Raw genomic sequence first — 56,386 nt, 5'->3', positions numbered from 1 at the left:
GGTGGCACATTTGTCCAGTCCAAACTCCATTGCAATATCTTGGCTGTATATTTGGACAGTGTTGAGCAGTGATTCCATTTCAGATGGTGTTTTTCCATACAGCTTCAGATTGTCCATATAAAGAAGGTGAGATAGCCTGGCAGACGTTTTTGATGTTCGATAGCCATGGCCTGACTTGTTCAGTATTGTTGATAGAGGAATCAATGCAATGACAAATAGTAGTGGCGATAGTGAGTGTCCTTGAAAGATTCCTCTCTTGATATTACCCTCTCTCAGTCTATCACCATTGACCAACAATGGTGTCTTCCATTGTGCTATTGATCTTTGCACAAAGCTTCTGATGTTTCTACTGACTCCTGCTATTTCTAGGCGCTTGATTATCCAATCATGTGGCAGGGAGTTGAATGCCTTTTTGTAATCAATCCAAGTTACATTCAAGTTGGTCTTCCTTCTCTTGCAGTTTTCCAAAATCACCTTGTCAATTAGGAGCTGATCCTTTGTTCCTCTGGCATTTTGGGCAGCTTCTTTTCTGCTCAGGTGGAAGAAGCTTGTTTTCAACTAGATGTTGTTGGAATGCATCAGCTACAACACCAGTTAGTAATTTGAACATTGGTGATAAGCAGGTAATGGACCTGTAGTTGCCTGGTGCCGCCCCTTTTGGATGCTGCCGTCTTTCATTATCAGGTAGGTTTTGCCAGATGTTAACCAATCTTCAATTTCAGCTCCTTGCAGTATCTTGTTAAACTGCTTGGCAATGAGTGGGTGCAGAGCAGTGAGATGTTTCAACCAAAAACCATGCAGTTCATCTTCACCTGGTGCTGACCCATTCTTGATCTTCTTTCCCCTTTTCTCCACCATTTCTGTTGTTATTAAAAGTTCTTTCATTTCAGCTTCTTTTTTATTCTTATCCACCTCCTTTATCCAAGCTGCATTCTTGTATTTCTTTGGGTTGTCCCATAGCTGCACCCAGAACTGCAGAGTTTCTTCTTTGTCAGGTGTTGACTGGTTCATTGCAGACTCTCCATTGATGGATTGGTAGAAATGTTTCTGATTTGACTGAAATTGGAGATTCTTCCTATCATGTGCAATTCGATCTTTGTATCTGCTGATCTTCTTGGCTATGGCTGTCATTTGCTGCCTTATTTCCAGTGCTTTCTTGATCTTCCTTGGTTCCCAAGGTGATATTTCTTGATCAGGTGTTCTTTGGTCTTTTTGTTCTTCAGCTTCTTTTCTTTCATCTATTCTAGTTTGCTTGCTTCTGATCCTAGCATGCTGATCTTATTTTCCAACTTGATCTTCCATTTTGGTAGTACACTATTTGGCTTTTTTTCTTGTTTGTTGATTTTGCATCCAAAATATTCAGTCATAACTGCAGCTGTGCTATATATTAGTTGGTTTGTTTCTTGCAGTGAGCTGGTGCTTATATTTGATATTACAGTATTGGCATCTTTTAATACTTGTGCTAGCTGTTTCTTTGTAACAATGCAGGCAACCTTATTCTGTTGTTTTTGTGCTGTTTTAGATGGTCAGTTATTCTTTGTTTCAATTCCTCTTGTTTTTTAGTTAGAGGGCTTTATTATTTCTGAGGAGAAGTCAGAAGAGAGGGTTCCTGGTTTGGGAATGAAAACAATTCAATAGCTATGCTGGCTTCCTCTACTGTCGATTCCCCTGGTTTGCCTCTACAGTCTGAGCTACTTCTGGCAAGGGTTCAATTTCTTTGCCCTGGGTAAACCTTTGCAGTTCTTCCATTCTACTTCTGTGAATACTTTATTTCATAGTATAAATTGATGTTGATCTACTAGCCTCTGTTCAGTTATTTCTGATTCTGGATGTTGTTCTTTCCAGAACTGGTGCATTCTTTTCAGATATCCTCTGCTTGTTGGACTTGATTTATAATAGCAGATCATTATTTCTTTGTCTTCAATCTCCGTATATTTGCAAGGGGTAAACAACTTTTCTTGCAGTAGTCCTGCAGCTACTAGTCCTGGTTGCTCAGCCAACAGTCCTGAGTCCTGTAGCCCATTTGTCACCAGATGTCCAGAACACCTAGTGTGGTCCTTGTTGACCTGGGTGATGACCGATCCGGTATGGATTTCTGTAAATTATATCTTTCCATATTGTTTATGGGAGAGACACTCTTCATCTGGCTCCTCTGATGAGACCTATTCAGTATGGTTGAACCTCTGGCGTAGCTCTCATCCTCCTCAGACCACGCAAGCTCCACAACCATGACAAGGTAGTGGCTACTGTTTTTTTAATTTTTTCTATTGTTATTATAAAACACTGGAGTTTTTAATTTTTATTATTATAATTATTATTAACCCCCTCACTGGGGTGGTGGTGATATTATTATTATTATTATTATTATTATTATTATTATTATTATTATTATTTCTGTTTGAAAATGGGACTGTGTTACATTTCCTCCCTCCCTATCCAATGGCCTATTATTCATGGACATAGCTGGAATTTTAAAAATCATAATGTGGAAGGGGCTTTCATACTTACAAAATGATTGTCACCATGAGCCTGGTATGTCACAAAATAGCCACTTACCAAATGGCAGACTGTTAATCTTTCTTTCCCGGGTTGCTCTAGCATCTCAAAACACTCTCTCCTCTCCCTGCTTACCTTTGCTTTTTTTCCCAAGGCAAGGGGCTACAATTCCAAATGTCTGGCTACATCCATTTATTAATTCCATTTATAAAGAATGTTGGGGGTGAGTCAATATATTCTTGCAGATAAAGATGGTGCTACAAGCAGGCAAATTAAAATAGACGTCTATTCGCAGGTACGAATACTGGCAAACCCCAAACATTGTCCATCAGCATCAAGTTGCCTACTGGTTATGTTCTAATCTTGTCAGTCTAGCACTGATAAGTACTGGGCAACAGTGAGGAGGATGCACTCTTACTTATTTACACACAAGTGTCTTCTTTTTGAAGGGTTTTCCAGGACAGGTTTATTTTAAAGAGAAAGAGCCCCAGGAAGAGAAAGCACGGGGTTAGCAACTGGGAAGCAGACTAAGCAGCATGTACACAGTGCACCACTATAGTTAATGTGTTGAGATGTATTACATTTCTTTTTAATCAGGGTGGGGGCCAAACATTTGGGCCTTTTTTTGCATATGGGGGGATCTAGAGAGACAGAATGGGTGCTTCAAACCTTGCAGATACTGAAGGCAACTCTTAAAATTCCTTCTCAAAATGGGCTTTGGCCCCACCCACTTTTAGACCATAGCCCTTGACATGCCAGGTAAAGCTTAACATGGCCCTTGAGCTGACAGAACTAGCATACTCCTAATTAAAACAGTAGTTTTCCCATACTTCCATGGAGACTTACCTATTAGCGAATAGAAATCAATCTCCCCTTTTCTCTGCTTTTGGCATTATGTGAAGATCACTTGAAGAACAGGGAGAGTATATGAGCATCTGCTGGTTTTTCTTACAAAGGTGGATTGAGATCTACCAGTAAAGGGCCAGTCCAACCATTAAGCTGAATGTACCAGCTATCTTAGGAAAATAATTTTGAGAAACATAAACAAGTTAAAAAGTTATTTAATAGTGAGGAGGAAAAAGAGATATTTGTGGGTTTTTAAAATTTTTTAGTTCAGATGCCAAAATAATTTGACTGTCTTTCATAGTGAATCTTGTGGTTTGAGATGGAGGTAGGGAATGTCTTGGACATTGAAGTGTCTTGTCTTGATGCAGCCCTGCAACCATAATAATAATTAAAAAGCTTTTCAGCCTACCCCCAAATTAGAGTGGAATGGATTTTTGTGTGAAAAGAATTGTGAGGTTTGTTCCATTACCGACTGCTAATTTTGAGGCAGGATATGTGCTCAGAGATACCATCTTCCTTTTTAGCTTGGTGAACATTTGTTTTTTGAGCCACTAGTTTGCATCTACCTCATGCTGGTGGACCCAAGGGCTCTAGTAAAAAAAAGAAAGAAGTAGATTCCACAAACCTAAAGTTTGCTATCCTAGAGAAAAAAATACTTGCTTTTATTTTCTTTCCAAAACTTATATGCCATTCGTATTAAGGAAATAAAAGTAGCTTTTAAAATAGCTACAAAAATATCAAAATATCCTAAAAAGCAACAATATTCAAATCAGCAATTTTTCATTCAGCCTTCCTTCCAATATCCTGCAAATGGGGTTCATCCAGAAGCTTAAATAAAGTTTATTTGCGTAGAGTCCAGCATGTTCTTCAAGAAGCTTTGATGGATGTATATGATGGCACTGAGAGCAATGCTCTAAGGAATGTTTGGGATCAAGTTGCTATTTACATTTTCTGTAATGTTCCATTATGTACTACTGATTCAGGGTGATGTGAGAAATTTAAATGATAGCTAAGTGGAGCCATCCAATACTAGGTGCAGTACTGGGATATTGTAGTTACTCCAGCTGGAGTGCTGAAGCACTGATCAAAGATGGTAGGTCCTTGTACTGGTCCTGGAACATGTGTCATGCTTTAAGAATATAAGAGACATATCAGATGAGCCCAAAATTGAATTCAGTTCAGCATTCTGTTTCTGTAGTAGCCAAACAGATACTGTGCAGAATCCATTAGCAGCCACAGATATACTCTATAAATTTGTCCAATCCTTCAACACCATCCAAGTTGGCAGACATTGTATGTGCTGTGAAACAAATACTCTTTTATCTATCTTGAATCTACAACAATTCAGACCCCGGTGTCAGGTTTTAATATTATGAGATAGACTGTCCACGTCCTCCATATCATGCCAAATTTTATACTCTTTTCTCATGTATTCTTTCTTTGCCTTTTTCTAAGTTTAAAAGCCCCAACTGCTGAAGCCTTTTCTAATCCAAAGGGTTACTTGAAAGCCCTAATTTTGCTCCCCCTTTTGTGCCCCTTTTGCAGCACTAGAAGACTGTTTTCAGAACGCAGTGACCAAAACTATGGGCTTCTGCACATACAGCTCCAGCCTGCTCACCGTTTGTTGAGGACATGTTGAGGACAGAGCAGGGCTTCCACCCTGGGGCAGGTTGAAGTTGGTCTACTTGATCTGGCAGGAAGGCAGTATTTTCCACTGGAGAATGCAACAACACTTCCCATGTGAACATTGTATGTCACATGGAGAAGTTGTCTGAGGGAAGTTGGCAACGTGCTGGGCTTTAATTAACCTGCTGCAGGACCACCCTCCCATCTGTCCATGGGCCTCTGGGCCTCTATAACCATCTCTACTTTGGCTGCTAAAGAGAACAGAGCCTAGACTGGCAGCGTTGTTTTTTTTTTCAGTCGGGGGAATAGTGACCTCATGGAAAATCTTTCACAAGGTTAATATTCCCATTAGAGAATAAGAAGCAAGGAGGAGATTCCAATGTTTACAAGGAGAACACTAATCAGTGGTATTAATTAGCAGAAAATTATTTCACAATTATAGCTTTACAATTGCATTAAAGCTACTTATTATAAGCTCAATGGTACAGTAAGAACTGGTGTTGATCTTGTTTATTTTTTCCTCCCCATCCATATATTTTTCCTTGCATGTTGTCTGTTAGGTTATAATCCTGGGAGTAGGAACATCTCTATAAGCCATTCTGGAAGAAAGGGGACAATGCTTCAAATAATATTAATAGCTACAGTGTATTTATTTACCTTTTGAAAACATCTTACTAATGGTATTATTTGAAAGGGCAAGATATCTAAAAATATATTCTCCAAATGTTTGGATTCCAAAGCAGTTAGTGACAAAACCAATGGTGGTTTGCTCAACTGCAGCAGAAACTGTGCCCAATTAGAATGGACATCTGGGCTGATGAGGACCAGAGAAGAGATACTGGGCCCTGCAAGCTAGCAGCTTGTTTTGAAGGACACTGATTCTCTGGTGCTTGGGGCTTCTGGTTCCAGTCCCTGTGACCTCTGTCTGACTACTCCTATAATATAAAAAACAAAGCACAGAGACCTCTCTTGGCAGCAGCAGGAGTTAATCTCTGCCCCAAGTGAGACAGCAACTTTGCTGGCCTCATTTGGAGTCATGGCAAGAAGAACCCTGTAGGGTCAGCTGTTTTCCAATGAAGTTGGAGGAAGAGTCTTATGTGTAGTGTAGAAAAAGAGTGAACTATTGGCAGCTGGACACTGATGCAATGCTTTCACTGAACTACCTACTCATCTCCAAGATCCCCTCAATAGTTAGTCACCATAAACTCAGACCTAAGCTTATAAAAGGTTAGGATGGGTGTGTTTTTGTTTTGTTTTTTGCCCAGTATGCATCATTTTGTCCATGGTTCCAGTGAAATGTGTTTGACATTTAAATAACCAGAATTACTTGTTTTCTCTATTTTAACTGTTGTAAATAATAGGTTGTTAACTGCAGCATACTGATTTTTTAAAATCTGGATTGGAGACAAAATGAAGGCAATGACATAGGGATACAGCAGAAAAAAAGATGTTGTCAGGGCATGGCTAGGTGCAGATACTTATAACCTGCTCAATCCTAAAGTAAATAATCAACAACAACAAACAAGGAAAATAATAATAATAATAATAATAATAATAATAATAATAATTCTTCAATGAGAACAATGTCAAAACTTAAAAAAACATTCACAAAAAGCAAAGATCAACCTCCAGTAAGCCTCAAGAAAAGTGCATAGTCAGTCATGTGGACCCAAAAGCAAGTTGAAATAAACATTTTAACCTGTTTCTGGCATTGCAGCAAGGTGGGGGCTGCACATAATGGGGGATATTCCATAAGGTGGGGGCTATTACAAAGGAAGCCTGCTGTCTCTCCCATGCCTTGTGGTCCTCACAATTGTTAGAATTTTTGAACATTTCCCCCTTATTAAGGCTCCTCCCACTCCTTTGAACAGCTGTAAACCTTGGAATCCCCAAGCTCCTGAGATCTCCCTTTGGGTGGTGCAAATTTTGCTGCACTAGGATTGTCAGTACATCAAGCTCACTACAGTAGTACTGTAAATAAATGGGACTTGTCATAAAATGGATCTCCAGAATCCTTTGTGTATATGCTTTGGCTGAGGAATTGGAAAAAGAAACATCAGCATCTTCTGGGTCTTCTCTCTTGGGTCATTCTTCATTTCTGGTGTGTGTGTATCTGTGTGTTTGAACAGTTAAAAGTGCAACCCATTTGCATGCAAGTCAGTGGAGCATCAGATTACATACCCCTGAGTGAAAACAGGGCTTGATAGAAGTGAGATTTAACTAGTGGGATTTTGCTGCAATTTGGGATACATGGAAAGTTTGTGATTGGGAATACAGATCAGCTGCAGCTAATATTTGGCCCACATGGTGGATGGCATTGCAGAACTACTGTGATCTACTCATTCTCAGCACAGCTTTCCAACCTACAAAATAGAGAGACAAATAAACTACACTATGGTGTTGTTGTACATTAATAACTTGTTGACTAGAAAAGTCAATGCAGTAACCAGAGGAGAACTGATGCTATAATGCTCTCATGTGCTAATATCCTGGCTACTGTATTTTGTAACAACTGTAGTTTCCAGGTTGTCTTCAGAAACAGCCCTGATATGAAATAGTTACAGTGGTCTACGTATGTGGTAAAGACATGAGTTGCCATTGCTAGGCTCTCATGGTCCAAGCAAGGTCACAACTGGTGCACCAGTCTAAGATGGGTAAGCCCCCGGACTGCTGTTCCAGGGGAAAATGAGGGTCCAAGAGGATCCCAAGTTGTAGATCTGCTCCTTCAGAGGCAGGACAGAGCAATCATTAGGGCAATGAGCCTAAGATATTTTTGAACAGAATAACTCTGGCTTACTGGGATTCAGCCTACACTTGTTTTGGCTCAATTGACCACCAAGGTTGACAGTACAGGGTCTGGATTTCCATGGCAACTCTGGAACTCCGCCCCTGGCTCCCAACTCCCACAGGTGTCCAGTAAGATGTCATATCAAAAGTTGCTGAGAAATTTAATAGGACCAGGAAGATTATACTCTGACCCCCAAGGTCCTGACACTGATCATTTGTCAGAGTGACTAATGCCATTTCTGTCCCATATCTGGACCTGAAGCGAGCCTGGTAGGGATCCAGGTAATCCACCACAATTTTAAGGATGACACTTCCAAATATTACTATTACCAAACTACATCAACAATCACAGATGCGGAACATAGACTAATCTGATTCATGTTTACTTAAAAATAAGTACCCATGTGGCTAATGTGCTTACTGCCATATCATGTGTAGTATTTTAGTCTTTGGTGGGTGAGAGGACCCCACAGTATACCACAAGAAAAGAGAAGGATCTGGCAGTGTGTCCTGGGAAAGAAAGAACTGCTTCAAAATCTACACTTTTCAGGTTTAGTCCCTCCCTCCCTCCCTTCCTTACTTCCTTTTATAAGCTTGCCAAAAGATAAACTGGAATTGATACTCAACTGATACCTTTTCAGTGGCTCCCATGTCTGTTCTAACGTAGACTGCCAATTCCTCGGGGCAGGAATCTGGATGTTGTTTCGTTTGTACATTCAGCAAGGTTAAATATGGGCAGTAATGCTGGGGCACATATGTGTCATAAAGCTTTTGGATACAAATCATTTCTGAACTCTTGTCCTGATCTGTTCTAAATGTGCAGAGCCGGATTGTTTTTAATTGTTAAGAAATGTTTAAGCATTTTTAAAAGGTACTTTGCATTTAGTCTATCTACTGTATATATTTTTGCTGGTTTTAGTCACATTTTGCTCTAAGTTGTTGTTCGCTGTCATTGTTTTTGTTTTTAAAGGCAGCATATTGTTATTTTAAACAACAACAACAACAAACTAAATGCATATGTGGCAGAAGCCATTAATAATAATAATATTCCACCCTAACTTTATTGGCAAGTTGCATCTCAGTGAAATCTTTAATGTATTTTAAGGTCTTGAGATTTCTGCTATGACGTTCTCTCATCTCCACAACAGTGTCATCACTGTTCCTGTCCTGTGATGTGGGCGAGGGGGTGGATCCATTCATGCTCTGTTTGCAAAGACTTATCTGAAAAAAAGCCTCAGGAAGCAGAAATGACAACACAGGGGAGGGTCAGAAACAGAGACTCTGCACCCACAAGGACTGTGCTTCTGCTTCTGCTTGGGAGGCAGCAAATAACAGCTGCAAATACCACATACAAGAGATGTGGCTCTTTGGCCACAAAGCTCAGTCTTTAGGGTTACCATTTCTGGGTCTATCTCTTAATTCTAGGCTGCCATTTTTTTTTTTTTTTGCAGGCCAAATTCTGTAGCCCTATCAACGTTAGCACTTAAGACTCTGGCTGTGGGTGGCTGCAGCAGTGATGGGTTACTCTTAAATTTCCCATATTTCCCCCAGTATAACAGTCCTCTAAGACCTTGTGGGAAATTCACATGAAGAGGGGAGGCCATCCCAGGTCACTTTGCATAGGCCTCTTCATACTGCAACCTAGCCCTAGTGGCTAGAAGTAGAACCTGGCCAAATGGAGACCACCTTCCCATCTTCATCAGTTGTCATCAACTTTTTAAACAAGGCATACAATAACCTTGTTATAGTGAGCTATGGACCAGAAGGTCTCTGCTTTCTCATCTTTGCTGTGAATTCACTAGGTAACCCCAAATTACTGGTAATATGAGGATAAAACACTAATCTAGGAAACCATAAAAACAATTATACAATACAGAGAAAAAGTGGACATTCACAAGGACACCTTGGCCACAATGAAATTAAATAAACACAAGAGAAGCATTGGAAGAACTTCTAATGCAAATTTCTATCACATTGAATGAGAGTTAATGAGGAAAAAATGCAGCAGACTCTCTCAGTACAGCCCCAGTTGCTATATCAAAAGTGCTGATAATATGATAGGCAAACCTGTTCAGAAGTGAGCATAAAGACAACACCTAGTAGAGAAGGCAGATGAAGCTCTGGATCTGCTGCAACTGAACTCCTCTACTTCAAAACCACGCAGCCATGGGTATCTGTTGTAGTGGGGGAGCAGGAGAAGTGACAAAAGGTGTGTCAGTGGGTCATGATGCCAAACCTGACTTCCATACTTGGATGCAAATTTGTAATGGTGGTGTTTGCATCATGGTATCATTGCACATACCATTTTGATGTAATCTGTATGCTGTGGTACCTGCATATGCAGCCCTTGCAGTGTAGTACCTCACTCTGTTCCCTGTTTTCCTGCAGAGTCCAACACTCTGTATTGAGCTCTGCCTGGGGTGAATCAAACTCTTCTCTACCCATTCTGTGTCAGAGAATGAAAAAGGTCATCCTGGGTCAGAGGGCTAAGTGATGCTCTGTTTAAAGCCATACCTGTGGCATAATCACATAACAGTTTGCCCTTGTTTCTTGCCAAGGTCCTAGTTTTCCAGATTTTTTTTAAATGATAACCTATTTCAGAAGAGTTTTGAATAGCATGGACAACATAGCTCAAAGGCTTTCATTTTAAATTCATCCTTGTTTTGAGAGACAAAAAGCAGCTGAATGATTTCAATATCAACTTATGCATGCCTAGGCTGTTATTACAAACAGTAGGAGAAGGAAGCGGATTATCTTTGCAATAAAATAGGAAGACAAATCCTTGCACACAGGAAATGAAGAAGAAAATGTATTATTGCCAATAAGAGAAAGGAACCTAAATTCTTTGGAAGAGAGTAGGAAAAGTGGTAGAAAAGAAGAATGACAAACATCAGACACCAAGAAAGAAACTTAGACTTCAGAGGAACTGATTTTCTAAAAGTTGTAGTGAAAGTTCCTGAAAATCTTGGAGATCTGACAAAATTACAAGCTCTGACTGAAATTGCAAGTGTGGCCTTGGATATGGTTTTCTGAAGGCACACCTCTTTGTAAACAGAAAAACAACTGTTTGAGCTGGTAGTTTTTAGTGGTGTAGCCACAATATATTTTGAAGCCTAGACTTAAAAAGTGTTATGGGGGGGGTGTGTGACCTTTGCAATTAAGTACCACTCTGTAATAGAAAATAGCAATGTATTTTAAAAGAAAAATATTGAAACAAGTGCTTGTAATTGTGTACAGGAACCACTGACCGTCTCCTAACACTGTATTTTTAAAAGAATCAAGACAAGGATGCAGCAGCAGGGGGTAGCAGACCTTGTGGTTCCTGGCACATCCAGGTCAGCACATAAATGGTTGCTAGACCAACTTATTGCTGCCCTTGGGATCATTGAGGAGCCTCTTCCCCAGTACCATTAATTATTTTCCATAACAAAGATTATTTTTCATAATTTTGCTAGTCTTGCCCCGTTCCAAGGTATTACATTCATTGAAAACCTAGAGTCCATTAGGTTTTTTGTTTTGGAAAAGAAAGCCATGGTTAGCATTGCTCTTATCTGTCCTCCCTCATGGTCCCCCAGTTTGGTGGCAGAAGGACCCCCAAACTTCCGGGGGAGATGTGGGGGACATAATAAAGGTAGAATTCTCCAGCAGTTCCCATTCTTTGGCAGAGGACACTGTGGGGCTTAATTGAGAAGGGCTAGTTCTAGGTTTGACATACAAACCGTGTTTCTATTTTATTGCACTCCACACCACTTATCAGAGCATGTGAAAAGCCCCAAAGCCCTGCTAGCAAGGGACTCATGGTGGAATTATAAATGAGCAGCATTCACTGTCATTTTTCCTCCATAAAGTGAGAGGAGAGGATGTTACTGAAATGTATGGCACCTGTGGGTTAACCTGCAGGCAGGTTCACATGAGGAAAGAAAATCCTAAATTCCCTTTGCTCTAAAACATTCTCAACCTTGGTAGTGTTAAGATGTGTGGACTTTAACTCCCAGAATTCCCCAGCCAGCATGCTAGATGCATGTTGAACCCAGGTCTGTTCTAGTTTGTGAAATCTGTTAAGATGGAGCTAGTGTGCTGGACTACAGATATTGCTAAGAAAGATACTCTTCCAGTTGTATTAAAAGATAACAGTCATCGTTAAAAATGATTCATTAAATCTTTCAGAATTTCATAGAATCAGAGTTGGAAGGGACTTTGGAGGTCTTCTAGTCCAACCTCCTGCCCAAGGCAGGAGTCCTCATACCATCTTGGACAAATGGTTGTCCAATCTTTTCTTTAAAAACCTCCAGCAATGGAGTACCCACAACTCCAGGAGGCAAGCTGTTCCACTGCTTAATAGTTCTGTCAGGAAATTCCTCATTTCCAGGTTGGATCTCCCTCTTCTACTCATTGCTTCTTGTCCTACCCGCAGGTGCTATGGAGAATAAATTGATGCCCTATTCTCTGTGGCAGTTCCAATACTTCTTTCAAGTATTGGAAGACTGCCATCATGTCTCTCTTCAGTCTTCTCTTTCTTAAACTAAATGTATTTCAAATTTGTCACTGCCCATCTCACTGCAGGGAGACATATCTAGTTCTTTTAGCCATTCTTCATAGGATTTAGCTTCCAGACCCCTTATCATCTTTGTCGCTCTTCTCTGCACTCTTTCTAGGGCCTTAGCATCTTTTTCGTATTGTGGTGACCAGAACTGAACACAGTATTCCAAATGTGGCCTCACCAGTGCAGTGTAGACTGGTACTGTCACTTACCTTGATCTTGATACTGTTGATGTAGCCTAGGACTATGTTGGCTTTTTTTGGCAGCTGCAGTACACTGGTGACTCATACTTAAGTGGTGGTCCACCAGGACACCTAGATCCCTCAACAATATCTCAGCATAGGCATTACTGTACCTGTGCATCTAATTTTTCCTGCCTAAGTGCAGGATCTTACTTTTCTCTCCACTGAACTGCATCTTGTTGGATAGGGGCCCAATGCTCAAGTCTGTCAAGATCCTTCTGAATCTTGAATCTATCTTCTGAGGTGTTAGCAATTCCCCCCAGCTTTGTGTCATCTGCAAATTTGATAAGTGCCCCTTCAATCCCCTCATCTAGGTCATTTATGAAGATATTGAAGAGCACTGGGCCCCAAAAATAACCTTGATGTACCCCACTGCATACTTCCCTCCACGTAGATGTAGTTCCTTTAAGGACCTGTTAGTGGTACTGTTTATCCCACACTGTTCTGTCTTACTAAGAAGTAGGCTGTGATCTACTTTATCAAATGCAAAATTTATCAAATTTGTTCCAAAACAAGTTTCAATGTACAAATTTTAAATCCTTCAAAAATAAAAGGTGCTATTTACAGCTTCTCATGGAATAACCAGCCTGGATTTTATCAGAATAAAACCTACTGCCTCTATTACCTTGTACCAGAAGCACAGAACTCCTTAACTATTGTATAAATAAAGCAGATGAGACTAGAATTTATATTTGTTTGAAAAATTCTTTTTACAGTACATACAAAAATACTCTGCACACACTTTTTTGGTTTTGATTATTTTTTACAAAAAACAGGCATTACAAAATTTAAGATTTGAAAATGGCATTTGCTCCTGCTGTATCAGGACATGGGCTCTGAAGGAAAGCATGGTTCTGCAAGAGTCCAGTGGTCGTATAGTGGGTGATATTGATTCTAGTGAAGTTGTTCAGAAAGCTACAGAATTCAGACTTGACGAAAACTCATTCTACCCCAGCATTCCCAGTCCCAGTTCACAGAAGAATAAAGAGCACTCATTCATTCATAAGGCAGGCCAAAATATGGAAGATAATTTTCAGATCATTCAACATGGAAATAAAAATAGATTGGATTGCAAGTTATGGTTTTACAAGGCCCTCTAACAATTCTGAAATTCAAGTGATACGGTGACCACTTTTCTTGCATTCCAGTATTGTGGAAGATGAGTCGATTTAAATTTTTATTTATAGATTAGCATGCAATCCAGCTAAACACTGAAGTATATTTAACTCCCATTGATTTAAAATTGGGGTGCTAGATGTGTAGAGAGAAGAATCAAAGTTAAATTCACATCTCACTATTACAGGGCTTTAATACAACTGAACAATGGCTGAAATTGTGCTCTAGGTTTTCCTTTTGTGAGCCTCCATGGGAAGCAGCTGTTTTGGTACATCTACATATGTGCCAAATAGATTGTTTTTTAAAGGAGAAGCACCTCCAATATTTACACACATACTCCTGTGCATTATTACAAGAACCCCTATGGCAACCTGCTATGCAGATCACCAGCCAGCCTTCCATACCACCAAGACTGGTTGTGGATTTTCTGGTTAGAACAATAGTGTTAAGAGTATATTTAAGAAAGAGATTCAGTCTACCTGCACTTCTCCAATGCCATTGATAACAACTGAAATACACCAGAGCTAAGTACTCTGTATGCCAACCCTTTCAGGAAAAATAAAGGCAAGACATTTTTGGGGGGGGGGTTTCGTAGCAAAAACATTTTCTGCTGAAAGAAGAATAACTCAGATAGAAGACTTAAAATAAAGCTATGCTTCTGCACAGTGAAAATAAAGGCCCAGTCCAAGGGAATAAACCTTACATTATAGGAATACCCACACACCACAAATTTTGGAAGAACAGTAGCTTGAATTTTTTTACAACAATTAAGACAGTGTAATACTTTAGAGAGAAATACACCAGAAGATTAAGCCATTTTAAACAACGATGGGTGCTATGCATAAAGCCAATATCGGTCTACTTAACATTGTCTTGACACCAACTTGGAGCAGTTATTCAGGAAGTCAGGCGGAGGAGTTTCCCAGCTCTGTTATGAGAGATCCAAACTGGAGCTGACAGGGACCGATATGCAAATCATATGTTGTACCATTTAGATGCAGTCTCTGTCTTCATGCTTTGGGTGTCGCTTGCTACTACAGTAGTATGGATACAGTAACTTTAGGATGCCTTTTAACAGAAGAATATCTTATGATGCTGTTGATGAAAGTCTTTTTTTTAGTCAAGATTTCAAAATTATGCATTTTAAACTGAAACTGTTTATGTTATTTTCTTTTAAATAATAAGATTTGCACTTTGTTAAATAAACTCACGGGTAAAGAAAAAAGAGGACAAGCATACATTTGTTGATGATCTTTGCTATACTCACAACATTTCCCAACCTGGTGCCTTCCAGATGCAGGCACACTGGTTAGAAATTTTGGGAATTACTGTCTCTACACATCTGGTGAGTATTAAGTGAGACACATCTGATTTAAAGAATTTATGTTCCATACTTCAACAACTTTGTAGGGTATCTATAAACATTTGAATTAAGTATAATCAGGATTCCATTCAGTACTGCACAATGCAGCTGGAATTTTGTGTACGCAATGGAATTTCTTTTTCCTCTCTCATCCCCCCATACTCCCTCCCCTGCCCCAAATCTGCATATAGAAGGACCCTCAACCTTCTGGAGCTGATTTGGGAAAATCAAATGAGCCTTACAAGAGAAGAAGAGGAACCAATTCTAGCACTAGATATTTGTTCTGATAGAGAGCTGGAGTGGATCAGGGCACTTTCTCTGTGAGTTAAAAAAAGTTTATTAGTGATTGCAGCCAAGTTAATATGCTCAAAAGAGAAACAAGAGGGTAATGACAATAGCTGAAATAAAGAAATGAGCAATAGCCATTAAATGCACTATATCTACTATTACCTGGTAAAGCACTGCTATCGATTAAGAGTCAGTCTGATGGAGTTTTTAACAACACGAACCATGCCACTTGCTGGGATTGGAGAAGATGAATCTGGCAATTCTTTACTAGAAAGCCGCTGCAAATGAAAACAAATTAGATGAGGGAAGCAAGATTCCAGAGATATGAGTACAAGCCTAGATCAAAGCAACATCTTATATCAACCCTACTACTAAGATATCTTTCATCTCCATGTGCTCAGCTTCTGTTACTACTATTGAGGGGAGATGGTTGATTTAAAGCTTTTAGCTTGCAAGCTAATCTAAGAGTCCTTGTGGGTGGGTGGCAACCCCTAAAAGTTAGAATAAAATACAAATTCTATATTAAGTGTGAGCAATGCTTTGGATTTGACAAGAGATACTTCAGAATGCATATCAGCTGTGAGCTTCCTGCTGCAGCCTCATAATCCTGAAATCAGACATGGCTGTTTTAATAACTCACAGACAGGTACTGTGTGCTCTGAAGCACCCATTCCCAGTCAAATCTAAACCACTGCCCAGCCCTGTTATATGTAATGTCATTTCAGTGAGAGCAAATTACAAAGCATGTAGGGGCATTAGAGAACACAAAATGAAAGCCACATAAATATTAAAAGTCTTCAGACATCAGTTATTACCTCCATTTTTGTTCCAAATACTAATGTGCAGTTAATACCTGTGATCTTTGTGTATCAAAAGTTGGAAGAGTCATGGTGTCTTCACGGCTATGCTAACAGGAAGAGAAACATAAGAAGTAAGTAACAAAGTGGAAGAAATAGTGGGCCACAGGCAGCCGGTACAAGCCACAATGATGTCACTGCACAAATGTCACAAATGGTGTCATATCTGCAATAGTGTCATTGCACAAGCGGTGTCACTTGCACACAGACACTCAGACATTCATGCAGTGGACTTTTGTCAGGATCAGATCATTTTCTACAATAAGGAATTCATAGCCCTCCAGATGCTGATGAATTGCAACTTTCTGTATACCTCACAACTTACTCTGACATCTGAAACTTGTATAAAGTAATGCAGCATTTCCCTCCTTTCCCATCTCTGAGTCTTGACACTAATGTCTACTTTGATAGCATAACAGAGCTGAATTTGGACAAAAATACACCAAATTATTGAAGTATGTAAAGCCAGGTTGAACACCTCATTTACACACCTTGAAGACTCTTTGTCATATTAGAAATAGTCATCTTGTCATGCAACACATGCACACATCACTACTGGCTTCTGATCCATTCCTTTCTTCACCTCCCCAATGTGTAAATCAAGGTAATAATTCAAAAAGGGAAAAGACTGGAATACCTCCTGAATGTTTTGCCAGGAAACAAACTCAATATGTTTAATATAAATTATGCAAACAGTTATATTAAATTAGCCATAGAACCCACAGGGGGGCAGGGGGGAAGGGAAGGAACATTACTAATGCCCGTTATAGAGCCATTACTAAGATTTTCACTGTTATTAAAGTCTGAGCTAGCTTGGGTGTTTTTCTCCAAGAAATCACAATCTCTATCTATGTTTGTTCAAAAAATAACTTTTGCTCAGTTTAAGGCTGTAGTCCCCAGCAGAGTTTTATTATCAGTCATGTAACTGTGTCCTCGTTGATCAATCCACTTTAACACTGAAGCTGTACTGGGACTTCCTTCTGAAAAGAGACACTTACCTTGTCTACATCTTTCAGCCGCTTAAGACAATCTTCAGAGGCTGGTGAATGACCTCTCTTATGTGCAAAGTTATTTTTAACAGAACCTATTCCATCCAGGTATCCCTGGGAATAGGTAGAAGCAGGGGCGATAGTCGGAGGAATCCTATTTTGCTCTATGGCCATGGAGACACTACAGGAACTTAAAGGCAGAGCTGTGTCCACTGTAGCTGTGAGATCCAACTCTGCAAATTGGAGTAAAGTTAAGTTTTACTTAATGAGCCTAAAAAAGAATACTTGCTAATTTTCAAGTTGAGTACATACAAGAGGCAATACCTGGCACAGACATCACTGACCGAGTAATGGCCCATGGCTTCTCTCGCCTCTCATATACAGTAGGTTTTTGAAGGACACCAGACCTGTGAAAAGCAGCACTGGTTAAGAAATATTTCATGGAGGTGATCATATGTTATGATAAAAACCTTCCACAATAACAGCAGAAAGCAGTTGCTAAAATGGATGAGAATGACCTAATGATGCCTGACCAAGAATAGATGAGAATGATAATTGAAGAGTATCTGTTTAGAAAAAGTCTATTTATTTCAAATATACGGCTTAGGAATAAGTCTATTCATATGCACACATAGAACAAAAATGAATGAGGAAACATGAGCGACCTGACTGTTTATGATGAAAGGCTGAGGGAATTAATGAAAGAAGTTCTGTATGATTTAAGAAAAGAGATTTGGAAGCAGCTTGGAAGAGAGAGAAAAGCATTATGTTACACATGTCATTGAAGTCTGTGGTGTTATGTTAATGAAAAACATGTAAAGGGATGCTTGGTAGTATGATGAAGTGAAAGAGGTTGTGAGTGAGGAAAAACGAATTATCGCAAAAATAAGTAAGTATAAAGAAAGATAATGTGTAGAGGAAGAAAAATACAGTTGAAAAGAATGTAGTCAAAAAGGTAATGATTAAAATTAAAAGAGAAAGAAAAATGCTTAATGATTTTGATGGAAATTAATTGTTTGAGAGTGAACAAAGAGGGCTAAAAAAGGAGCCTCCAAAAGAGTGACTGGAATTAAAAATAAAAGTAATGAGATTATTTGGATGAAACAAAGTGAGGGAATATTGGAAGAAGCATTTCAGAGATCTGCATGAGAAACAGTAGAATTTTTCTCTCTTCAAAAGTAAAGATAGCAAAAGTAAACACAAGAATTACCTGGAACAATTTTTTTTAAGTAGGCCTGTCGGGGTGTCTGACAGAAATTTGTCCAAAAGGATACAAGAAATAACAAAAGTCTGGGAAATGCAGTGCGGTTTTATCTAAGGCAGTGGATGAGACGACCAAATTTTGCTCTTCAGCAGCTCACTGGGAATCCAGTTCTCCTGCGTAAGCACTACAACATAAACTGGTCCAGAATCAGGATGGGCAAATCATAGCTTGTGGGACTATGTTTCATGAATTTATAGAGCAGGTTTTCTCCCCTCCACTAATTTTTGCAAAATACAGGTGTTTTAAATCTCTGTGAGCGCACCCCTTTGGCCCCTTAAGTCCTACTAAATCCCTTAAAGCACAGAGAACAGAATGAACATTTTGCTTCCTCCTATTTTGGTGGTATCGTGTCATTTTGGCCTTCTGAGGCCTAAAAAATTATACAAACCATATAAATTATTCATTGCTGACCTAAGCTCTCATCCTTCCAATTCAATACAGTAATTGCCATTCTTCCCACTTCATGTAGCTAGAGCAGTGAAGGATGGAGTTGTGAGAGTCTCAACCATGCCACTCTGTAGCCAGAAGTGGACCTTGGGGAAAGGCAGTGGTCAGAGTGCTAATTATTTACATACAGGAGTAGCTTTGCATTCTCACATCTTAAAAGTAATACTGATGCTAGCCACCTGACATAGCCACACCTACCTTTCTGTTTCTTTTGAAAAAGATTTACTGCAATATTCCACCACGTTGCTGAATGACGGAACAGTTTTGCACTGCGTGGTAACTTCTGCACTGCTGTAAGTGTCCAAACAGCTATCATTTACCATTGTTCTTTTCAACACAACCCCACAAGCATGTCCACCAAGATCAGGCACACTCTGTTGAGATAATTTCAGTTTAGATATACAGATCTGTAAATGAGGTGCTGTCAGAAAGACCAAAATTTGGGCAAACCTTTTTCCTCTTCTGCAAGAAGTCTACTGGCAAGTAATAATGGAGTTGTTTCTTCCTCACATGAGTAGCTTCAATCTTCATGCCTTCTTTCAACATGTTGATGTTGTTTGCTTGCCTATAAACTAAGATCAAAGATGACAAAGTCAAGAAGTCATCCAACAACTCAAGCAACTTTGATCAGCCCCATAACTTGCTGTTCTGCTACTGCTGGAACCATCTCCCCAATCCATAAGGCAGCTATCAGAGCCACACTACAATAATCATCCTATCTTCAGGAAATGGAATGAAGCCATACAGCTCTGCCACACTGTCAGTGAATAGAAACAAAGAAAATGATTTAAATCAGTTCGTTTTTGCAATACATATGTACTATGAGTCCTGATATTTTGGCTCCTGAAGGCTCTTAGGGTGTCTAATAGTCCTGTCTTACTGGTAGACTTGATTTTAGTAGCAGGGTACAAATAGTAGGGGAACCTAGGGGTACAGGCACAATCGTCTTTCCTTCTGGAATCTGATTCTTAATCTGACTCTTAAATCAACATTACCCTTTCTGCAGTGAAAGCCTGCATAAGTTTTTTCAAGAGAATTAAGCTGCAGACTTCTTTAGCTTATTAGCTTGACCATGCAATGAAATACTGAGGCATACTGGACATGTTAACTCAGTCTATACAAATATCATTATATGGGAGTTGGTGTATTACAAACTAGATTTTAAAACACAACTGTCAGCTGGTTTAATTCTTGTCTCCATTAAACCAACATAAAATTATTACATGTTTTCTAACAAAGGTCTTACATAACTTAAAACCCAAGAATGAATGAATGAACGAATAAATAAATAAATAAATAAAGAGGGAGGGATTGATCTCTCCCCCACTCCATAGCAATCTAGCTTGTAGAGTTAGAATAGTACATAGGCATATGTGAATACCTGTATATCCAATGCATTTTATCGCCTGGTTTACAGGATACATTTCTACTCTAGCAGATATATGCCAAGACATTTAAAAAATCTTATTTTTATATCCAGAAACAAATGTCCTAGTCTGTATAGAGGCAGAGGCAGTGGTGTGCTGGTAAATGTTTAATAACTGGCTCTGCCGACTCCATTGCTGCTGCTGCACTGCTAGTCGCCGAACAGCTGATCAGTATGCCCGGTGTGGTGGCTCTGCTCTCTACTGGCTCACAAAATTCCAGGAAATTTAACAATCGGCTCTTGCAAGCTGGTACGAGCCAGCTCCAGCTCACCACTGGGCAGAGGGCTCCACTTTCCACTTTGGAAAACATATAATATGATCACAACTTTTGGCTTTTTTTTTTTTCTTTCCAGTGAATACACCTAAGTTGCTTACAGTGATGTTCAGCTTTCAAAAATAGCTTTTGCAGCATTTTGTAGGCTGTCCAGTTAACTACATTTCACAAGGCACTTTTCTTCTCTAAATAAAAGCTCCAGACACCTCATACATTTTGAAAAGTGAGCTTGTTTTTTTTCCTCTGGGGAAGGACAAGTCCTAATTGGACTTCTGTGAACACTTATCCAGAGGAGTCCATTTTAAAACTATTAATTCTAATGGTAAAACAAACAACAGAATCTAATTAAATTCCAAAAATACCACTTGGAAAGATAAATGCCTCACTGCAGCATAGTTAAGAGAAATTCCCACTGATTATGTTGAACTTTACATATTGCCAATAATTCCAAGACTATAGGGAGCAGATTCACCTACAAGCAAGTTCAATATAGGTACAACGGATGCATTTAAAAAAAAAAACAAGCAAAGGATGTGTTCTCTTGCAATCAAGAAATCAGGATTGTGTCAGTTCAATAGCCTTTAAAGGTATTAAAGAAATAGCATATCTTTGAAAAAATGATTTAAAGGAGAAATTTACTTCAGCACAGATTCTGCTTCACCTTCAAATCTTTCTGCAGTATACTAGCAACCCATATTCCTTTTCTCATTTTTTATAAGCCGCCTCAGTATGGATAACATTCCACTTGGTTGCCAAGTTGTCAGCAGCACTAATGTACACCGAAGGGAGGCACCCATCTGAAATAATATTGGCCCACTCAAAACAGGATTTTCAAGGGGAGAAAGTTTACCTGTATCTGTGAATGACTGGATATCATAGGTTAAGTCAATGCTTACACTCTCTGTGTTCTCCAGTTTCTTAAAAATTATTCCCAGAAACCACATTGATACATAATCACTCCTAGAGGGAGAGACACAAAACAACATATTAACAAAAAGTCCCAGTGCCAGTAGTGTTATGGTTAAGGGCTAAATGCAAATTACTTATGCATTAAACTGATTTCTTTGCAGAGCTTCAGATGTCAATAAAGAACAAAATTACATGTTACAAAGGATTTATGGACTTTGCAACACTTCGTTATTCTAATGAAGAGTAAACAACTTGTCAGGGCCTGTGGACTGTATGGGGTGCTCAGTTGGGCTGGACGCGCATACTATCTGCACACACATATACCTGCATGCACACATTCATGTAAATTCACACATACAGTGGGGCAAAAAAGTATTTAGTCAGCCACCAATTGTGCAAGTTCTCCTACTTAAAAAGATGAGAGAGGCCTGTAATTTTCATCATAGGTATACCTCAACTATGAGAGACAAAATGGGGGAAAAAATCCAGAAAATCACATTGTCTGATTTTTAAAGAATTTATTTGCAAATCATGATGGAAAATAAGTATTTGGTCAATATCAAAAGTTCATCTCAATACTTTGTTATATATCCTTTGTTGGCAATGACAGAGGTCAAACGTTTTCTGTAAGTCTTCACAAGGTTTTCACACACTGTTGCTGGTATTTTGGCCCATTCCTCCATGCAGAGCTCCTCTAGAGCAGTGATGTTTTGGGGCTGTTGCTGGGCAACACGGACTTTCAACTCCCTCCAAAGGTTTCCATGGGGTTGAGATCTGGAGACTGGCTAGGCCACTCCAGGACCTTGAAATGCTTCTTACGAAGCCACTCCTTTGTTGCCCGGGCGGTGTGTTTGGGATCATTGTCATGCTGAAAGACCCAGCCACGTTTCATCTTCAATGCCCTTGCTGACGGAAGGAGGTGTTCACTCAAAATCTCATGATACATGGCCCCATTCATTCTTTCCTTTACACAGATCGGTTGTCCTAGTCCCTTTGCAGAAAAACAGCCCCAAAGCATGATGTTTCCACCCCCATGCTTCACAGTAGGTATGGTGTTCTTTGGATGCAACTCAGCATTCTCTCTCCTCCAAACACAACAAGTTGAGTTTAGACCAAAACGTTCTACTTTGGGTTCATCTGACCATATGACATTCTCCCAATCCTCTTCTGGATCATCCCAATGCTCTCTAGCAAACTTCAGACGGGCCCGGACATGTACTGGCTTAAGCAGGGGGACGTGTCTGGCACTGCCGGATTTGAGTCCCTGGCAGCGTAGTGTGTTACTGATGGTAGCCTTTGTTACTTTGGTCCCAGCTCTCTGCAGGTCATTCACTAGGTCCCCCCGTGTGGTTCTGGGATTTTTGCTCACCGTTCTCATGATCATTTTGACCCCACGGGGTGAGATCTTGCGTGGAGCCCCAGATCGAGGGAGATTATCAGTGGTCTTGTATGTCTTCCATTTTCTAATTATTGCTCCCACAGTTGATTTCTTCACACCAAGCTGTTTGCCTATTGCAGATTCAGTCTTCCCAGCCTGGTGCAGGTCTACAATTTTGTTTCTGGTGTCCTTCGACAGCTCTTTGGTCTTGGCCATAGTGGAGTTTGGAGTGTGACAGGTGTCTTTTATACTGATAACAAGGTCAAACAGGTGCCATTACTACAGGTAACGAGTGGAGGACAGAGGAGCCTCTTAAAGAAGTAGTTACAGGTCTGTGAGAGCCAGACATCTTGCTTGTTTGTAGGTGACCAAATACTTATTTTCCACCATGATTTGCAAATAAATTCTTTAAAAATCAGACAATGTGATTTTCTGGATTTTTTTTCTCATTTTGTCTCTCATAGTTGAGGTATACCTATGATGAAAATTACAGGCCTCTCTCATCTTTTTAAGTGGGAGAACTTGCACAATTGGTGGCTGACTAAATACTTTTTTGTCCCACTGTAACTGGACAAAAGAGAGATGCACACACATAAAATCTCTCTCTCTCAGCTATAGTGTGCTCACTGGAAAAGGAAGGTGAATCTTCCCCACCCCACTCCAAGATCTTAATCTAACTGAGATCGATGGACAGAGAAGGTTTTACCAAAAGACTGCCATTTTCCATTTGTTCTCATATCTGTGGACTTGTTTCCCTGCTTCTACACTAATAATTTTCTGAAAGGCCTTGTTCCTGTAAGGCCCAAACAACCACAGAACTCACAATTTTCACAAGCTCTCACAGAAGGTCAGAAGCTCTGGTGCTCTGCAATGAGAGGTCTTCCTTGGCCTTGGAGTTAGCAGGAACAGGGCTTTCAGAAAACTTGCACAGCGGCTGCACCACAGGTAAGTCTGGGGAGGACATGCAAAATCACACTAAATGCCCCCAAGGGTTGCATGTAGTCTGTAGTCCTCCCTACGCCTCTGGCACTTATTATGGGAACAAGGAATACAATCAGCCAGGAAGAAGCTGAACTATTTCCCCACCAGCTGATTCTGTTGCATAACAGTCTGTCTGTCCCTATCCTCACCTGGCCAGGCAGGGCAACAATGAAAGGAGGAAAATGTGCAAAGGCAGGGACAGAATAAGCAACCTTATTCACATCAGTTAGTCATTCCTTGCAAACACTCCTTTCCGTGCTTTTGTTCCTTTAGGCCCTGGGCATTTACAAACACAATACTTATTTACATTCTAATCTCTTTGAAAAGACAAAAACCAATCATATTAGCTATTCAAAAAAAAAAAATCCCTTTGAGTCATACTTTATAAGGCAATTCAAAGTTACAAAATATGTAATTTTTCCAGTCTCAAGAAATTATCAGGCAAGTTGGTTTAAAAAGCTAAATCTGTGTTAATTAATAAGTAAAGATGGTCCCTTTTCTGAGGGTACCCTGACTCCTTGAGATTTAGAGAGCCCCTACTCTATTAGCCTTCTGGAGGGCTGTAAAAACCTCACATTAGGCTAGGATTAAAGTGACCCCAGCAAATTCAAATGTAAATGAGGAGTAAGTGGAATGTTATGGTGCTGTGGTTTGGATATACAGTGGTACCTTGGGTCACAAACGCTTCTGTTCACGAACAATTCGGTTCACGAACAGCACCGTTCACAAAATTTTGCTTCCGTTCTCGAACTCTGCATCAGGTGACAAACAGGATCCGCTGCCATTTTCCCTGCTGTGACACGTGGTCGTGGCTTCCTGTAGGCGAGGGGGACTCTCCCTCCAAGCAATAACCGCCTCCCCACTTGCCTTCCTGTCCTCCACGCCAGAAGTCGCCTCAAGCAAGGTTAGCGTTCTCTCTCTTCATACTGTACTGTACTGTACTTTGTTCCATATTTTTGTGGTTTAAAAAAAAAAACATATGGTTCAGAATGGATTAACCGTATTTACATTGAACCTTATGGGAAAATTTGATTCGGTTGGCGACCAAAATTGGTTGGCAACCAAATTCGTAGGAGTCAGAACTGATTAACCGTATTTACACTGAACCTTATGGGAAAATTTGATTCGGGTCGCAACCAGAGTCGCGGAATGAATTAAGTTCGTGACCTGAGGTACCACTGTACATTGTTATTGTGGGGTTCAATTGCTCATATTTATTCTGTTTTTACTGAATGTCATTGTGAGCTGCCTAGGACTATCATGTATAAGATAGGCAGCCATATAAGTTTTCTAAAAAAATAAATAAATGGAATACCAATATAAGGAGCAAATTTGTAAACCAAAGCACATCACATATGAAGGTGTGCTTAGTTGAATCTAGGGCTCCCTCAAAGTTTTCTGAGAAGAATAATTAAACAAAGCTGTTTGGCAAAATATAACATCCAACTGTTAATGTTGTGGTACCTTAAAGACCTCAAATCAATTATGGCACAAATCATCAAGACAGACTAAAGATGCCTATAGATTAAGCTAGATTATCATGAGCTTCCCATATTTTCCCACTGTCTGCTTTGTCTTTAGTTACTCAAGGAAACAATTGAGGATGGAAACACAGACTAGCTATGCAAGGCTTTTTGACTAGCAGTGTTAACCTCACTCCAAAAGCAGACATCAATACAACACAAAATAATAGTGTTGATATGAACTCACTCTTTGTACTGATCCCTGTTCCCACTGAAAGACTGTGGATTTACATGGGCAAGGGTAATAAATTCATTTCTCTCCAAGTGTCCAACAAGCACACGAATTTTAGACTCCACTAAGCCAACCCTAGCAGAAAGAAAATAAGTCTCGGTCAACCAAGGACTTCCAACCATCAGTGGAAACATGGCAGCATGCAATCCTGAGGGCACAATGCATGAAACACAAGAAAGAAATTTAGCATTGGAAAATATTAATTTTTCTTTTCAGCATTTAGAATTTTTTACATCCATAGGATGAATGCTTGCTTATTTTAGAAATAAAAATATCCATCACAGATTTGAAGCATATAGGGAAAAAAAAAGCAGCAAATTAAAAAGCACCAGATAATCAGTAGACAACAAAATTCTCAGTGTCAAATAGCAGCTATATTTATTTAAATTTGACTTGGGAAGAGTGTTGACACTGATTTAGGAAGTAACAACATCTCTTTTCCTAAAGGATCAAGTTTATATTCTAAAGGATCCTAAAGGATCAAGTTTATATATACATGAGGACCAAAGTAGCCTTTGTGGTCAGAAATGCCTTTCTTCAGGTTCAGATCACAAGACACAATCAACCAGGACTAATCTGATAATTTCCTTGGGTTACTTTATTGCAAAATTTATGGTTTCTAAGGGGGTCTAAATGTTTACAAATACTGCAAATCGGTTGGAGTAAAAAGAAGGGGGAAGTTATCTACTTTTCCAAGTAGCTTTTTTAGTTTTTTTAATATTCATAATAAAATGCATATTATTATAAAAAAGAACTGTTTGCAAACTGTAGAAAAGCCTTTTATTGATGATTATTCTGGAGTCATTTCACATTAATATGCACGTGCTGTTTCCAGTTTCAAGTGTGTTGTGGGTTGAACTTAAAAGCTGTTTTTAATTTTTTAAAGGACCAATCAGGCTAACATCATAGTAGTTGCAAAATAGTTTTTCCCACAAGAATTAAACTGAATGTTTAAGTTCTTCCTCAAATGATCCACTGAATGAAGACCTTCTCAATGACGTTTGCTGTCCCTTTATTTTTTTTCAGCATCTGGGTGAAGATTTTCTTTTGGTCTGCAAAGGCCTTTTAAATTTCCCATGTGCTCTGGGCTTGCTTAAAATCTATGTTGTGAATTTTCCTTTGTTAACATATTTTAGCTTATGCTCCTTTGTATTACATTTTATATTGCTTTTATTTTCATGGTGAGAACAAGAAAATATAAGAGGGCTACCTCTGCATTGTTAACTACAGCCAGGCTTTTGACTAAGAAATTCATGCCAGAATGTGGAATTCATGGTGTGTCAGAGCATCTGATTATTCTTCTGAGGAACATTTACAACAAATAAGAAGATACTTGTAAGTAGTGAATTTGGAAACAGTGTCTCAGAATAAGGAAGGAAGTAAAACAAGGATGAATATTGTCTGATAAACTGATGCAACAAATATAAGAATGACAAGATTCAAAAAGATGACAACTGGAACCAACACTAGAAGTTAAAACACTAACAGTCTGAGATATATAGACATTACCAGTTTGTTAGTTGAAAGCAAAGACCTAAAAGAGCTTGTTATGAAAGCAAAAACGAAAAATCTCAGTTAATGCTAAATATTAAGATGACAATGTCAACTAGCATTAGTGAATTTACAATTCAAAATGAAGTGATTGTGGTACAGAGTTTTATTTTGTTTGACTTAAAAATAAAGATGGTTACAGAAAAGTAAAGAGGACATTAATCGTAGGGACAGAATGCAGTGTTAAAAAAGATCAGGAAGGATAATGATATTCCTAAGACAAAGATCAGAATATTTAAAGAAAGGGTCTTCTCAGTGGTGATGTATGTTTGTGAAAGCTGAACACTGAAAAAAAGTTATATACCTTGGAATCATAGATCTGGAGATGTTTACTAAGAATGTTGTTATCTGGACCCACCAAAGCAAAACTAAAAGCCAGGGAAATACAAATTTGCAGGGCTTTGTTGCTACGTCATAATTTTTCTGATAATAGCCAGGAATCAGGGTGAATGAATGAATGAATGAATCAAGCCAAAGAGCACTTACACCTTAGAAAGTTCAAAGAATCTGTTAACTTGAACCATAACAATCTGCCAGCAGGAGAAAACAGAAGCAGAGGTACAAGAGTTGACTGTAACAGTCCACAGTTTGAGCACTAGAGAATTCCAGGAAACAGTCTGAAAGAATCCAAATGCAGAGCAAGGAACAAGGGTGACGGGAACAGGCAGGTCTAGAATAAGAGAGTTTTTTTTCCAATAGAGGGGAAAGGTGCTAGTGTGGCTTGATTAGCAGTGTTACTACTCTCTCCTCTCAAGAAAGCATGCTATTTGCTTTGGCTCAGTTCTTTGCAGCTGCCATGTGTTCTTGAGGGAGGCATCCTGCCAGAATCTGGCCCCTGGTCTCACTGGCTAAGGCTCACTGTCTCCTGAAGCTGCCACAGGTGCTAATTACCTGTTGACTTTTCAGGTTGCTGGACTATCTCAGGGACTCAGACAAGACTATAATATCCATGGACAGCAAGAGGAATCAATCCGTCCTGGAATAGTTAACCATTGGTTGCTCCCTTGAGGTTATGTTTAAACAGAAACTCATATTTGAGGCATGTAATGTGTGCATTAAAAACAACTATTACGATTGAAGAGGAGAAGGAGAATGAATAAGTAGATAATCAGTATCAAAGGCATGATTGGAATGTCTTTGGAAGAGCTATGGGTTTTCACTGGAGACAATGGAGACATTTGTCTATACAGTCACCAGGGACCTGGCCCAGCAAAAAAGCACCTATCTATATTCAGTCTTGTATTTCAGTTGTTTGTATTTGTTTATTCTGAACTGAACTTATGAGATATAACAATTCTGATTTTTTTAGCACATGCAGACTGAAAAGCCATAGTTCGTTAAATAAATCATAACTGGCTTGGGTGTGCATAGTACGCCAAGCCATGAATTATGATTTATGAACCACAATGGATGGCTTCAAACCATACTCTAAGCCAAAGCGAACAAACCACATTATGGCTTAGTAAAGTGTAGTCATAAGACAAAGGTAGCATGGTTGGAAACTGGACTATCTGATATTAGCCAGGAATTACATGATAGGTGGGCCTAGAACTGTGTACATTCTGCAACTCTCTTGATGTGGCTGTGTGCAGAGAATTCAACATTCTGAGAATCTCAGCCCTTTTTCCAGTGTTTTTCTCTCTTCATCCATGTAGAAATGCCTGAAATTATGTGGTTAAAGCTTGTCAAAATACAGAAGTCAGAGCAAGCAGTTAAATAAATTGAAAGCTTAAAATAGAATCACTTGAATAACTTGCAGAACAATTTGTACAGAATAAATGAGATTACGTTGGCTTCCTGCTCATACATTGTGAATGATCTAGCCATGTTATTAATTTGAATACTTGAATGTAAGTGTTCAGTTGATTTGGAAAATAAATCTTGCTGTTTCTAATGAAGACTATGAGGGCAAGACACCAGCATTTCCCCCCATGTCCCTTCTGAAATGCTTTCATTTTAAAATGAAAAGCTAACATCAGGATTATTATCAGCATTTAAAAAATAGGCTTACCATTCCAAATGATGTTCTTCAGTTGAAGAAATAGCAGTCAATACAATATAATGCCTGGAAATGTAGAGAGCTAAAATTTGATAAATTTTTAACAGTTTTAGTTTTAAAAATGTCCCTCTACAACTCAACTTTCAATTTCAATTCCTCTTAACCTTATTTATAACACAGTCTCCTCTAAAATCTTCCCTAATCTTGAAGTGTATTGATGTGCTTCTTCCACATCTTTACATCTCTTCTCAGGCCCTGTTGCCTACTTTGGAAGATTCAACGCATAAGGCTGAGGAGGCTTCTACACCATTCAAGAGTGGTAGATGAGCTTGTTTTAAGCAAGCCAGTTTATTAAAAATGGAAACTGGAACAAAGAATAGTTGATTGACGTAGAGATTAATGCCTAACACAAATTCATGATTCCTATTACAGGAAATACAGCATAGGAACAGTTGAAGGATCAACCAATTCCTCTTTTAGCAATATATAATATTGGTAACTAAAACTGGATGTACATTTCACAACCATTTTTGGAACAGCTAATCTGACTTCAGCTGTTCTAAACATTATTTGCAAAAAAATTCAAAGTGTCATAATTTTTAGAGCTGCGCAAAATGTGGGAGTCAGTTATCGAAATGTCACCTTTTTTTACAAGAGGGATTAAATAAATAAGGCATCTTGTTCTATCTCTAGAATTCCAGTGAGTGCTGAACAGGTTTTGTTGATTTCATCCCCCTTTCCATAAGAAGATAACATAAATCTCCACAATAAAAAAAAAAAAATCTACACACTTTCCAACAGCAAATCAATACATTCCTTCTTGTTTACCATTTATTAGCAGTCTATTTTACTATTAGACCACAGTAGTATTCGTATTAGTAGGATAATATTCTGCCCTACATTTGAAGAGAGCAGCCTGGTCTATTAGCCAACATGCTGCTGCTACAACCCTCCAACATTTGCGAGGCAGGTGCCTTACTTTGTGTAATGACAAGACTGGCCTTGGTTGCAGCTGTTTGCAGCTCCGTTGCCAAGACTGGATAAATTGTTTGGGTGCAGATTATATCCTTTAACTTTGGTAACATTTATACCATTTCATGGGCTGACTAGAGGATAATATATTTCAAAAATAACAGATTAAATATTACATGGAGTTACTATTGCAAATATATATTTCCTAACAAAGTTGAATCTTTCCCCCCGCCCACTTATCACCAGGCAAATGCTTTTATTGCATCTAGATTTCTTTGATCTAACACATTCAAATTAATCTTGGATTTTTTTTAATCTGCTGTATTTCCATTGTTATTATTTTATTATATGTTTACATCCATAAGATGCTTAGGATGCCTTGCTAGCTAAAATACAGGATACTGAGTTGTTGGGATGTGAACTCTGAAACTCTAGGTGATCTCACATACTTATACTTTTGGAAAAAGTTGGGTGGCTCAAGCAGCTTTGGCCAGTCCGATTTTCCTTGAAGAATTTCATCTGTAACCACGAGACCTGTTTAAACATAACACACCTATAGTAAGGGCTTTATAATAAACGGTTATAAATCCAGAAGTGTCAGTCCAGAAAAGGCCAAAGGCCACTGAGACAAAGAATAATAGTTCGACCCATATCAGAACTCATCAAGAACTTCCCTCAACATCCACTATCCAATTGTTTCTTCTGGCTGCTCCCGTTCTAGTAATCTCCCCATTGGGATGAATCATAAATGGTGCAGCTCTACCACCTCAACTCTTCCTATTTTTAGGACTGGCATCCTATCCCATACTGCATGGCAACACTTTGCATCCCATCTTGGATAGTCACTAGTGAGGGCCAGAGGTAATAAACATACAGTTGAATCACATAATGCAATTTGATAAATGGATGTTATCAGAAATAAGAGAATGAATATGAAAAGAGAGGAGGGGAGCAACAGTCCAATGTGACCTTTAGCTCTGCCCTTCCACAGCATACAGATGAAGGCCACCCCCCCACATTTCTACAATCTCTTGTTGCCTGTTCCTTGAAACAAGAGCTGACTAAAAGAGAGACTTCTCTGTGAATATTTTTCTCCCCATTCTCTCCAGTCCAATGAGCGATTCTGCTCTGTCATTTTTATGACAGCCAGCGTTTTCCTTTAAAATGCTGTAGAATAAGGATAGGTGTAGGACTGAGCAAAAATAGTAACAATGACACGAATACTGCTGTTGTTTCTTGCATCAGTAAAGATGCACCTGGAGGGAAAGGGAGAAAGAAGTCAGCCTTCCTACCATCACTAATAAATTGCTTCAACCCTGAAGCGCTAAGGGAGAAATTGTTCCTCTTCCCCAGAGGAACTATTTCCCTAAATTTTGCTGAGGTGAAACAGGGAAGAATGTTGGGAAGCTACTTTTGCCCACCCCTCTCCCTTGTCCTTTTAAGAAATGTCTGCAACAGACAGATACTAATACAGAAATCGCTTTATCCATTAATATTTATATTTTTTATGATAGTTTTATGCATTCTTCTATGGCTATTTGTGGTTTATTGCTTTTGTAAGTGACTTAGATTGATTTTGACTGAAGTGGTATTGTAATAAATAGATAAAAATGAAACCTATCACTATAGGCCCACCTTGGAGAAAATAATATTGATCAATGAAAATGCATTCCTAAAAGACTATGACTGAACAAAAGTGATCCAGAGCACTTCTTTGTATCCAGTCAGAAGAGGAAAAAGTAAAACTCTTCAAACAGGAGATTATCCAGCAAATAATAAACTCTTCTTGCCCTGCTATGTGAAATATAAGAGAGGCAATGGAGAGATCAAGATGGCTTACCGTATTTGAACTCTTCTACCATGACTGCTCGGGTTGATGTGGACACATTATACGTGGAGTTCTGCTGTGGGTAGGCTGGAGTGATGATGGGCATCAGATGATACCGGTCAGCTGGATTTACCTGTCACAGATGAATGGGTGATTCCATAAAGAACTATGTTTCAGAATATGAACCAGAAATCCCACCAACTACCAACTCACCAGCTGGCCTTTAGAAAACCAAATACAAATTTAAGCTTTCGCCTCCATTTGAAACAGGGGAATATAATACCAACCTGCCTTAAAATGATTGTCATCATTATACCAAAGATAATCCAGGCAACCTGTTTTGTGCATGTCCAGAAAGTGCTCTATAGCTGCTAACTAAAGTTTGGTATTCAATAGAAAATGCAGAGAAAGCACTTTCATTTATCAGGGAAGATCCTTTCCCCATTCAGAACAGAGAATCCAATTCAGCCAATAAATCCAAAGCAATTATAAAATAGCCCAGAATAAAGTATGAATCAAGGTAGTAGCATAACCACAAAACTGATTACAAGGCACACTATATCACAATGTCACAATGCCCTGCATATATTTCCTCTTGAAATGAGACAGGGATGTTCAGCATCAGAGGCAGACTTTGCTCCCAATGTTAGCTGTTCTCCTCTGTGAACACTTCCTCTCCTCCCATGTTGCCCCATGGAACTCAAAGACCCTCACAGAACAGATAATCTGTTTGGAAGAGGAATGGCTACTGAAGTACTCTTGGGTACTGAAAAGCCTTCCATCAAGAGTTGCCAATGTTATCATTTCAAAGTTGTGTACTTTACAAACCCTGGGGTCCCAGACAGGCAAGTTGAGATTGCTCTCTTCAGGTTGTTTCAGCAAGACAGGATTGGGCCATTCCCTGCAAATAAGAGAGATAAGTGATAATTCTGGAGAGAAGGCAACCCACATTATTATTAAGTGATAATTCTGGAGAGAAGGCAACTTATTCATTCTTTTCCAACACGTACACTGTATATGGCCTCAGAATTTGCTCCATTATATTAATCTGCACACAATGCTAATATTGTATATAGGGGAAATCTGACAAAACGTGAAGAATTACATGTAAGAGCTGTATATCATAAACAGTGGAAACATGAGATATATCTGCCTTCCCCAATTTTCTGCCCTCCAGGTGTATTAGACTACAGCAACCATAACTTCCTATCAACACTGCCACGCTAGCCAGAAGTGGATGCAGTCAGTAATGTCTAAAGGTCGCCAGGTTGGGAAAACATATTTTATACCAATTTTTGGTATAAAGTATCCGTTTTGCAAACGGATACTTAATGCAAGAGAGATTATTTTCTGGCATGTAACCAGATTCTGTAATCCTCAAAGCAATTCTTGTGATGATTAATGCAAAGGGAGGGGAAAAATTCAAAGAGTGAATAAGCCCAAGGTCACCTATGGAGAAATAAGGGTTAGAACAGCCAAATATAGCCTCAATTACAAGGGAGGATCTTGTAATTATCAAAGGATAATTGACATTATACATCTATGAGGCTGAGGCCCACACTGGCCTTTAAGCAATACCAGGGCTGTACTCCAAAAAGAAGGTGGAGACAAAATAATTTAATTTGTCTTGTATTTAAATTTAATTTAAACTAAATGCAGCTAACACATTGCAACCTTTAAGCATTTTCCCCTTCTGTCATCCTAAGAATTCTGTTTCAGGCAATTCCTGGAAGGGCTCTGACATTGGCTTTTCCTGAGCATCTTTGTTCTATTAGAACAAAGAGAAAGCTAACTGGAGTGGTATTGAAAAGGGATATTCTTCCTGAATTCTTTAAGGAGCATGCTTACTTTATCAATAATGGTTGCCTACCTGAGACAATCTACCATCCAGAATCTAAGTATGTAAACTAATTTTGAAGTGAATTCCTCAGAAGGAATTCTAGGCCAGGCAAATATCTTTAGTGAACCAGTTTGGATAGCAGAAGGCAGATTCCTTTGCACAACAAACCTTTAACTTTTTAGAATGAATATCAGGGAGAGACATAATTTCACAGCCACTTGACTTGCCAATCATAGCTTAGTGTAATTTTTGTTGGCCTACAATACAACCTGCATTGCTTACATAGTAGAGACCCATAAGTTATCAACTTACCACTTCGAAAAAATTAAGAAGAATCTGTGAACAAGGGTTGATGCCAAAGCATTTGGATACAACTGACAGGTCCTTGCCACCAGCATGGCCCAAGAAACACCACCAAGGAATCCCAGCATGTTGGAATAAATTCCACGCCCTAAAGACAGACATTTGGCACCCAGATGTGACTCTATTTATTTACTCAATATTTCAAACAGTCTGATTTCAGACAGCTGCTGGTGAAATGTCAGGACAAAAGAAAACTCGACCATGGCCTTTCAGCCCAAAACTCATCACTGCTTCAGTCTGATTCAAGTTAGTTTATTTTCTTCTCTAAAGCAAGAAGGTTAAAAGAGATGGAAGAAATAGATGAATGAATTTTCCACTACTTTTGTTTACCACCACTGAATATTTTACTCAGTGGAACAAATAGCATTTTGGGTACAGGAAAGAAATTTAAAGCAGGAGCACAATGCAAAGGAGTGGAAAAAAATGATCCCCAGCAATACTTCCACAGTTAAGACAGAAGCATTTCAATAGAAGAGAATATGTGTAGCTCAGGGTTGAACTGTGGAGTCCTTGGGATTCTCTGAGCTTGGTTGTTTTCTTGCAGACGTTTCATTACCCGGCTAGGTAACATCTTCAGAAGGATTTCACCCTCCACTCTCAACCTCCTTTTCACTAACTCAGACTACTAGGAAATTTAATGGTAGATCTCTTGCACCTAACATGGCTCAACACTCAGGAAAGCCAAAGCACAAACAAAAAATTATGAAGCAGAAGCAGAAGCTCACACACCAGCCCAAGGATTGCATTAACTACCAGTTTTGAGTTCCCCGGCAACAATTTACCACATATTTCATTGAGACTTTGATTCCAGCAATTGCTTTCCTTTTGAAAGTGTTCCACCTTGTGGCCATTTCCTTACCTATTAGTGTGCTACAAGCCAGGCAAGCATGGAAAGGGTTGAATTTAAAACACACCTCTCTCACTGCCTGCAAGTCTGAAGCAGACACGCAGACAGCTCCGCACTTCTGATTTGCCTGGCTTCCCTTCAAGGAGAGCAGATGAGCAGCGGCAAAGTTCATTTGGACAATCCAGCTTAGGAAAACAGATTCAACCCACGGGCTTATTGTCCACAGCCCACTAGGCTTAATAGTCAGGGATGACCTGTTGGGTTGTAATTCAAGCTTACAGACATTAGGTTACCTACCCAAACTATACACATATCTTACAACAGGTTGTGGATAGTTCTGAAGAAGTGGGGCAAGTAGACAGTTTAATGTCCTTCCAAAAACTTCTTTACTTCAGTTGTCAAATACATGATTAACTCAATAATAAACACTAATTTGTTTAGCAATACGTGTGGTGGACAGCAACAGAGAGCAAGGCTATCAGGAAGGAGGGGGTGCATTCCAGGAAGGGAAAGGAGAAAAAAGACAACACAGTCCGCAAGGGGAGCGTGGGAAGCAAAAATGGTTCAGGATAGCCACTCCCTAGAATCTCCCAGGGCACACCCATTTGTTGCAGGAGTATAGATTTAGTCTGTCTATATGGTGTAAGCAAATAAAGGAACTTAACTCAACTGGACTTTTTTTACTGCGGTTCTTGGGCTGGGCCTGACAATACATGGCTTTTTAAAGGATAAGGCATTTTAAAAAAATAAAATAAAAAATTAGCACTCACATCCAGCCAAGCTGTGGCAATAAAATGTTTTTAGTAATAGGAAGGATGTCACAGGAATTACTATCAGTCTTAGCACCCTTCCACCAATTCAAAGCTTGCTGCCAGGGTATCCTCTCTCTCCCCCTTTCATTTGGGTCCCTGGACTTCAGCCCTGCTAGCATCATAGGAGCCCCCATGTCACTAAACATGCAGCAGTGTGAAGTCTGACCAGAACTGTGTGCTATAAAAACTCTGGGTGGCTGAAGAATGCATTTGTTATCCAGCAATTCACAGGTGATTATTTCAAAGCCTTGTTTCACCAAAGGCTAGAGAATATACATAAAATGGGAATGAAAAATAGGGGGCTATCTATATAAATGTCAAGCAATTCATGTACCTGAACTTTTTCCTACACTTACTAAGGCAAAATGATTCAGCCTACAATTATACAGGAAAGAACAGTCTTCAGACTACTGAAGACCAATAGTTTTATCATGGTATAAACTTTTCTCTTGCAATAGATAACAGTTGGCCTTGGGGACCAAAAACATAGTTTCAAGTCTAAGTTACTCAAAGTGTCATTATAAAATAGATAAAAGATTATAGCAACTTTGAGGGAGGAACTGTTAGTACATCAAAGAGAAAGACTGCAAAATGGTATCCTTTTGGAACAAAGTTCTGTCCTGTATCTCCTGTCTACCAAAGTAGCATATTAAACTACCAGAATATCAGATCAGGCCCAGAGCCATCAATATCAATCTTCCATTTCCAAAACAATTACCTGGATGCCAGTGAGTGCTCAAGCTTTCCTAGAATATGACCCTGCAGATGATGTTCACAGGTACATAGCTCGGTTCATGGACGTTAATTTAGGTTTAGTTTCTATTAAATGCTCCCAAGCCCATCTCCCACAAATTTAGTTAACTGTTTACAATTGGTAATCTGCTCAATTGGGATATTGTGAATTTTTAAGATATGTTTTATTGAACATTTGAAAAGGAGAGAACAAACAATTTTAAAAATTAGTTTCCTTGTTTTTTATAAGTAGTTGATTACAACTAAATAGGAATGATATATATAGGAAAGCAGTACACATTTAGGCTCTAAGTGATATAATCAGAAGGATACATCTAAGACAAGCATACATTTAAGATGAGGTAGAAAACCTCTTCCTAAAATGTTTGGTAGGCAGCAGAATGCTTAAGCTGTAGAGGGCCTCTTCTAGAATGTGGAAAGAATGGAAACATGGATATTGGTTTAAAAAGTCATATGTTTTAATCCCTTGGAATGCTGACATTATGTTTAAAGTTTCTCTGATAAAAAAATGAACTATTTCATTCTCAGTGGAAAATATCAATGTCCAGAAGCAAATCAGTTATTTTTTTTCTCCTGTAAGTAAGGATAACCTCAGAAAATGCTAAGTTAAGACTAGTTATGTCTACTATTATATGTATGTTCTAATAATGCATCTTCATAACCAATGAGAATGAGAGAGGCATTGTGACTCCAACATTTGGACAGAACTTTTTCTGCAATATGAAATAGGGAGTACAGGATATAATTTGCACAGTGATAATTTTTATAATGGAGTGAGTGCAAATCCTATCCTCAATGAGAATGACTCACCAGATTTTCTTAGTTGCATTACAGAAGAAACTAACTTCTTGACTCTCACAGAAACCTCAGCGCTACGTGCGACGCCCAGGAGAGGCTTTGAGGTAACTGCTGTAACTGGGCAACTGCAATTTTTCTGTTCTTCTTCTTACATAGGACTGGACTCTTATACAATCTGGGTAGAAATCCATGCTCAAATACCAACGCTTAACTGCTTGACGTGGCTTAAAGTAGGTTTTGAGCATTCAACAGGAATGGCAAACAGATACCCAGGTGCTTCTTTGCAAACATTAGACACATGTAAATTTGTTTCAGGATCCACCGAATTTATGGTCCAACTGCCATTACGAAGTTTTGCAGGAAACATTCATATATGACAAGCTCACTTGGCTTAGCCTAAAGAGTCATTTCAAGGACTATTAAGCCCTGCAGCTGATAGTGCAAAATTTGATGTATTAAGTACTTACGTTTAGCCCACAGTTTAATTGCTCTGAGTGTCAGCCTGAAGTTCTCCTTGTTTGGTACCAAATGAAGTATTTCATCAGTGACTCTGCAGCCTGCCGACAAACAATAAAGTTTCAAGTTAAACAGGGCAAAACACCAATAATGGCAAGCAATGGTCTACAGCAGCATTCCTCAGCCCCCTGCTCCCCATCTGTGATGTAATACACCACAATGGCTGGGAATTCTAGGACCTGACCTGTAGTTTACTATATCTGGAAGTTTCCAGGTTGGAAAGTGTTGGTACATAAGGTCTTTGTTTTGCTTAAGTCATCCTGAAAAAAATAGCTAAAACTGTCAATTTGAAAGAGTAATATTAAATTTTACCCCATATATAGAAAAACTAATTTTGAAAAAGATGAAATCTTTTCATTTACTCAGAGCATTTTACCATAATTTTTCCATGTCCAAGGATTATTCTAAATACTTGTTCCTTAAATATAGTTGCTATAACAATCATATAATTTTAAGATACTGTAGCTTAAATTTTTCTTTCTTTCTGATTGGGAGAGGGATATAAACTCTTCAAACAAATTACTTAGGCAGCATATCAATCATTAAAGGATTTATAGATAACATTTACAACATTTCTATCAACTGATGGCCAAATTCTTTTAAGAACAGAAATTATATTAAAAACCAATGTCTATTTTTTCTCAATATTGGTAAGGTAGGACCATCTAGTAGAATTTGCCTTTGTGTTAATCTGGTCATATCACATTATTGATACTACCATCATCTTGACTTATCCAATAGGGTTGTTGCAAGAACTAAAGCATTTCTTTTTGAATGCTGAAAAATGTTACATGTTATTTACACCTGTACATCAGAGTTCTATCATGTTTTAAGCAAGCTGCGTTTCAGAAGTCAAACATTCATGCAACCATGAAACTATAAGCTTTAAGCATTAACACAAGAGACACTCAAAAGCACACAGGTCATTTGAACATCACTGTCCAGCAATTGTTTCTCAGGTTTTGAGAAAGCAAGGCAGATACTCTTAGCCTGAATCTTCTAGTTGGGCTGTAAACCTGCATGAAGATGCCAGACTGGGGAAAGCTTTGAGATTACCATTTAAACTCCGAATACATCTGATATCAAGGCTTCTCAGACGTGCATCATCTCTAAGGTCCAGACTATCTGAAATGCTTGGCAGTGGTAATCTTGCAAACACGAGATCAATCTAAAATGTAAGAAATGAAAATAGTATCTCAATTAACAGTAACTCTTAACAATTTGCTACCAAGTAGCAGGCTTGCTGGCTTGAACTACGTATTCTGCTCAGAAGGTAGAAAAAACATCTTCACAAAATTCCACATGCACAGCCCGTGTAGTACTGCATCACTCTTGCAATTCATATGCACTGCTTCTGGTGCTGTAGGAAAAAGGCTGCATAACGTCATGCACAATAGCCACCACAATGGAATACTGTACCCTCATTATACTTGGTGCAGTCAGACCTGAGTTTTGCAGGACTTCTATATTTCACACACCCTCAAGATTTATCACCTGAGCCCAAGGTTATGTGAATTAGTAAATATCTATTTCAGTATTTGCATTAGTAAGGCACAGGCTAGTGTTTAAAAGTTTGCTTCTCAGTGTGCTAACATATGACAGCCTTGCATATATCTTCCTTTAATTTACATATCTGTTAGGGTACCAAGTATATTTTTAATAAATACAAATCACCTTACTTTTGTATTTTGATAAAGAAAAGTTTTATGGCCAATTTCCAATGTGAACTATTTTTCTACGTTTGCATGGAACTTTTATTAGTATACCTTCTTTTCTAACCCTAACCCTTTCTTGTTGATTACTGATCAGGAAAGGTAAATGTTAGCTGGACCTCATTTGATGCTGGCATTCATGCCACTGTGAAGATCAGTGGGGACCTAGCCCAAATTTGCTCCCACTGGAATCTGACAAAATTCTTTTACATCACTGCCTGAGTCAAGTGCCAAATGATTCCTAATCAGAGCCAATTGCGTACTACATCTCTTTAGCCACACATGGAGAGAATCTATATAGGTATCCCTCCACTTATCCAAAAACCACCTTAAGAACAAGCTCTCCACACAGAAAGGAAAAGAAGAACTGATAAATTTACTTTTGTATCATCAAATTCCAATTTCAAGTAGAAGCTGTCTACAGTACATAAAAAGACAAAGAAGAATATATTTACCTCAATACTATCAAATTCAAACTTGATTACTGGTACATATGCATCTTCTACTGCCTGTAGGAAGAAGTGAAAAGCATTTATTTGAAGCAATTTTGAATTATTTCACTTCCAGAATGCAGATATGCAACATGATCATGGATGCGACTTTTCCTAAAGAGAAACAGAAGGTGCAGATCTTAGCTTCACCAAAGACATAATAACCTTTACATACTTTCATAAAAAGCAGTATTTACCTCATACTTTTACAACAGTAAGTTTCTTCTTATTAAAACAAAATGTAAGTAATACCAGGACCCCAAACAAGTTAGGGTTCAGGTTACAAGAGATTCTAATAATCATAGGTCCTGTATCCCAGCAAAGATATAAGAAGCTGCCTATATCAATTAACATCTGCCCTAGGATGGCCCACTATGCCTGGATCTTCAAAAAAAAAAAAACTGAACTGGAAAATACATGACAGCCTTTCTATAAAACTGCTTAGCTATAGGAATATTTCTTCCTTCTCTTACCCAGGCTATCAATACTTCTGTACCTGGGATCTTCTCCAAGCTAAGGAAACAAGAATGGGGAATAAAGCTTTTGTGTTGTGGCAGATCCCTGGGTGCACCCCTAAATGTTCTTCAAAATTGTAATTTTTGATGCAACAGAAAGAAAATGAATAAACAAATGGGAAATAAGCATGCTAACTACTTATTTTAAATTTAGTGTCTGCCTTTGCCCTCTTCATTTTTTGGAGAGTACCTTGTTACACATCCCTACAAGACCCAGTACAGCTCTCTCCTGAGGAAGTGGGGAAAGATTCAGAGCAGTTTTTTTCAAACTTGGCAACTTTAAGATGTGTGGACTTCAACTCCCAGAATTCCCCAGCCAGCATACTTCAATTCTGGGAGTTGAAGTCCACACATCTTAAAGTTGCCAAGTTTGAAAAACACTGATTTAAAGCATAAACCTGAATGAATCTAAACTCCAATTAACACAAAATAAAACATGTTTATACATTTTGTATAATATAGCTTTTCTGAACCTCACAAGGCTTGTCAATAAACAGCTTTCACACAGAGCTGCCTAACCGTCAAGTGAATGATATGCACACATGAGATGGTTAAAGCAAGACAAAGCAACTTACTCTGAGATTTCTGATGCCATCTTGGAGTTTTAACTTTTCAAAAAATGACTGGAAGAAGTCTGATCTTTCTACATGTCTAGGGGCTACACAAAGCGTGTCTATGTCAGCACCTACCAGAAAACAGCCATAGCAATTAGTTGCTCAAGATGAACATTTTCACAGTTCAAGACTGTTTATAACAGCCTTTTCCAATCTGATTGCATAATTTGCAGCCAGCATGGATAAGCTAACTGTAGTCTAACGTATCTGGTGGATTTTACCTTTGGTCTGGACTCCAAGCCGATAGGAACCAAATGTGAATATTTTGCCACCAGCTCTGGATGAGACTGAAGATGGCAGATTCTACAATAAAGTAGGAGATAGTTTTACTTTGAAAACCAAGTTAGTAAGCTTTTCCAAGGATGTGTACAATTATATTTGACATGTGCACATGTGGAAGTACAGCAGAGGTTTTACTATCCTCAGATTTTTTAATAGTTAACATTCCCATCAACACCCAACCCTCCTATCCAGAAGTATTTCAGTTGTGGCCATTATTCCCAACTTGTTTTGCAGAGTGGCAAGATGGCAATGTCTTGGCTAAAGTTGTTTGCTCTTCCCAAAACTTCTTTATGCAACAAGTGTAGTATTTTTAACTTCCTTTTTCCCTTCCTTTTCCCACTTATAACCTATCTACTGAACTGTAAGCCATTTTATTAGCTGCTATGAACCACTCTGAGTGCATTAACAGAAAATATACAACAGACTGGCATGTCCTGGCATTATGCTAAGCCAATGTAGTTTGTCCAGTATTAACATGTTTTATAATTTCAGCCACTGTGGTTTGCAAGCCATAATTTATGCATTATGTGAGCCAAGTCAATTGTAGCTTATCCATCAACCTTTGAGCAAACACTAGCTAAGTAAAATACTCAAGTAAGGTGACATCTTGTCTTCGGCCTTTGCCTCCCTCCACCCTGGAAAGGAAATCCTGCAAAGAGAGCTTTTGTCAGGGTTTGACTCTGTCAATGATTTAACAGCAATGATAAGTCATGAGCTTTCCAAGGCAATCAAGTATCATTTACTGCAAGTCTTGTGGCTTCGAAGATGATCCCAAGTGTCTTCAAAACAGGGCTGGCAGGAAGAAAGGGAAAGTGGAAGACGAAGAGCTCCATGGAGGGAACATTTAGTCTTCTGATATATGGTAGGATACCTACATCCTGACAGCAAACATCTCTCAAAGAACAGATAAATCTCTTTTACTCCTAACAGCTTAAACAAGGTAAGTAAACAGTCTGGGGGAGTCAAGCTTTGACAAGCCTCTTACCTTATTTTCAGCAACTTCTGCAACCCACTCTTTAACCAAGTTATTTAGTTTACTGAGAACAGCTAACCTGCAGAGAGGAAATATTTAACATAAACTTTTAAAAAGTGCTGCTAAAAATTGGTGTCAAGGTGTTCATCCTATTGTAATTCCACCAACCCAACCTCACTATTATGACTTTGGTAATTAGAAGATGGTTACTTAGGGTCAGCAGTATTACATGCACTCCCTCTTACCTGCAGTTCAGCTCTTCCTCCTCTTCAAATACACCAAAAGGCTTCAGGGCTTCAATCAATTTCTGCGTATAGATATAATCTATTTCCCTTGGTGGTGCCAAACTAATGGGAGAAGTAATTCCGTAGTGCCTTTCCAGTTGGTTCTCCAAATAATTTCTGTATAGAAAATTTACATAAATCAAGGCTAAGGAGTCTATTTTTCTCCACTACAACCAGCTCCTTTCTTCACATCCTCACTGCATATTACGGAAGTAATTTATCTGCTTTAAACTCCAGAATTTGCAGAAAAAGAAGCTATTATAGGAAAGAACTTCATATCAGAAGTGAAATTTTACAGTTCAAGCAATCTTACAAAGGCACGTTTCCATTATATTAAAAACTAAGGTTTCTACGAATATCAATTCAACTTTCAAGACAGCTTGTGTCTTAAGGGGGGAAAAAATAGGTTTTTTTTATAGGAAAAGCAGCATTACTGTTGCTGTTAGCTGAAATTTTAGACATATGTATCCTCTTAACAGTTTCCCAAGAATTACAGACTTCAGTGCATGGACACACATTTAAAGATCTGATCAGCTTTCCTGGCTTGATTATTACTGCAGTACATTTATGTGTAAGCTCACTTTTGCATCCTCTTTCAAATGTAAAATGATGTATAAGTTTTGCATCTTCTTCACTAATAAGAATCCTGCCCAAGCATTCATTTTTCCTTTATTTTATCAACATTAATTAAACTGGTATCCTTCAATATAGCTTTTTAAATATTTTGATATTTTTGACTCTGAACTCAAATAATTTAATACAATTATACATAGAAAATACAACATCCAAGAATGACTGAAATGCTAAGCAGATAGCCGCCCCTCCCACAATATGGCCATTACTGCATGAAACTGATCACTGCAAGCACAGGCGTGTCTGAAGCAGACAATCAGCCATACTCCATAAGCATTTCCCCCCCATTTTACTGTATAAGGCAAAAATGTTATTTTCACATATTCATAAGTAACTTTCTCCCAACAGAGAGTCATGCTTATAGAGGCAACACTAACATTACTTCCCAGCGTCATTATCTACCCATAAGCTCCATTTGCAAATTCTAGTTAGTTGCCTTTTTGCCATCTTATTTTCTGAGTGATTAAAACAGGAGTGGGCAACTTTTAAATGTACTTAGAGCCATATGGTTCTTCAGGAGCCAAGGCCCTTCAGTGAGTAGGATTATAATGAAATGTTGTAAGCAGCATTTTCTAGAGGGTTCTTGGGAGGTTTTCTTATAATATTTGAGACATATTGTTTGACTTTTAAAATTAACATTAAACAGCCTTATACTGTGCAGTAGTGAGTAGATTTTACACCCACAGGACCTTTTTCTTCCTTACTACAATCCTGTGGTGTATCAACCAAGGTGAACTAGACATGCCCACACAATCCATTCCCAGCCAAGGACTTCTTTAAAAAGATTTTTTATCCTGCCTTTATTATTTTTATAAATAATTCAAGGCAGTGAACATAACTAATACTCTTTCCTCCTATTTTCCCAACAACAACCCTGTGAGGTGAGTTGAGCTGAGAGAGCGTGACTGGCCCAACGTCACCCAGCCGGCTTTCAAGGTGGGACTAGAACTCACAGTCTCCAGTTTTTAGCCTGGTGCCTTAAGCACTAGACCAAACTGGTCTTGAACAATGCTCACAGACCCTTCAAACTGCCAGGCATTCCTTGTTTTCCTTCTAGCTACTTTAATTTCAACAACCCAATTTCCTTCTTTTAGTTCTTCATCTGTTGCTACTGATGAACAACAGACCCTGTGAAATTCTTGCTGGTAATTACACAGATGGACCAATAGAGTCTATTCTACCTTTTGCCCATTGTTAATCTAAAATATACCCCAATATAAGGTCAGAGGGCAGAAATGCTTTGATGCAGAGAATTGTTTATTTTACCCAATACTATTGATTATGGTGGTAGGTTTCAGGCAGACAGATCTCTCCCATTATCTGATCCTCAGTCCTTTTTGACTGGTGACAGGGAGCAGATCCAGGCTCTTCTATGTGGAAAGCAAATGCTCTACAACCAAGCAGTGCCTTCTCCAGCAGTGAAGCTGAATACAGTGATTTGGGTAGCAACAGGAGACACCACAAGGCACCTCCAAAAGAAGTCCCACCCTTCCTTTCCAAAAAATAACCAACATGCTGAAACCTATCAAGATCAATAGTAAAAGGCAAAGTAATTATTGACTTGGGAACTCACCCCTCCCCACATGTAGTTTTGGAATGTTGGTCTGTAATCTCTCCCTTCCAGTGTCAATGTCTTCCTCTTGTTTAACAAGAACTTCCTGGTCCAGCCATGTGCCGATATTAATCTTCCAGACATCCTCCAGATGCTCAATCCCCCAGAATTCTCAGCAATGGACATGCCTTCTGAGGAATTCTGAGAGCTGGATTCCATACATATGGAGGGTGCTCACATTGGGGAAGACTGACCTACATGTAGCCAAATTCTCTGATAGAGCATTGAATTAAATGAAGTTTGGGTTCCTGAGTGTGGACTTAAGTCAAAATGCAATAAAAATGTTAATGACTGGGACAAATAAGAGGAAAGCAAGATTGTATAATCTGTCCCCCCCTTGATATTGTCCACCTGATCACTATCAACTATTAACTATCAGTTAAACTTCTTTTAAGTGAAGTTAAGGGACACAATGGGGAAGTTAACGGATCTACAGTGTATGCCAGGAGAACTTAAAACCAGCCCATGTCTAGGATTAACTCATGAGAAGACCAACTAGGGTAGAAAACTATAAGACCACAAAGTTAAAAGGGTCTACAGGAGAGATCATATGGTAAATTGGTTACAGGAACCACAGGCCTGATCAATCTGAGCCCAACCTAAATCAGTGGCACTCATTTTCAAGTAAGCATCCGAGGTTGCATGATAAATAGCAAGGTGGCAAAAGGAGTGGACCATGCCCAAAAGAATTAATTTTTGTTTCATCTGTCACCACAGGTGGTTGATCCCCTCCCCAATCTATAGCACCTTTCACTTACAGTGGGGCAAAAAAGTATTTAGTCAGCCACCAATTGTGCAAGTATTCCCACTTAAAAAGATGAGAGAGGCCTGTAATTTTCATCATAGCTATACCTCAACTATGAGAGATAAAATGAGAAAAAAAATCCAGAAAATCACATTGTCTGATTTTTAAAGAATTTATTTGCAAATCATGGTGGAAAATAAGTATTTGGTCACCTACAAACAAGCAAGATGTCTGGCTCTCACAGACCTGTAACTACTTCTTTAAGAGGCTCTTCTATCCTCCACTCGTTACCTGTAGTAATGGCACCTGTTTGACCTTGTTATCAGTATAAAAGACACCTGTCCACAACCTCAAACAGTCACACTCCAAACTCCACTATGGCCAAGACCAAAGAGCTGTCGAAGGACACCAGAAACAAAATTGTAGACCTGCACCAGGCTGGGAAGACTGAATCTGCAATAGGCAAGCAGCTTGGTGTGAAGAAATCAACTGTGGGAGCAATAATTAGAAAATGGAAGACATACAAGACCACTGATAATCTCCCTCGATCTGGGGCTCCACGCAAGATCTCACCCCGTGGGGTCAAAATGATCACAAGAACAGTGAGCAAAAATCCCAGAACCACACAGGGGGACCTAGTGAATGACCTGCAGAGAGCTGGGACCAAAGTAACAAAGGCTACCATCAGTAACACACTATGCCACCAGGGACTCAAATCCTGTAGTGCCAGACGTGTCCCCCTGCTTAAGCCAGTACATGTCCGGGCCCGTCTGAAGTTTGCTAGAGAGCATTTGGATGATCCAGAAGAGGATTGGGGGAATGTCATATGGTCAGATGAAACCAAAGTAGAACGTTTTGGTCTAAACTCAACTTGTTGTGTTTGGAGGAGAGAGAATGCTGAGTTGCATCCAAAGAACACCATACCTACTGTGAAGCATGGGGTGGAAACATCATGCTTTGGGGCTGTTTTTCTGCAAAGGGACCAGGATGACTGATCCATGTAAAGGAAAGAATGCATGGGGCCATGTATCGTGAGATTTTGAGTGAACACCTCCTTCCGTCAGCAAGGGCATTGAAGATGAAACGTGGCTGGGTCTTTCAGCATGACAATGATCCCAAACACACCGCCCGGGCAACAAAGGAGTGGCTTCGTAAGAAGCATTTCAAGGTCCTGGAGTGGCCTAGCCAGTCTCCAGATCTCAACCCCATGGAAACCTTTGGAGGGAGTTGAAAGTCCGTGTTGCCCAGCAACAGCCCCAAAACATCACTGCTCTAGAGGAGCTCTGCATGGAGGAATGGGCCAAAATACCAGCAACAGTGTGTGAAAACCTTGTGAAGACTTACAGAAAACGTTTGACCTCTGTCATTGCCAACAAAGGATATATAACAAAGTATTGAGATGAACTTTTGATATTGACCAATTACTTATTTTCCACCATGATTTGCAAATAAATTCTTTAAAAATCAGACAATGTGATTTTCTGGATTTTTCCCCCATTTTGTCTCTCATAGTTGAGGTATACCTATGATGAAAATTACAGGCCCCTCTCATCTTTTTAAGTGGGAGAACTTGCACAATTGGTGGCTGACTAAATACTTTTTTGCCCCACTGTAACTACAAAGGGTACAAAAGTCAACACATTCACAGACTTTTGCCATGCAGTGTGTTGGGTCCTCGGACAGATATCACCTGGTCTTTTAGTTGCTAATTTAGCAGGTAAAACAGTCATCCTACAGTTGAACAGGGAGTTGTCTCCTTGGCTGCCCTTTTTGCCTTCTATTCTTAACACGGTCCTCCAGGAAATCTAATGCTTGACCATGGTCACTTTGCTACCAGAGAAGCAAGCAAACAGCCTTAGAGGGGGATAAATGAACATAATGAATTATGTTAATTATGATTATAATAATGGAGAATAGGATGAACCATAACATTCCAGATAGCAAACAGGTCCACTCTCTCTACTCAAGAGGCCTCACTACGTAACCGGAATTAAACTTGGAATCAATAAGACAGGTTGGAATGTGCTCGTTCATCTGCCATATATTAGGGACCTCTGAAAAAATGGGCTTTCAAAAATGGCATACCTTGGCAGAAATGATACAGTCTACCTCTTCAGGACCTACCACCTCATTTTCTGCTTGTGTAAAATAAGCATGCTCAACAACTGCAGGGAAAAACAGTGATGCAAGCTGCCTACACAGGCATTTGGGAACAGCACAAAAGGGTACATACACTCTCACCCTTCGTATATATAAAACAGTATTTCAGACAACTTGGGCAACTATTTCTCTCCATTAAAATAAACGCAGAAACAATTTTCAGTATCTTGAAAGTTTTACTAACTTACTATGCCGTAGCATAATTTTAATGGACTAACATCTACTGCACGGGAGACATAAGCATTAGCTTGAGTGTACAAGTGCGTACACATGGTTTCATACACAGAGCAATGGGGAGGAGAGGATAAATCGCAGGGATCTCAAAGGAAAACGAAATGCAAAATACCTTCTCTCCCCCCTTTCGCCTGTGTGTGGGTGTGTGTATTAGCCCTGCCAACTGATGGTGTACTCAAGCCATTAATCCACCAACCTCCCCAAACAAGTTTCCATGCGCACTGGGGATGATGGGGGCTGCCATCCAACACATCCGGAGCGCACACACTGACTTTCTATCCCCCAAGGAACATGTCACGAGTTTTTACGGTTTTGCTTCTAGCGGTCACATTTATCCAAAGCGCCCAAGAGAATTAGCAGCTCCCCAAAGGCAATGGAAATTCTGAGCTGTGTGGGAAGGGGAGCCAGCGTCAGCAGCGACCGCAGCGGGTCACACAGGTCCACCCCACTTTCCTCAAGCGAAGAAGCGCCCAGTGTCCCACTCCCAGCCTGCCCTTTGGTGACGTAACAAGGCGAGACGAGCCTCCGCCCCCCCTTACCCGCACGTCTCCTTCATGGCCACCGCCAGCATGAGCTCTGCACGCACGGACTGTCTGCAACGCGCGCGCAACACCTGCGCTCAGACACCACCTCCTCCCTCGGCCGCCTATATAGGGAGGGAGGAGCACTCACCGCAATAGCATCAGCGCCCTCTGCTGGTGACGCGTGGTATAAAAGCGTCCCCCTCGCGGATTTCCGTCCGCCCTCCGTTCTTTTCGCCTTCTTGCGGAGCAGCTGAGTGCTTCGTACATCTATGGCGAAGGTTTGGGGAGAGAAGGCTTCGGGAAAATAAGAACCAAATCTCCTCACCATCGACTCTCGACCTGAATCTCGGCGTTGGTACAAACCAGTCTTTTTCCGTCCTGGTGCCCTCCAGAGGGCTGGGATTACGACTCCCATGCCGGTGGGGAGTTGTGGCCCAACACAACCGCAGAACCTCTTCGTGGAAGAAGGCTGGTGTAAGCTCTGCATGGAACCATTCTTGCTGTCCTGTTGCCCAAGATGGACCATTGGAAGTCCTGAATTGGTGCCTGGAGGCGGTCAGGATCTGGATGGGATGAAATTAGCTCTGGTGATGATGACTCGTGCCCTGATCACCACACAGTTAGACTACTGTAATGCACTCTGTGTGGGGCTGCCTTTGGAGATGACTGAGAAGGTACAACTGCTTCAAACGGCAGCAGCAAGGCTCCTCGCAGGACAACTCTATCAGAGCTGAATTACACCCATCCCACAGTTCCTGCTGCTGGCTGGCTTCTGGACCCAATGCAAAGTGTGAGCGATCACTTTAAAAGCCCTTTGTGGGGCTGCACCCAGGTATACCAGTCAGTTCCTTGCCAAGACAGAATCTGTCTGGCCAGTATGAACACCTAGAGAAGGACTGTTGAGGATCCCCACGCTCTGCCAGGTTTGTAGGGTGGGGGCCAGGTGATAGGCCTTCCAGGGGTGGCCTGTACTCCTTGGAACCCCTGAAGTCAGGATGGCCCCTTCCTCCCTTGTATTTAAGCATGTTAAAACTGTGCTCAAGTTAAAACTAGGGAGCACTTGGCCTCTTCCATATTTCAATTTCAGTTGTGTGGACTATATATTATGGTTTTCCTTGTGTATACTGGTTGTGTTGTTTGATGCCCAGAGTCCTAATTGACTGGAGTGGCTTATCAGTATGCCAGACAAGCAAACAAATAAATAAACTATATTTCTGCCAACACAAAACTGGCCATTTCGGCACTGAGGCACGTTTTGGGGTGGTAATCTGTGGCAGACTGCCTCAGGCATGCCCCTCTCTGGTTGCCTGTGGTTTGAGGAGGCCCATAGGCAGGTTCCACATAATCCATGTGGTGGAGAGTTATAGCAGGGAGGCAGACGGTGTGGAGGAGCCAGCAGTGTTCCCCGGGGAGACGTGCCAACAGCTTGCCCCGTGTCCCCTTGATAATAAAATTACTTCTAGCAAATTCAGTGCGTCAAAGTCATATTTACTGTCCCTGCCCAGAGTTGGTATGCAGGGTGCCAACAGCCATGTCAGAAACTTGGGGGTTGGGGGTTGGGGCAGCATTGGCTGTTGCAGGAGAGTTTTCCCAATTTGGCCTGGGTTGTATAGGAGGTTGTGTGAGGGAACTAGGACAGCCCCCTTTGCCTTGCCTCCCTGGCTATTTGCAGCAAGGGAAACCGTTCTGGGGGTGGGGGGGCGGGGCGGGCCGAGCCGAGCCCACCCCACCCCACCCCACCCCACCCCACCCCACCCCACCCCTGCTGGAGAAGTAGCTGGCCTGCACCTCCCGTCAGCTGAGAATGAGAGGGCAAGACACCAAGGCACCACTACGCTTTTGCCATGGAGGCAGGAAATGCAGGTGGCAGGACAAGGCTGGAGTTCCTATCAACCAGGAGCCCCTCCACCCACCCAGAGGAAGTAATAAGCAACTGCTATCACAGAGTTTCCTCTATAGCAGGAGCTGAACAAGTCAGCTTGCAGAGTTTTCAGCTTGATTTTCCAAAACAACTATGGTGACATGGGGACTATATGGGGGGGGGGGGTGCGCCAATGTCAGAATAGCAGTTTGTTGGCATACGAAAGGGCCTTATCAAGGGTGCCTGCAGAACCAAAAAAGTCAATATGGCAGCCGCGAAGGTGTAATTGAACCAGGTGGAGCTTCGATTGCACCGTTGTGGCTGACATCTTGACTTCCTTGATCACACCTTACAGACACTCTGATCCTTCCTACGTGTGCATAATGTCTGCTATTACAGGAACAGATCTGTCAGATGGATTCTTCAACAAGCATTCTCCAACCCTGGGATTTGAATTGAGTATATAGATCCTTTATTTAAGATGTTTTTCTAAATCTATCCTGTGTCCTTTTAATATAATCCAGGACTGCTCTATTGTATGTTGCAAAGGGCACCTTTTGTTTTAGTCTCCTTGTATTTGTCTTAGCTAAATTTTTGCTATATTGCTTCATGGCAGCAGGCTGAGAAGGGTGGCAGAAGTTTAATTGATCCTTTCAGCATAAACAAATGGATTATCATCCAAGCAATACACTATTCTAATTGCAGTATTTTGACTTTTGCATCCCAGTCAAGGTCAATTTGAGGGAGCCTTTATCTTTATAGTTAGCTTCACTGGGGATTTGAAACTGGTTCTCTCACAACTCCCTTTAAGACCCCCAACACTTTGGAATGACTTCACATTTTATACATGTTCTTGCTTGAAAAGCAAGCATGTCATCATCTCTAACCGAGCAACCTCCTATGAGAGAATAATAAATTCATGCCTTGAGCACCCCTATCCCAGACATATATGCATAAGTATTTGAGGGCATGGATCCATACATTTGATGTGTTCTTTGTAGAAAACAGGGGTGTCTGCAGGTGAGGGATGTCAAGATACGTAATAGTATGGGAATGACCTTGGGGGACAGGTGGAAGAGCCGCAGACAAGACAGTGGTCAGAGAAGTGGCAGCTGAGCCCGCAGAAGGAATGGAGGCATGGCAAATGTCTCAGAAGGGACCCTCCCTAATTTCTTGGACTATTAAGGTGAGGAGGTACTTTCAGACTTGCAAGATTCTGTTACTGTAACCTTATAATAAAGGTAGTGTTAGTACTCCTGGGTGTGCTGCTTGTTTGGACTACCTCTTAAGGCTGACAAAATCGCAGTCATGAAGATAAGTTCAAAGCCCCTCCCTGTCTTATGTGCATTGCAAATGCCCAACACACATAAAACAGGAGCAGGGCTTTGATTGTATGGGCATGGCTGCCATCTTGACTTTTTTGAGCCCTCCCTGCAGATGTTCATGATAGGAAGTATAGATATAATTCAGGTATTTGTGGTAATCACATATAACCTAGAGCTGTCTTCAGCTGCTGCAACTTCATGTGCCAGTTCCCTATTCCAAATGCTAGTATCGGGGAATAATCAACTCTCAATACCAGTCTTTCTTAACCTGACGTCTTTGTAGATGTGATGGACCCCAGCTCCTCGAACTGTCAGCCTTCAGGTCAGGGAAGCTGATCCAAAATGTACAACTATTCTTTTTTGTATCTGTGCATGCATAGAATGTAAAGGGAAAGCATATCATCCTGCAATAACATCTCCCCCCCCATTATTACAACTCCAGGGTGCCCACCAATTATACTGTGGCTTTGATTGCTTGCATTAAATCTCCAGAGTGAAATACTGTCATTAAACTGGACAGGCCATTGCGCCGTTTCCCTCCAAATTGAAGCCCAGATTAATTGTGGTGCTGGCAAGCTCTCAAAACAGTTTAGGAAGAAGAAGCTAACCATTAACACAGTGGAGCCACGCTTATTGCACTAGCCTTGATGCGGCCTTTTTCTTTGATCAGCTCACTCTCTCTCAGCAGGCCCCAAAATAGCCCCAGGGTACAAGAGTGCTTCCATTGCAATCATGTTAATTTTGCTTTTAGTTTGTCTTTAGCTGTTGGAGATTAATGAATAAAAGTGGTGTTTAAATTTACAACCAGGCCTGTTCTGATGGCTCAGTGGTATCATCGCCCCTGGTTTTTTGACTTTGATTATCTGAGCCAGTCATCTACAAAAAGGAAGAAATAAAGAAATCCATCTTCTATCTAGAGCAAGGCAACAAGAAATCTAATGGGGGACAGGAAAAAACAGAGGTGGCATAAAGAAGTTGATCTCTTGAGATAGCTTGGTACTCTACATTTTGCTAAGTGTACGAAGAACAATCCATTTACCATTGTTTGTCTTCTGAACTGAAATATGACTTACCCCATGGCTTCAGTGGGACAGAACCAGTAGGGAAGGGGAATGTTTATTGTAATCTCAGCTATATAATGAATATCTTCAGATAATTTTAACTGGTTGATTGTACAGTTGGAAAATAGGTTACTAATAGTGAATGTCATTAGAGCTTCCATTTTCCTCTAAAAACATTCAGACTAAGGCCAAGAATGTAACATTATGCATGATTTTTTAAAACTTGACCATATTAGTTGTGCTTTAGTAACCATAGCTGTGTAGGGCTGCTACACAATTTCTAACTCCTTGCTATGTTATTGATTTTTCTAGCTCTATAGTTGTTTCTGATTTCCAAAATCCTTTTCCATTTTTCAAATTCATGTTTTTGAAATTGACTAAGGAGTCCTCAGGAAAAATGGATGATCTCTATTCTTAATCAATTTTGAACCTGTCAGGAACAGGGTTCTTAATAAATGATCAGTCCACTAAAGTTATAAACATGTACCATTGGCACAGAGATCTAGTTTGTGATCCACAACTACTTTTAGCCAGCAAACATATTTGCAATTTTGAGAGCATGGTAAGGCACACGAAATGGCTTGCATGGTGAGCCTAGCCCACGCACAAAATGGCAGCCATGGTCACAGAAATACCGACTTACCAAAAGCTCACTGGTAGAGCATACTCATTTTCACGACATAACTTTTCTGTCTTTTGGGGAGGAACAGATGGCACACATCCAAAAAACCCTGGGCATGTTGTGCACATGTATCAGATTATGCACACATGCTACATATACTGAGGATGATCCACAAGCACAAAATAAGCTGGTGACTAATTTAACTGAGAAAATAATGTAGAACTGTGACTTCAGTTCTGCAGTCATTTTTGCCCAGTTGCTAAAATGAGGCACTATAATTTGCTTACTTTGCTTCTAAATGAGAGGCAAAAGATAAAAATCGCTTTTTGTTTTTTGTTTTTAGCAATAAGGATCATTTAAAAAAAAAATTGCCATTCTTTAACAAGGAGTCAGTTGAATGACACCATTACTTGCAATGCTGTCCTAGATTGTTGGTTTCTTATAGTTCAGGCATGGCCATGGGTCTGATGTTCGGCATTAAAGTTGGACAGTAATAGCCTGATAAAGGATCTTGTTAACATGCCTAGGAATAGCCTTGGTCATGAATTCATTAGTTCCATGCAGAGATTGCATATAATTCTGATTGCTGCTTGTAGAGAAACTTTAAAGGCAGAAGTGGCTGATAATTATTGGAGCACCCTGAACTGTGTGTGCCACATGAACAAGGACACTCATTCACTAGGATGACCAACTAGTTCTGTGCTACCAGAGGGTGGGAGGGACGGGGCTACTGAAACTTTACTTCTTGTATGGAAAAGGGAATTATGTCAGGGGCAGATTCTTCCCTTTCTGCATGACGACCTGAATCTAATGAAATACCTTCTTTTAGCCATAAAAACCTGTCCTGTTTTGCACCTGGCAAATTGAAGCAGTTTGCAGTTTTCAATACACAAAACCCCTTGTCATTATCAGAATTTTGTATTCAGAAGAATGTTCTCCTAAAGACCAGCAAGGGAAGGGCAAACCCAACAAGCAAGGGAAGGGCAAACCCAACAAGCAAGAAGCCCAGATCCACACATACCCTTTAAACAGTTTCATCCTGTTAATGTGAAAAAGAAAAATGCAATTCAAAGTGCATATATATCAGATTTGTGTATCTTTGTGTTCAGTTATCACATTTATATACTACTGTCCAAAGGCTCTTGCAGAAAGGTAGAGATAAAATCACATTCCAACATTTGTGCAATGTTTACCTTGCTTGTAAACAAGGGTTTGGACCTGGTTCTCAATGGAACTATAAAAAAAGTCAAAATGGCATTCAGGACTATGTGCTTGAAACACTGCTCTTTTTATTAATACTTCTTGGATAGCCTTCTTGGAAATGTGTCCTAGGTATTTAACATCTGAAGGTGTACTTTCAAACATACAGATTTCTTGATTCTTTCCTAATAGTAACATACCAAGTCACTGATATTCAGACATAGGAAACAAACTCAGATGGTAACGCAGGCAACTATTTCACAGAATCACTGTCATCCAGAACACCAAGATTTTATTCATCTGATCGTTTTTCAAAGTGACATACATCATCTGCCAGCAATTACTTTCTGCATATTATCTAGGACAAATTGGTCAGTCTCTGTACAAAAGAATAAAAGGATCCAAATTCTACATCAGAATGATAATCTTAAAAAAAACTCTTCAGGTCTCAAACAACCACTAAATTCACATTATCATGTAAACTTTGCAAACAGGAGGAAGCAGATTATTGAGACATCTATATATTATTTGCTTCCTGAAAAGCAATTTTGGGATGTTTGATGACAATCCAACCAATTAATGATTATCCTTTTTTGCTTCCACCCCCCCCCCAGCCAATCAATTAATGTCCTTGCTCCATTCTCTACAATCTTCCTTGAATATGGAAGGTTGGAGATTTGCAGATAGTTGTTTAAAATTGCTGGGTCCAGTGAAGGCCTCTTTAGAAGAGGTCATAACACTACCTCCTTCAAGGCAACTAGTACCATTCCGTTCCTCAGAGGTATTGGCTGCCTCCCAGACTCAACCATTCACATGCCAATTGGCTACTTGAACAGCCAGGTGGAACATGGATTTAGCTCACAAATGGTGGAACTCATGCCATACAGCACCCTATTTATTGAAATAAACACGCTGAAACTAATCCCACATAAGATCAGAAGACACCCCAATTACCTCTTCAAACCTTGCCCATGTGGACTCCAAATTTAAGTGAATATGACCAATTGTATAGGCAAAATGTTGCTAAATTTTGGCCTGTGTGGGATCTTTCTTGTTGTTGCTGTTTAGTCGTTAAGTTGTGTCCGACTCTTCGTGACCCCATGAACCATATTGCGCCAGGCCTTCCTGTCCTTCACTGCCTCCCTGAGTTTGCTCAGTTTCATGCTCATTGCTTCAGTGATGCTATCTAACCATCTCATCCTCTGCCGTCCTCTTCTCCTTTTGCCTTCAATCTTTCCCAGCATCAGGGTCTTCTCCAAAGAGATCTCTCTGCATTAGGTGACCAAAATATCTGAGCTTGAGCTTCATTATCGATCCTTCCAATGAGCAATCAGGGTTGATTTCCTTTAAGATTGACTGGTTTGACCTCCTAGCAGTCCAGGGCACTCTCAAGAGTCTTCTCCAGCACCACAGTTCAAAGGCATCAATTCTTCGGCGCTTGGCCTTTTTTATGGTCCAGCTCTCGCAGCCATACATTACTACTGGAAAAACCATAGCTTTGACTATGCGGATCTTTGTCGGCAAGGTGACGTCTCTGCTTTTTAATATGCTATCTAGGCTTGCCATAGCTTTCCTCCCAAGGATCTTTCTACCCTTCTCTAAAAGCAAGTGGGTCACCCTAAGCAAGACTGCTGGGACACATTCTACCAATACAAAGAAAATGGAGAAGTATTG

General features: G+C 39.9%; 1 protein-coding gene across 1 annotated transcript; it reads right to left on the bottom strand.

Moving 5' to 3' along the window:
* Positions 1–12,563: 12,563 nt before the first annotated feature.
* PAPOLG (poly(A) polymerase gamma) lies at positions 12,564–48,690 on the bottom strand. Its single transcript, XM_025163628.2, has 21 exons — positions 48,659–48,690; positions 42,697–42,852; positions 42,464–42,530; positions 41,418–41,499; positions 41,158–41,267; positions 40,032–40,085; positions 38,921–39,032; positions 37,816–37,905; positions 34,088–34,226; positions 32,764–32,836; positions 31,948–32,068; positions 30,557–30,641; positions 29,148–29,201; positions 25,541–25,660; positions 21,413–21,522; positions 19,312–19,433; positions 19,060–19,235; positions 17,475–17,557; positions 17,160–17,383; positions 16,158–16,211; positions 12,564–15,582 (listed from the first exon to the last, which is right to left on the bottom strand). The coding sequence occupies exons 1-21, from the start codon at positions 48,688–48,690 to the stop codon at positions 15,481–15,483; spliced, it is 2,166 nt and encodes a 721-aa protein (XP_025019396.2). The 3' UTR covers positions 12,564–15,480.
* Positions 48,691–56,386: the final 7,696 nt, after the last annotated feature.

This window comes from Python bivittatus, unplaced genomic scaffold (assembly GCF_059951505.1).
Source record: "Python bivittatus isolate LINGU-HERP-01145 unplaced genomic scaffold, Pbiv_v1 ctg000020_np1212, whole genome shotgun sequence".
NCBI classification, from domain to species: domain Eukaryota; kingdom Metazoa; phylum Chordata; class Lepidosauria; order Squamata; family Pythonidae; genus Python; species Python bivittatus.
This window is presented reverse-complemented; position numbering and strand designations above follow the sequence as displayed.

Excerpts from the sequence above, each read along its gene's own strand:
- PAPOLG (XM_025163628.2), bottom strand. The coding sequence starts at position 48,690 with ATGCTGGCGGTGGCCATGAAGGAGACGTGCGG. Across the intron at positions 19,236-19,311 it reads TCTTGCAGAAGAGGAAAAAG|AGTGTGCCTGATCTTGGTGG; the intron begins GTTTGCCCAAAT and ends TTATCTCAACAG. Across the intron at positions 16,212-17,159 it reads GGCTGAAAGATGTAGACAAG|CATAGCCGTGAAGACACCAT; the intron begins GTAAGTGTCTCT and ends TCTTCCTGTTAG.